A 72,089-nucleotide genomic window follows, 5' to 3' on the forward strand; every position below is an offset into this window, starting at 1 on the left:
AATTTTTGAACCAAGGTACCTCAAATGAACTAACTTACAGAATGCATCCAAAAGCCGGGACCCGTTACTCCTGTGGGATTGAAATTTGGGAAATTTGTGGTTGCTTCAGCACTCCTGTGCTGCTGCACCGCTGTGGTCAGCCCAGGTCACGTGATTGCCATGGGTGTATCTCCAACCTCTTTCCCACCTCCCTCTGTTCCCTGCACCCAGTTGGCTGGTGGCAAGGCCCAATGGGCAAGTGGCAATTGGCTGCTTTGGAAATGAAGCAGAAACTTGAGGGAGCGACTTGGATGCCGGCTGGCGAGCTAGGGCTGGTGGGGGGGAGGTGCCAATGGTTGATGTGGGAGCCCTTGGGGACACACCAGAATGAGGAGTGGGGGTGCAGTTTTCCTCATGGTCCATGGCTCCCTTTGTTCTACCTCACCCCAGCAAAGTGGCAGGCAGTTTTGTTGGTCAGATCAGGAGCAGGAGCAGGAGCAGGAGCAGGAGCAGGAGCAGGAGCAGGAGCAGGAGCAGGAGGAGGAGGCTTCAGTGTTCTCCTGAGGGTTGTGAAGGGAGGGCAAATGGTGCAAGCCTATATTATATGTGGAAATGAAGGGAGGGAGGGAAGGAAGGAAGGAAGGAAGGAAGGAAGGAAGGAAGGAAAAAGAAAGAAAGAAAGAAAGAAAGAAAGAAAGAAAGAAAGAAAGAAAGAAGGAAGAAAGGAAGGAAGGAAGGAAGGAAGGAAGGAAGGAAAGAAAGAAAGAAAGAAAGAAAGAAAGAAAGAAAGAAAGAAAGAAAGAAAGAAAGAAAGAAAGAAAGAAAGAAAGAAAGAAAGAAAGAAAGAAAGAAAGAAAGAAAACGGGTGAAGAAAGAAAGATTTCTGACATTCCGTGCCAGCTTCCCACAAGCAAAGTCAATGGGGAACCCAACAGCAAATCGCAAGTCATTCACACTCCTACTGCTTTTTTACCCTTGGTCATTCTGTTTCTCTGTTTAGGTAAGGAAATACCTCTGAAACAATGACCCAACAGGTCATGGGTTGTCTTGTAGCTTTTAAAGATCTGGGGAAAAGAAAGGCTAGTGATTTGGAAAGCTTTGGTTACAATAAAAGAGGAGTTGATCTCTATGAAAAGGTTTATGTTTATAATGATAAATGTAGGCAAGAGAAGAACATCTACTTTATGAAAAAGGATTCATTAATTTTACTTTACTCGACAAGTTCTGACTTCGTTCATGATTATGTCATAAGGTTTGCACAGCATTTTCCAACAGAAAATTAACTTGAAAAAGCCATGCTGGAAAACTAAATGAAAATGTCTTCTTTAATTACAGTGGAATACTTACTAGGCTAATGAAAACACTCATGTATTGGTTCTATCAGTGTATTAGATGCAACCTGCAATTTCTATTCACAACTTTAATTTTATAATCTATTCCATAATTTTGAAACATACATGGGTAATCAGTGCAGAAAAGAACTGCAGAAGTACACTCCAATAATGTGTTATTTTTCCCAGAGCAGACAAACAAAGCTTTAGAGCTTCTACTGTTTTGATATTATGCTACTTTGAGTAAAGTAAGAATAGGCAATTATAAGAACCCTCTGAGGAGCTCCCACCTAGGCTTCATAGAACTCTGTATTTCATTTTACAACTGAAGAAATCTTAACACTGATTCTCTTCAAAACTTTCACCAGATATTTTCCCAGCCAGTAGTAATAAAATACAAGTAAACAAGTGGGAGAAAGAAAAAGGCTACCATGAGTAACAAACTCATCTAGATGTCCATAGATATATTCTGCAACAAAAATAGGTATTTTGGATAAGAAATAGTGAAACATCGTGTGGTTTATGAGATGAAAAGAGACAAATGACACAATGAACCTTGCTTCTATGATTCTCTAATTTATTACAGTGAATTATTACATCCAAGCTGTATAGTTTTCTTGCCATGCATACAGTTTAAGGGAATATGTGACTGTGCCAACTGTGATATTCTGTCATTCAATAATTAGGATCACGTTTATTAATTTACACAAGCAATTTGATTTATATATTATGGGCTTTCATCTCCTAGCTATTTTATCAAAGGAGGCCTAGCCTGGTGTATTCTAGCTTGAAAGTATGTTTTATATGATTCTAGGCCCATCGACTCTAAGTTTAAGTCAGCATCTGGTTTTTACATCTACATCTACATTTTACCAACTCACAATTCTCTCTGATGGACAGTGGTCCTGAGCCCATTTATATAACTTATTTCCCAGATTTTCCTGGACAGAATTACAAGAATGAGAAATCATGCAGAACACAACCTTTAAAAAATAGTTGTATAATTCTTCCAGCTGAGAAGACAACGATTGAAACAGGGCTGTTGTTGTTTCGTAAGGTTTTATATTTCATGATTTCTTATTTCTGTATTAGGGTTTTTCTTGTTCAAACTGATTATTTGATTAATGAAAAAGTTTCATTTTTTAAATTAAAGTTCATTTGTTTCCGAATTGTAAAATGTCATAGGTATACCTAGGAGAAATTTATTTTTAGTAACTTGAAGTTACTGAAACCTGAAGATTTTTCCCCAAGAACCTCATATCTTCATGATGAAAAACATATTTTGACTAGCAGTTCAGTGGATCAGATTTATAAGAGGGAAATTTGAAAATGTTTGCAAATCCCCAAATGTTGTAGTTAAACATGAAATACTGGATGCTAATGAACATTATATAGTTTTGGTGGGTAATAACAAAGAGAGTAAGAGGCCTCAGGTTTGTTTGTTTGCTTTTTGTTTTTGTTTTTGTTCTTTTATGGTCCAACTAAGGTTAAGCCTCATATTTTATACAACTGTTTTGCAAAACATTTTGGTTTATAGATGGACCAAATAATTTTAGCTGAATATTTTCATTGAGTTTTGAATCCAATTTTGGATTAGAATAATTAAAAAAACAAACAAACTAGAATGGGTGTTACCTCCATAGAAGCATGTTATTTTTTTAGCAACTTAATTTATGGTTACTCTGAGAATTGTTGTACTGGTATAATTTACAATTTCTGATCATGTTCCAGGAGTAATGTCATTGGTTTTACAAAAGAAACATTTAGAGATTATGGTATAATGCTATGATAGGATATATGTATGGGTTCAGGGACCTTATTTGAAAGAGACAGTACAAATGATGTTCCATTCACCCCACCTTTTGATTCAAGCTTCTGATTACACATAGCAATCTACTATAGGTCCTAATTCTAGAATTAAGGAAAGGTTTACAAAGATCAGTAGCAGTTCTCGCTCTTTCTCTATTCTGGCTGGCATCATCCTTTAATCTTTTGATCTTTTCTCACACCCACATGTCCTCTGCATCAGTTTGTAATTGTTCCCCAGTAGCATTCTTGCTCCTCTTTTGGTTTTTAGCATGCTACTTCAGATAGACCCAAATACTTCTGTTCAGCAGTTGTAGACACTGCCCAAATCAACAATTAAGTTTGCCAGGCCACAAAGTTCTTTTCTCAAACAAACATCTTCAAAATCTATTTGTTGTCAAATACCATATTATTTGCCAGACATTACTTCTACTCCCAAGCTTCTCCTATTTAGAGAAGAATGCTGCCTGATTGGGTTCAGAACTTCACATCTAATGCCAGTATGGCATGTAATACCAGTATCAGCCAATCTGCACCCCCTCCTTTTTGATGAGAACAATGTCCTATGAGAATCTAAACCAGCATGAACTCTTAGCTCTGTTATGAACAGAACATGTATTAACTCTATTGTTTGGGTATCTGCATGGATGCATGGATACATGAAGAGCCAGCAAGAAGATATGGCTGAAAGCAGGCTTCCCATAAATGCACCATTACAAGTTGGCTTTCACTGTGTCAATCAATGGCCACATCAAGATATTGATTAAAACAAAAACAATTGAAGAATGGCAAATGTAAGGATCAACTGGGACATGTTTAAAGCATTTATATGTGGTAAGACCATAGGAGGGAAAACAAAATAATTACATCATAATAATTAATTAATAATTGTTATATCATAGAAAGTTTGAAAAGGATGCAAAGGAAGCACTGAATGTTTATGTTTCAAATAATAATATAGAATCATATATGCCTTTAGATCTATTAAATTGGACTTTGATCACCTAATGAGTTGAGCACTGAATATTCATTAAAGAGTATTAAGCAGATATATTGGAGGAGACAGCAAGCATTATAATGCCTATAATAAGAGACTCAGAGGGACTATAAAGTAATTACGTCTCAGTTTATGGAGTTTTACTCAAGTTTATATACTAAGATACACATTAAACAGATGGGTAAAATTTTTAATTGGAATAAACTTTCCAAAAAAATTGGATGCCCATTCAACAAGTTTAGCCACACCTTTAAGTTTGAATGAAATTTCAATACTATTGAAACAGTGAAATCCAGAAAGCCACCCAGGCCAGATAGGATTTCTATTTAGTGTTAGAAAAATAAAATATCTCCTATTTAGTTAAGATATATAAGATACATATATGATGTGGATGTGGATATTGATATGGATGTGGATGAGAGCCAGATTGGTGTAATGGTTTAAGGTATCAAGATAAAAACCAGGAAATTGTGAGTTCTAGACCTGTCTTAGGTGCAAAGCCAGCTGAATGACTTTGTGCTGGATCCTTTTTCTCAACCCTAGGAAGAAGGCAATGGCAAACCACTTCCAAAATTGTTGCCAAGGAAACTCCATGGACTTGTCCAGGCAGTTACCTGGAGTCAAGACTGACTCAAAGACACACACATGCACACACAAAGATAAAGGGGCCTTACATTCTTTAAATGAGGTTTATATTATGGCCATTTTGAAAGCATAAAAGGATCCTATAAATTGTACAAACCATCATCCCATATCATCATTAAATGTAGATGCTAAGATTCTGACAGCTGCTCTGGCATGAAGATGTTAGCAGATATTCAGTAGTTCATCCAGCAAAACAACAACTAATCACTCAATACAGTAAATACAGATGCAGTAAATCCAGACTGTTCACTAGAAGCAGTAATCAGGTAGCTAAAACCTAGAACATTTGTACCATAATGCAAAAGTAGAGTCAGCCCTGGTGCTTGGAAAACTTTAGGACAACTGAAAAAGACAAGGTGACTAGATACTATCACTGATGACACAAACATGAGTTTACAAGAACTCAACAAAGCAGTTCCTGACAGACAGGCTTGGCAAACTGTTGTCCATTGGATAATGATGCATTGAAAGCATCATAATAAATGTACAGTAACTGGACATCAAGACTCAAATCAGATGTTTTCCTTTATTCTCGGGTCAGGGCTGGAAACCTATTATTATAATTCATTTATTTTTATTTATTTATTGGATTTCTCTCCCACCCATCTCCCCTACAATAGGGGACTCTGGGTGGGTTACAAAGACATTAAAACTATAAATATATATAAAATACATACCATATATACAATTAAAACAATATTACTATTGTTTTACTTGTATTGTAAAACAACAATACTATTGACCTTCATGAAGAGGAACTGATAACCTTCCACATGTCTTCTGTTATTCTGTGTACAAGACATCATCAAGTAAACAAAGACTTTAATAAGACGTTGGGTAATCTTGATGTTTTGAAGGAAAAAAAAAAGTACTCTTTACACACTGTACTCATCCTCATAAATAGGGAGGACCATTCAGCCTGCTGTTAAACCCAGAAGCTGTGCTGCTGCTTTCCTGCTAGCAGTGGAATTGTGAAATTTTAGGGCTTTGGCTTTTAGGTTTTTTGACAGCTATCCCCATAGTAACGTAAATGTTTTCCATGGTTTAAACTAACTTTTTGGAACTTCACTTAAAGAAAACAACGATTCTATGGTGAGACAGTGAATAAATAAACAACGTTGCATTGTTTTCTATGATAAAACATGGGCAGTGTAATGCTGTATCATGCCTGTGAATCAAGGTATGTTTTGATTCAGCTTTTTCTATTCTTTTTGCTTAGAAGTGCAATGAGCTGAGGCGAGGTCTGAGTCAACATGTCGGAGCACTTTCATTTATTCTCTGTATCACAAATGCTATCTATATCTTACTGGCAATATAATCTATTGATCCTATTGATGTTTCTGTCTTAATGACACATAAAGAAAGCTACAATTAGAGGTTATTGAGGAATTCAGTATGCCTGAATACGCTAATAAGAACTACCATTCTGTGAGCATCAGAATTAAGTTATTTATATTTGTATTTGCCCTCAAAACTTGGTTTTGTCAATCGGCCTGAGGATCCCATGGAAGTGTGGAGCCCATTAAATGGTTGGTATAAGTTTGATAGCATTTTTCTCTGCCTTTTGTGATTCTGGTTTTTACTTGTCTTTAACTGTTTAATGGATAAATTATACTGACTGTTTAGTTTTATTTTAATTTGTACATCGCTCAGAGTTGCATGCAAGTAAGAAGGGCAGCTATATAAATTCAATAACTAAACAAAGAAACAAATTTGTTTGCAGTGGATGGCACAAAACGTGCTTCTGATAATATTTCAAAAATTACGTTTAGAGCACACATCTGTGATCCTTTGAACTATAATCAGGATAGTTTGTTGTTTTCCAAAATCAGAGGGAGACACCCAACTTCAAAGGAGAAAGTTGATTTATGTATGTTTTTGCCTAACCTGAAAGATTAAAGATTACAGAGTAAAACTTGAAGTCCTTTGAACAGGAGTCAGTCCCCATTATAAAAACAATGAGCAGATATACAGTAGAGCGGTAATTTGCTTTCCTCAGTTTCTCCTTCTCAGGATGTCAATTTTTTGAAGATGGCTCAGTTTGATTATGTTTCTTCTGCTTATTAAATAGACATTCATGCAAGCTTCAGTCAAATTAACCTACATATTCAATTATATAAATTGTTTTGAATTTGTGAAATGGACTGTGCAACTAAATCAATACCAAATGTTTTCTGTAACTTCACATTGTTACAGTGGGTTATTCTATATGTTTAAAAATGGACTTGCTGATTAGTACAATGGTCCAAGCTTGTTCTGAAACAGACAATCAAGACGTTATTGATTTTCTTCTTTGGACAAAGTTATACAGTATTGTCCGTAGATAAAAGGACATTCTCTGGAACTCCAAAGAACTGAGGTACCTTGGTTTTAGTTTTATGCAACTTTGTAGACATAAAATAATATGTTTTAGTAAAAAAAAATGTTGTTTAATTGCTATTTTATGCTTTTTAAAAAAAATAAGATCAGTAAAGTGCTTGTCATGTTAATCATAACTAATAAAAGACAACCAGTATACATTCCAAGGATTGGTTGGTTGGATGATTTATTTATTCATTTATTTATCAAATTTTTATTTCCACGCATCTAACCAAGGAACTCTTTATTTTAAATCCTCAGGAACCTTTGGTTACTGAGTAATACAAAAGCATGTAATTTTTTGCAATCTATTTCTTTCCACTAATAGGAAGATCATTATGGGAGAATGTCTCCTAACCTGTCATATGATGAATGAAAGGTCACAAAATAATTCAGGTAGTAGACACAGTTATCTGTTATAATACTAACTACTGTATCAGACTTTGACCTCAAACCAAAATTGTTAATACAATCCCAGAAAATATGCACATGTCCATATAAATGTCTGTGTGTGCAAGTACATCCCACAGATTTCCACTAGGATTGACATTTACATTGACATATTCTTTAATACATGCATGCACCCATACACACACAGACATCCAATATTTGAGGCAGTGACTGTTGCTAGTAAGTTGTTCCGGATTACCAATTGATTTTTCTCATTGTATCCATGCTTCTTTGGACTGGCAACTGAGTGAAGAGTTATGTGATTATATGAAGTAAAACCTAAAGCTGGACAATATACACATTCATTTGTTCCAAGGCCAAGTCAGAATAGATGTGGCCCTCCAGATGTTATTAAATTCCAGTTCCCATCAGTCCTAGCAGCATGGTCAATACGGAGGACTAATAAGAATTGCAATCCAATAACACCTAAATAGCCATACTTGTCATGATAATCCTCTTTTACAGAGGTAGAAATTTAACCGCTTATGCTGCAGAAATTAACTATAACAATTCTATATAAAGTTACACATGAATTAAGTGTAGTCTTGAATTAATCTCCATGCAGTTTTCCTGGCAGCTGTTGTGGTCAGCTCTAACTCAGAGACTGAGACAGAGAAGTCTGGTCCAGAAGAACTGGTTGACTCTCAGCCTGAGGAAACACCAAGTACTGAATCACCTGAGGTTGATCCATTCAGCAATCATGGGGAGCAGCTGTCTCCACTCTCAGAGGATGAGGAATTAGAGCTGAAAGACCACCTAACCTCAGCTAGGGATAGGGAGAGCAAAAGCTCTCGGTGTGTCTCCTTGCATGCCTGAGCCATTCCCAGTCTTGATTGGCTTCCCTGGCACAGGTTCTGTTTAGAAGTTACTGCTAAGCCTGCTTCCTTTGTTGGGACCGCTGTTCCATTTACTGGAATGTCTACCTGTTGTGCCCTGAACTCTTGTCTGTGGAAACTCTGGGCTTTTGGACCAGGGGACTGGCTGACCTACAATGACTGTATGACCTCTGGATTGTGCCCTGACAATGCTTCAGCCTGCTGCTTGGAATTTTGCTTACTGGGACCTTGCCTGTAAGTTTCCAAGGGATTTGGGACTGTTGGAAACTGTGTGTACATCTGCATATATGCCCTGCCTGCTGCTACTGTAATTACTCAAACCAAGTAAAGACTTAAAACTGTACTCCTTTGTGCGTCAGTGTGTGTGTCAGGCCTGGGAGAGGACAGCAACAGTACCCAAGAGGCTTGCTTCATTCAAGATTCCCCTCCCTCCAATTTCCCAGTCTAACCTACAGCTTGGGAAATTCTTGGTGATCACTCATCACGGTACTAACCAGGTTGAACCTTGCTTAGCAATTCAAGCTCAGCTAGCTACATGTTGACTATATAAATAAACAAATAGCCTGATAAGTATTTGAGCTCAAAAGGAATTAGTTAGTGTATACTCTACATCTTTTTATCTGATCTTCATTCATATCTACCCTGACCTGTTTTCCTGTGCATGAGGGGTATTTGTTTCAAACCTGCTTTAACAGCTTAGACCACTGAATTACTTTTATAGGAAAGAACCAATAAATACACATATTATGCTTTCAGGACTTTTAGTAAACTTCTGAACTCCATACTGCATTTTCTACAAACAAATATAGTTTCAATTCCTTCCTCACCTATACTTATTGTTAGATCATCTATAGCTCTATAAGGCACGCCTGCTTTTCCAGCTAAGGCAATTTTCAAAAGTAGAACTAATCTTTCTAGGACCTTTTTTTTAAAAAGTGTTTCCTTACTTTTTTTTGTTGTTGTTAAGTCGTGTCCGACTCTTCGTGACCCCATGAACCATATTGCGCCAGGCCTTCCTGTCCTTCACTGCCTCCCTGGGTTTGCTCAGTTTCATGCTCATTGCTTCAGTGATGCCATCTAACCATCTCATCCTCTGCCGTCCTCTTCTCCTTTTGCCTTCAATCTTTCCCAGCATCAGGGTCTTTTCCAAAGACTCCTCTCTTCGCATTAGGTGACCAAAGTATCTGAGCTTGAGCTTCAGTATCAATCCTTCCAATGAGCAATCAGGGTTGATTTCCTTTAAGATTGAATAGTCTGACCTCCTAGCAGTCCAGGGGATCTTCAGAGTCTTCTCCAGCACCACAGTTCAAAGGCATCAGTTCTTCAGCGCTCAGCCTTCTTTATGGTCCAGCTCTCACAGCCATACATTACTACTGGAAAAACCATAGTTTTGACTATGCGGATCTTTGTCGGCAAGGTGACATCTCTGCTTTTTAATATGCTATCTAGGTTTACAATAGTTTCCTCCCAAGGAGCAAGCGTCTTTTAATTTCATGGCTGCAGTCTCCGTCTGCGGTGATCATGGAGCCCAAATAAATGAAGTCTGTTACTGCTTCCATTTCTACCCCTTCTATTTGCCAGGAATTGATGGGTCCAGATGTCATGATCTTAGTTTTTTTAATGTTGAGTTTCAAGCCAGCTTTCGCACTCTCCTCTTTCACCCTCATCAAGAGGCTGTTTAGTTCTTCTTCACTTTCTGCCATTAGGGTGGTATCGTCTGCATATCTGAGGTTATTGATAATTCTCCCTGCAATCTTAATTCCGGCTTGTGATTCTTCCAGCCTGGCATTTCTCATGATGTACTCTGCATATAGGTTAAATAAGCAGGGTGACAGTATACAGCCTTGTCGTACTCCTTTCCCTATTTTGAACCAATCAGTTGTTCCGTGACTGGTTCTAACTGTTGCTTCTTGGCCCACATACAGATTTCTTAGGAGACAGGTAAGATGGTCTGGTACCCCCATCTCTTTAAGAATTTGCCATAGTTTGTTGTGATCCACACAATCAAAGGCTTTTGCATAGTCAATGAAGCAGAAGTAGATGTTTTTCTGGAACTCTCATGCTTTCTCCATGATCCAGCGAATGTTGGCGATTTGATCTCTAGTTCCTCTGCCTCTTCGAAACCTAGCTTGTACATCCGGTAGTTCTCGGTTCACGTACTGCTGAAGCCTAGCTTGTAGGATTTTGAGCATAACCTTGCTAACATGTGAAATGAGTGCAATTGTGCAATAGTTTGAGCATTCTTTGGCATTGCCCTTCTTTGGAATTGGAACGTAAACTGACCTTTTCCAATCCCATGGCCACTGTTGCGTTTTCCAAACTTGCTGGCATATTGAGTGCAGCACTTTAACAGCATCATCTTTTAGTATTTTAAATAGCTGGAATACTGTCATCTCCACTAGCTTTGTTGTTAGCAATGCTTCCTAAGGCCCACTTGACTTCACTCTCTAGGATGTCTGGCTCAAGGTCAGTGACCACACCAGCATGGACATCAGGGACATTAAGATCTTTCTTGTATAGTTCTTCTGTGTATTCTTGCCACCTCTTCTTAATCTCTTCTGCTTCTGTTAGGTCCCTGCCTTTTTTGTCCTTTATCATGCCCATCTTTGCACTAAACGTTCCTTTGATATCTCCAATTTTCTTGAAGAGATCTCTAGTCCTCCCCATTCTATTGTTTTCCTCAATTTCTTTGCATTGTTCATTTATGAAGGCCTTCTTATCTCTCCTTGCTGTTCTCTGGAAATCTGCATTCAGTTGCTTATATCTTTCCCTTTCACCCTTGCTTTTCACATTCCTTCTTTCCACAGCTATTTGTAAAGCCTCATCAGATAGCCATTTTGCTTTCTTGCATTTCTTTTTCCTTGGGATGGTTTTAGTTGCTGCCTCCTGTACAATGTTACGGACCTCTGTCCATAGTTCTTCAGGCACTCTGTCTACCAAATCTAATCCTCTAAATCTATTCATCACCTTCACTGTGTACTCACAAGGAATATGATCTAAGTCATACCTGAGTGGTCTAGTGGTTTTCTCTATATTCTTCAATTTAAGCCTAAATTTTGCAGTAAGAAGCTCATGATCTGAGCCACAGTCAGCTCCTGGTCTTGTTTTTGCTGTCTGTATAGAGCTTCTCCATCTTTGGCTGCAAAGTATGTAATCAATCTGGTTTCGGTATTGACCATCTGGTGATGTCCATGTGTAGAGTCATCTCTTGTGTTGTTGGAAAAGAGTGTTTGCTATGACTAGCTTGTTCTCTTGACAGAACTCTATTAGCCTTTGCCCTGCTTCATTTTGTACTCCAAGGCCACACTTGCCTGTTATTCCGATTACTCCTTGACTTTCTACTTTAGCATTCCAATCCCCTATGATGAAAAGGACATCTTTTTTTGGTGCTAGTTCTAGAAGGTGTTGTAGGTCTTCATAGAACCGGTCAACTTCAGCTTCTTCGGCATCAGTGGTTGGGGCATAGACTTGGATTACTGTGATGTTGAATGGTTTGCCTTGGATACGCACTGAAATCATTCTGTCGTTTTTGAGGTTGTACCCCATTACTGCCTTTCCCACTCTCTTATTGACTATGAGTGCAACTCCATTTCTTCTAAGGGTTTCTTGGCCACAGTAGTAGATATAATGGTCACCTGAATTAAATTCACCCATTCCCGTCCATTTCAATTCACTGATTTCCAAGATGTCAACGTTCAATCTTGTCATCTCATGTTTGACCACATCCAGCTTGCCTTGGTTCATAGATCTTACATTCCAGGTACCTATATAATATTGTTCTTTACAGCATCGGACCTTCTTTTCACTTCCAGATACATCCACAGCTGAGCGTCCTTTCAGCTTTGGCCCAGCCACTTCACTCTTTCTGGAGCTACTTGGAATTGCCCTCCGCTCTTCCCCATTAGCATATTGGACACCTTCCAACCTGAGGGACTCATCTTCCGGCGTCATATCTTTTGGCCTTTTAACATTGTCCATGGGGTTTTCTTGGCAAGGATACTGGTTGCCATTTCCTTCTCCAGTGGACCACATTTTGTCAGAACTCTCTGTCATGACCTGTCCATCTTGGGTGGCCCTGCACGGTATACCTCATGGCTTCACTGAGTTACGCAAGCCCCCTTGCCACAACAAGGCAGTGATCCATGAAGGGGTTTCCTTACTAGTTAAGGCAATTAGCCATACTAAGAAGTAATACTTTTGTTGTTGCTTAGCATATGTGCTTTTTCTTAATAAACTGGATGTCTTGTCAGTAGATGAGATGGTCCTCTCAACTGGATACTTTAGGGCTGATCCACATGACCAGCTTGCTCAGGGTAAGTACAGGCCCCAGACCAGTTCTTGAAGGCAGGAATGCACAAGGTCATCCTCTCTCCTCACCTAGCGTACCTGCAAGGCAACATCTACTGCCTTTTTCTGCTACACGTAAAAATTCCTGTTTTCTAACTTTGGACCAGCTCAAGTGGGGCTGTCAGGTTCATTTGCTGCACTTCATATCATTGTACGCAAATACCTCCACTCCATTTGGCCACTGTACTGGGACAAGAACACCCTCTCCCCTCCGTTAGTGGTTGCTCCCTTCATTGTCATTTTTTTTAACATGTTCACCAGTAGAATGGTGAAAAGATTGTCTTTTTTCATAACTTCACTGATGGAACATGAAACAACAGATGTTTCTGGGTTTTTTTTAGCGAGTTCACAGATAAAACTATGAAAGAATCGGCCTGTTTTGTATTGTTTTTACTCCTTCATAGATGGAAGCTATGGACCCGTCTTTAAAAAATTAAAACACCAGATTACATTTAAAAGAGTTAAAATTGGGCTACTGCCTGCCCAATTTTATGGTCTGTGACTGTGTATTTTAATAAATTAACTTCTAGGCCAAGTTGTCAGGTTAAAGTCTAATAATATACCTCTGCTCAATCCTCACTTTTGAGTAATGACTGAGGATCAGAATATTTTGTGGACAAGTCCCACAGCAGACATGATGCAATAGGGATCTGCACAAAATGTGTTTCACCTTTCGAACTCTTGGCTTCACCCAAGTTAATGCCTTGAAGGATTCTTGCCTGAATTATCTGTGTTTAGTGCTTAGATAGGGCTTTGCCTATTAACAGTTTATTATCAGCAAGCTACATAGGAGTTCCTAGAAAGCTAGCATGCAGGATTGGCTGATGCAATAGCAAAATGGCTAATGAACTGTCTGTGTATGATCTATTGACAAAGGGACAGGAAATATCAGTAAAACCAATTTTCGCTCTCGCTCTTTCCTTTTTACCAGTCCAGAAGAAGTAAAGAAACAGAAGAATCCATGAGTCAGGCCCCATAACAAACACAGTCCAGACAGAACAGCCAAAAACATGTAGTAGGAAGGAAGGAGTTGACATCCAGGATGGGATTTCTTAAGTCAGCTTCAATTCCAGCAAGTTTCTGCATGGGAGTTAAGAAGCTTAAGGCTGCAATGCTGAAAAGCTCTTTGTCTTCTGTTACAAGTAGTAACAAAAATATGAATTTGGACCATATAGAAGAGTTAGATGTTGAGAATCTGGAGAGAGGGAAAATTCAAATAAAGTAGTATTCAGTTTCAGCCCTTTATCTGATCTTTCAATTCTTAACAAATTCTACTTAACAGAATAAATGATGCTTAATATTGACTCTTCAACATTTTAATTGGAGGGACACTACAATGACATTGTACTAAACTTGGCTTATTGTTTGATCCTTGGAGTGTGATTACACAATTACGTGATTCCTCGGAGTGTGATTACATAACTATGTGATTTACGTAAGAATGCTTACATAAATGCTCTTAAAAATTCCACAGGGGCTGTTTCCCCTCTTGATGTAGTGATTAATAATATGATTCTCCAAATTTTCATTAAGGTTTTGTGACTTGCTTCATGATAATTGCAAAAAACATTCATCTTTTCTTGGCTGGAAAATAAGACTTTCTCATGACTGCACTATACAGAATATTTCCCCTTTTTTCCCCTACAAACATAAGCTTGAGTATTCTGATGCACGTAAACTGTTTATTGCTGAAAGAATGCTGCAAGAATAAATGGGCAGAATGGCAGAACCTGATGAGCTAAACCTGTCTTGAAGTTCACTCTCTCTCTTTTTTTTTTATCAAGAGAGCAAGAATAGCTTTTCTCTTCACAACTTACACAATATGTCAACAAAATGATAGGTTTTGATATGCTTTGCCACTAACAATTCTAAAGTGTAGATGTTTAAATTGCTAAACATAAGCTATCACTTTTAAAGCTGGATATAGTACCAAGAACATTGTTTGAAATGTTTTGTTATATAATTGGTTGCATAAAAAATGCAGAGTATCTCATTGCTTATAACTCTCTCCTAGTAACTTATTAGCACCTAGGGAGCATTGAAATGACCTATATCTTATACTTCATCTGTAAAATAATATATTATTGTTAGTTATATGTTAACCTTCAGCTCCTGGAATTTAAATACTTAGCAACAAAGCTGTTGCTTTTCTCCTCTAAATATTTTTAAAAGCAAACAAACCAGGTGGGAATATTAAAGAAGTGAGGATGGTCCTTATTTTTTGCAACACAATTTCAGATTTTAAATGTGAAAGTCTAGCTGGCCTAAGGGCTCTTCCATATCCAGCTCCTTTTTTCCTGTGCCAAAATGGGCTAAAAGAGAAACTGGTTTAAGAAATTGGTGTATAGATTTTAATCAGTTTTTTAGTTGTTGCAACCATGCTGGTCAGATATTTTGTCTGAAATGTGATTACTGCTGCTCTTCATTGGTGATTTCTCCTACTTCTTTACCCCTTACACCTTTAGTGGGAAAGCAAGGACCAATCGCTTTCCTTTCCATGGGTAGGTATTCTTGGACATATGGTTTCCATTGATTGATTTCTATAAGCCATCCTCTTCCTGCCCCCCGTTGATACTTCTCTTGTATTTAATACCACCCATACAATAGGCCCATTTATGGACCAATTAAAAAAAAAAAGTCACCATAGTTTTACCTTCCTGCCTATCATTTAGGTTACAAGGGGTCATTCTGCCAAGTAGAAAAGAAAGAAAGGTCCCTGTTTTACTGTCATTGGTGAACTTGGAAAATAAAATAAATTTTAAAAAAAGTTCAGGTTTTCACTAGCCTTTCCTGCCACAGTGTACTATAGCCAACTGGAGTGGAGATATCTGTATATAATGAATTGTGCTTGCAGAAGTCAGAAAACACTACTTTTGACAAGGAGCAAGAAAAGATGGGTACATATTACCTTTGCTGTGGACAGAGTGTGGGTTAGCAGGATGTTGTGTGTCCCTGACCTTGAGAAACAGTTAGTTGGTAATCCTTGCACTGAGGCAAGCAGGATGTGAGGATGAGCCCTCTAAGTCAGTTGGATGCCATTTCCAAATTCTTAACAACCCATTTGAAACTGTGAGGACAATTTTTCAAAGTCCTTGAAGGGGAAGATTTCTTATTTGGAGATTGGTTGCCACTCTCTTGTTTGATCCCAGATTGTTTCATCTAACCATATTATAAGAAGGAGACACTGAATCCCCATTTCCAAAGGAAGAGGTCATGCATGTTCTCCCCATACTCAGGCTGCATCTTAGGCCTACCTAAATCTTCCTTGGATCAATTGCTAAGATGGTTCTTCATTTTCTCATGCCAGTCTGGGCTTCAGTGCCCACTCTTGACATCTCTACATTAGGCCCAGCTTATGCATGTGTGTGTGTGTGTGTGTCCTGCCACCATAATGATGAACTTGTATCAAATTCTCAATATTGTTCCAGTGTCCAGATAAAGATGGAGAAGATTAAAGTGCTTGGGACATTTTTTTTTTCACCAGCTGACATACACAAAGCTGCCCTCTATCAATATACCCAAGAAGTAAAACAGGAGAGCCTAATTAGCAAATGAATTCAATTCTTGGTATCAGCTCTTGATTTCAGCTCTTCAGATGACAAATAAGTCAAAACAGCACTACGAGCTGCATAATGTAAGAATTGCACAAAAAGAATCAAGATCAGTAATTATATAGAGGCTCACAAGTTTCCTTTTTATCTTTTCCTTTAAAACTGCAACTCAAAATGCAATTCAAAAATCTCTGGAGAAAAAGAAAGCATAATTCTTACTGCTGTACATATCTTTAACAAACAACAAATATTGGACAGTAAACAAAACAAAACACAATTTATTTTGCCATATATCAGAATTAGGTCATAGAATAAGGAAATGGCTTAAGATCAATGTAGGAAGCAATTTGAATCTGTCTGATCAATGGTACTGCTGAGACTGCCCATTACACCCCATTCTATGTCTTAACTTCCTCCAGTTGTGACAGCTGCTTCCATTGCATGGGTAGACATTTTCTTTGCCTCTGTATTGGGGCAGGCAAACTGTAACAGTCCAGAAATTGTTGATTTACACTCAGCACAGACTCTGTTTCCACAAGTCCACCCCCACCCCCAGCTCTAACTTTCTAATCTCTCATTCTTCCCTCTGCATCTCAAACACACACACACATTTCTGGTAGAATAATCCATCTGTTCTTCTGTCTTGTGAGACTACCATATCCAGTTTTTACCCCAAATATTTAAAATGCTTCTCACATTCTACTGCATTCGCAGGAGCAAACATAATCCATAACATTCTTGTTAGAGATCATATTTGTTGCTTTTCAACAAGTGAGCCTCAAGATCGTTCACATCTGCCTCTCCTACCCCTCAGGAGCAGCATACTCATAAGGATCCTGGGATTTTCCTATTTACCATTAAAACACAGCTCAGAAAGCTCTTTCAAAATAAATGAAAATTCAGTACTGGCAACATCAGGCCTCCCTTCAGTAGCATTATATTACCATTTTGTCATTTAAATTATATTTTTGTTTAGTTTTTTGGGGCCTGGCAAGCTACACTCCCAAATGATCAAGTACATGCTTCTCCTCTTTATGGAAATAGAATATGTTTTAAAAAATAAAAGTGCTATTTTCCAGTCACCTTCACAAAGTTATTCCCCTATACATCAGGGTTTTATGTGGGTGATGTTATATCCAACTGAATGAATAAAATCCATATGAGAGGTAGAAGGTTCTCTCTCCTTGATATGTTTTTTTTTTTAATTTCATTTTGTTCCAGCATTATTGAAAAAGGTGAAATGATGATAGCTAATTGTTGCATACTGTTGCTATGAATAATAGAATAATCTATCATCACTCAAATGTTCAACCTTTTCATTGCCTATCATAACCAGTGCAAAAGCTATAACATCTTGAGGCTAATAAGCTCACAGTTTTAGAAGCACAATTAATTGACCACATTCAACAGACACCACAGCATCTGTTGTTCCTGTTATTAGTTCCTGTTATTAGTTCATTTTATTTATTTATTTTTTCCCATCCACCCCTTTATGATTGCAACTTTTCATTCTTGAAGCAAGCCAAGCTCTGAATTATGACCAGGGCTCACTTAGCTGACAGTAGCAGTATCCTTTAAATTTAAGGCAGAAGCTGGTTTTTTGCCATTGGTCACCTTGAAGCTCGTCATAATGTAATATGACAAAATTACATAAAAACTGGACAGAGAGAGAGAGAGATACTGTGATTTCTATAGGCACAACAGAATGCTACATTAACACTCCAAGCGTGGGAGTCCCATTATATGTCTGCATGAAATCTCACTTTTGGATGAACACTTAGTGATGAGAGAAGGAATGAATCAATTTCTTTCTCGTGAAGAGATTTAGACTGATAGAATTGATAGAAACTTGTAGGAAGAAACTATTCTCCAAACTTATCTGGAGATGTCATGTTTATAGGTAAATGAGTTTGAAACTTTGAGCATAACTTTGTTCCTTTAGTTCTCCTCAGTTCTATCAAATGACCAATCAGCTGAACATTGAAAATTCATTAACAGTATGTGGCCCCTGAAGCTTTTCTATAAACTAGTGTTTCTCAACTCAGCCTCTTTAAGATGGCTTCACCCATCTTAAAGTGGCTGAAGTTGAGAAACACTGTTATAAACTGTGGTAAGGAAGCAAGCACTCTTCATAAAGCCTTTTCTTTCTATCCCAAGGATCCCATTCCATTTCGTAATGCCTAGTAGAATACCTCTAAGTCTTGTGAGGGAGGGGGAGCAAAGAATGCTCATTTGCACAGCTGATCCGAAAATTATGATTCATATTCATGGCAAGCATAACTTGCATCAAGGCCTAAAAAGGGAGACAGCACCAGGTGTGCTTGAATAAATGGAATACAGGTGGGATCATTTCTGAATATTGGTTTCAACAGGGAACATAAATTTTTCATGACCTAGGTCCCAGTGGAGAACAGTCTAAGCAGGGAAACATTTTCATCAAGGTTGCAAATATTGAACAGAAAGCAGTGCCAAGTAAATGTTCAACAGTCATTTCTGTAAGTGGATGTCATCTGAAAATTTTAACTTCACATCATAAGGAAGCTAGTGATGAAACCCAAAACTACAATGGGGAAAAGGGTCCAAAATGATTTTTTTCCCTCTAATTTGGACACTGGTTCATGATGAGATGCCTCCAAACCTTCATGAAGTTCAGGACTTGCCCATAATGGTTTTCTCTGATGTTGGGATTTTCTGCTCTCAGATGGTCTTCCTTTTTATAAATTCTGACATTCCTGGATTTTTTCTTGAAAAAACATCGACTTTGAACATGGGGGTCTGGGTAGGGAGTTAAGGGAGGCAACTGACATAATCACACAAATGTTATGAATTAGTATGACTAATGCAGATTACAACATATGTTATTTGCATGATATCATGACATGTGTGAGGTCATCATGGCTTATACTGGATGCCTACAATAAAGACTTCAATAGAGGGTCACTTTAGTGCATAGGATTCTTTATCCAAGCCAGGATGGTCTTGTGGATGATTCCTTGGGTCTTTCCAATTTTTTTTTAAAGAAATCTATCTACAGTAGCATGTTTTATTACTACATTTATAAAATATTTCCATGAGGAGTAAAATTTGTGGTATATTTGAATGTACAACCTTAGTAATCTTAAGTAGTGATTCACCTATGTGCCACCTTGTAACCCTAATTTATAGAAGGAATTGTAAGCAGATCAACCAGAACATTATTTTGAAGGAGTTACAGTTTATGTGAATAGTACATGGAAGGAAGCAGTTCTGGAAAATACCAGCAGGAAACAGATACCTATGACAATGGCTATTATAAGATCAATTGTAAAAGTTATACAGTGTCAATGTTTTTAACAATGTTTCATCTCCGAATGACTGATTTTACAAAGTTTTATAAAATACATATTATTGTAGAGGAAAATATTATTGTAAAAGCTTCTGGAGAGGCACTAATGCCTTCATTTGCATGCATCCAACAGCAGCTTCCAGTGTTCTCCATATGCAGAGCAACTCTTTTGCTAGGACCTATTTTTCCTGACTCAATAATAATAAACTACAGGTAGTCCCCAGTTTAAGAACAAGTTCCATTCCCAAGGTCTGTCCTTAAGTCAAATTTGTAGATAAGCCGGAACAGTATTATTGTATAATACTGTATAAGTAGTACTGTGTAATTAACTTGAACTATTGTGTATTAAATTTGAATTTTGCTACAGTAGGCTCCATTCTTAACTATGGGTTGTCCTTAAACTGGGTGTTCTTAACCTGGGGGACTACCTGTATAAGTTTTCTTGCATGGAACAGCTGCTCTACATGCAGGAAAGTCCTTGTCATAATTACAATTATAGCCTTGTAAGAAGGCTGATTTTTAATTGATATTTCTGATAAAAGACTGAACAAGCTTTTCTGCACTGAAGGATATATTAAAAAATGTGTCATATACCCAGAGGAATGCAGTTACATTTCATTGTCTTAGGAATTGCAGCTAATAATTACAGAGAATTTTACATTAGACTATAAAGCACAAAGCTTGGGGGGAAATACCACATCTGAAATAAATTTAATCTAAACCTGCTAAACTAAAACTCTGTTTTAGTTGTTGTTTTTGGAAAACACCACATAAACACACACAGACACAGACACAGACACACACACACACAGAGCATCAGAAATAATAGTCCTTGAGACTATTTTCATTCTGAAGTCTAATTCTAAAAAAATATGCAATATTTGATTTGATAACATGGACTGTTCCAGAACTGTGAAGATTTGATCCATTTTAGTAGAGTAGTATTTTGGCCCATTATGGTTAGTTTGTTTTTAACAGGAGGGTTTTTTCCCCCCGAAGTTAATACAAAAAGGGACAATTCATGTTCATGATTCTTTCTAACAAACAGAAACTTCATAAATGTGGTCCTTCTAATTTATATGTAAATATGGAATGCCATAGCTTTTAGGTAAATCCAAAGTTGGCTTGAAAATTGTCCCCAAAGCATACTATTAATAGCTCTTCATTAAAATGGATTGAGCCATCAAATGAGACACTAAAGAGTTCTGTAGTGTCACATAGAAGAAGGTTATAATCTGTTCTCTTTTGTATCAGAGGATAGGATAGGGAGTGGGGATCTTAGGTTATAAGAAGTCTGTTTTTTTTTTTTTTCTTCCTAGAATTTTTCCCACAGGTGCAGAGTCCACTGTTTTCAGATCAACTGAATGTTGGTCCATTGGTTTTGACAGGAATTGACTGACTGGCTTGTTGCCCAAGCCTGACATTGTGGGCTGAGGGAGAATGGCTGGCCCAAAGTCACCCGGCCAGCTTTCATGCCTAAGGTGGGACCAGAACTCACGGACTCCTAGTTTCTAGCCTGGAGCCTTATCCACTAGACCAAACTGGCTCTCTTACAAGAAGACAGGTTCCAACTGAATATTAGAAAAATGTCTTAACAGCAAGAACAATTTAATGGTAGAATCGATTACTAGGGAGGTGGTGAGCTCTTCTTTACTAGATAGTAAAGTAGAAACTAGCTAGGCATTTGGCAAGGATTCTTGAATTTGGATTCCTACATTAAGCAGAAGGCTGGACTCATTGACCTAAATATCTCTGTCCAATTCTATGATGGTATTAACATGGAATAAAACAAGACATTGTTGAAATATAATTTAAAAAAAAAAAAAGGTTGCCAAGGAACTTAATTTACATTTCAGTGATACCGTGCTTTATTCCATTAATTTTTCCATGTACAAACTTTTAAAATGTATCATTTTCAGTATAAATTGTTTCTTAATATAAATATCTCTGTGTGTGCATAACCTTCTGGAATACTGTATACATTATTTTTCATGTGTGGAAATTTACTCAGAGCAAGGTGGACCCTAGCAGTCTCCATATAATTCAAATGCCTGTGTTACTGCAAAATCTGTTGAGGATGGTTCATATAAATCAGTTCTCCTTGAAATTGGTGATGGATTTTTTTTTTCATCTCTTGTCCAAGATAATTTACAGCCTAAATACCTTTCACTGAACATGTTTCTGTGTCAATTGTACTTGATAGTTCTACCAGCAAACAAAACATCATTAAATGCATAATATTTTTGTGGTAGTTTTAAAAAACTTCTTAAAAATGAATAAGGCCCATTGAATACACAGAGCCTGCCTGGTGCATAAAGCAAGTAATTGCTTTGATCTTCATGTACAAAGAGGCACATGGGGGTTATATTGTGCCTCTCTACATGCATGGAGTACGAAGCAATTTTTCTGTAAAGAGAGTACGGAGGAGTGGATTTTAGTGAAAAGAAAGGCTTTATTGATTTACAAGGGACAATCTCATATAGAACCAGTCAGAATTTGGCCTTGATCCCAGACCCAAAAAGTTCCTCAGATTTGGGCACTAGCAGGTGTTTATTTTACATTTAAGGATTATTCAAATTATTTTTAATTTTTATTATGGCTAGGGATCTCAAAATTGTCCCGGACATTTCTCGATCTCTGAGAAGGCTGACTTTCACAGGTCATATGTGGCCTGTAGACTGGAAGTTCTCCATTCTTTGATTCTCATAAATCAAAATTAAATATAGATAAATATATGTACAGGTAGTCCTCACTTACTGACCACAATTGGGACTGGTAACTCCATCGCTAAGCAGTGCAGTTATTAAGTGAAACATGTGACCATGCTGACTTATGATGTCAGTTCCAGCTGTGGTCATCAAGTGAATCACCCACGGTCATTAAGCACATTGTCACATGACTTTGCTTGTCGGAAGCTGGCTGTGAAGGCTGCAAATTGGAATCACGTGACTGCAAGATGCTTTGACCATCGTAAATGCATGCTGGTTCCCAAGCACCTGAATCACAATCATGGGGCTGTGGGGACGCTGCAACAGCCACAACTTCAAGGATCAACTTTGGTTGCTTAACAAGTGGTTGGTAAGTGAGGATTACCTGTATTTCCAGATTTTTTTAAGCATCTCCTATCACTCACTTTTAGAGATTGAATAGACACAGAGCAAAAAGCTGCAATTATTATAAATTTTACCTAAAGTGTTGAGATGAAAAACAGCTTGGTTCAGGAAAAAAAAAAATCACAAAGGATTTCAAGGATAATATGCACACACACATCTGCACACACAGAGACATATACACCCACAGACATACTCAGACATAAATACACATACTAGATATGTCTACTAACTATGTGCCTGCCCACAGAAAAGAAAGTGATTGGCAGATGCTTTGCTGGCTTGGAATGCACAGCAGGAGCATTGGGGGAATTGTCTAAAGCAGCCAGCGGTCTAAGTTAACCACCTGGAAACATCTGCTCGCTCCAGATGGAATTTTTTAAACTGGCTTAGTGTACAGACAGCATCAGCACAGGACAGAAACAGCTTAAGGTCCCCTGGTGTTGCAGCCCATAGTGGTGGGATATATATCATGATGAAAGGTAGCTATTGGCAGTGATACGTTCCATAAGTATTATCTCCCCTTAAGGCATAAGTTAACAGGAAATTAAAAATAAACTCTGTCAACAATTTACTGTTTTAATAAACAATACATTAAAAATAAAGTCTCAGCTCTGCCAAATATGAACCTTTGTTCCCTGAATAGTTATATTATGGATTTTTAAAAATAAGAAACAGAGAAAAAGAGAAAATTAAAGAAATAGAGGGGGGAAAAAATCAGTGGTGACAGATAATGACAGTAAACAGTTGTCTCTGCAATAATTAGTACAACTGAAAGCTGTGCTGTTGCAGAAATGAAGAGCTACATGATGATATGTTAATAGCATTGTGTAGTTATTCGAAACTCTCCAAGAAGATGCGTTTCAGAACCTTCTACAGTTGAATCTTTTGTATTTTCCACACAATTAAAAATTATCCGTTCAAAATGACAATGTAAAATGCCTTTAGCCTTACCGTTTTGTAGCTTTTAAAGGCTGTGCTCCATCCCACCCCCACCCCTTCATCTTTCCAAAATAATTCCATGGGTTCCACTTCAAAACAAGTCTACATAATGCTTTTTGGTGTGCTTGTGAATTTGCATGCTGCTATCTTAAATTCCCAGAGGACAACGCTAGGCGACTTGAAAGGATGGAATATTGTATAATAACTTCTCCAGATCCTTTGGCAATTCACATGTTTTTAAATATAAAGAGTTTGAAAGCACAGACTGATTCTCAAACTGAACCTGACTGACAGACTTATAAATGACCTCCCTGAATATCTTCTCTACACCTAGCAATTAAAACATTAGCAGCTGGTTAATATAAAAAGCAAGGGGATAGTTTGCCATGGTTTTCTAGCAGCACGTACATATTCCCCTCCTTTAAATTTAATGTCTAGAAAGTTGGCACAAATGAACTATACAATAATATTAAAAGTAGGTAATTATTACAGAATTGTCAGGACATTCACAGAAGTAGTTTTTCTTTGACACTCTGGTTGCCAAGAAGAGAAGGACTTGTAACAAAATAAAAATAGAAGGATGTGTGAAACAGAAAATGGTGGGAAGGGAAGGACAGATTTTGATGAGGTCAGTGATGATAATTTGGAAAACAAAGACTACTCTGTGTGTGTGTGTATACACTTTATATTTAGGTGTGTGTATATACACACACACACACACACACATACTTTATATATACTATTAATTAAATAAACTAATACATGTAGACTGGAAGTTCTGTTTGCCTATACCTTTCATATAGTAACTGAAACCCAGCTGGCTTCATGCCTAAGGCAGGATTACAACTCACAGTTTCCCAGTGTTTAGCCTGCTGCCTTAACCACTATACTAAACTGGCTGTCAGTGGGGGTTTTATTATGGGGTTTTTATTAGTAAACCAGTCACTTTCTATATGTTTAGTATACTGTATAAGGTAGATTTTTTTTTAGTTTGTTTGTCCTCCTCCTTTTTTCTGATTTTTATCATTCTTTTTTTTAAAAAATAAATTGTTTAATTTTGTTATATGTGAATTACTCATATCAACTAACACTATATGTCTCATTACCAGACTAAGTAACATCATCGGTGCTCTGACAAGAGAAACTAACTCAGAGAAGAACAACAAACCAATGATATGTCTGTATTTGCTACTTGTAGTGAAGATGACCTTAACTGTTATGAAGATTCAATATAAATTTTAGTTTTAGTCACCTGAATATGACCTCAGAAATATTTAGGAAAAAATCTAAAGTCTTACAAATCACAAGGTGTTTTAGTGGTACCTACTTCTGATTATATTTATGTGCAAATAATTTAAGGCTGTATTCCTCTAGACGCTGACATAGAAGTAACCCTACCTGAATTTAATGTGACTTATTTCTGAATAGACAGTTAGGCTTTCAGACACTTTGGCAGAAGATAATAGGATCTAAACTACTATTTTTGCACTTCTGATCTGATAATTACTTCGGACTTCCTAGAATGAAAAGTGTGATGAACATTTTATAAAAATATAAACAGACATATTGTTCACTGTTTACAAGCCTTATGTAGTTCCTTTACAACCTTGTAGGAGTATCTTTAGAGACTGCATGATGAGCAATACTATACTGCATCTTTCTCTGTGTACAGTAAGTTCAATTATAAATGAAATAAGTGCCACAAACACTTTAAACATAATTTTGTTGTTGTTGCTTGCTTGAATAGTCACTTAGCGGTGACCCGTAAGGAGACTTGAACTTATCTTTTCTGTAAAAAGAACATCAGATGGTAAATCTCTATGCGCCAGGGCATTTTGTGAAATCAGCTACTAGTCTTTGATAAAAGAATTGTTTTTTCTTGGGTTCATGCCCATGCCCATGAGAATATTGTAACATTCTTCAGAAGTGTTTATTCCCTCAGGGCAACTTTTGCGTTGCACTGAGGAATGGATGCAGAGTGATCATTTCTTTCTCTGAAGTTCAGCTGGTCTTTCAACCTTCTTCAATTTGTTGTCATAAAAAAACAGGGTTTTTTTTGGTTTGTTTTTTACTGTAAAGTATTGAGAGATGGAAGAACACGTTAAACACTCTGACTGCTATTTTTGTATTATGCTTTAAGTTTGGTTGTATGTTTCATAAACTGAATCACAGAAGGACTCCCTGGGAGGACATGCTGTTTATTTGGGTGAGAAAGAGATAAATATGGGATATTAAATATGGGATATCAAATGTGCTTTAGTTTTCTTCTGCATAATCAAGGCTATGAATTAGATATTTTCTATGTGCACATAAATAAGAATTTTGCCATGCTGACATGACAGTTCCAGGTCTTCCTTTGAGATTATGCCCCAAAGAAACTACAACTGGTCCAAAATACGGCAACTAGGGATTGGCTTGGCTCTAACAGAACAGAGTCCTTGCAGCTGTCAATACCTAGTTGATTTTAGTTGATTTTGAAAAAGTATGGGACCAGCAAATAGAAGAACAAAGAAAAAGGAATAAAACTACAAATACAATACAAATAAGAAAAATAAGGAAAAAAATAAAGGGAAAAAAAGTAAAAATAGAGAATAAAAGACAACTAGTGACAAAATATCAGCCAGATCAAGATAAAAAAACATTTTCAACATTTGACTGAGATAGCAATTGATAAAAAACCGAACCACTCTATTTGTAACAGTTGAGTTCTGTCCTGCCAGAGCATCTCTACAATTTCTCACAATTGTGAACTTATGCCTTTCATGGATTGAGGAAAAACTATGGTACTTGGCCATGGATGAAGAATATGAGACTTGCAGCCCACATGTGGTTCCCTGGAATTGTTCCTATAGAATACCTAGGAATCTTGCCCACTATTCTGTCTACTTCCACTTACTTCCAATAAGCTTCAAGGAACAAGTTGATGATTCTACACTGCAAACAGCCAATGAAAAATAGCAGTCTGAATCAGGAGAACTAGAATGTTTTAGCAAGTTTGCTAGATAGGAGGAAGGAACTCTTTTGTCTTTATCCATCTCCTCATTAATCCTACTTTATTGCTGCTGGTAAAGGTAATCCAATGAGTTTCAGCAGAATCTCTGAAGATCCCAAAACTCATTAAACAATTGGTAAATGTCCAAAATTAGTCAGAAATAAGATGTGAAGAGAACAAGTTTGGGGTTGATACTGAGGGGTGAAGAGTGAAGTCAGAGTAGAAAGATGGACTATGTTCATGTGTGTGTGAATATTGAAGAAGCAGGATAGAAAGTGTATTCATGCTTTTGAAATTTGGTGTTGAATAAATCTCCTGAGAATACCATGGACAGCCAAGGAAACAAACAAATGGAAAATTGAATAAATCAACCCAGAGTTCTCACCTGAGGCACAAATGATCAAGCTCAAATTATTATGCTTCAGACACATTATCTGAAGACCTAGCTCTCTGGAAAAGGTGCAAGGAAGGAGAAGAAGACAATCAGCAGCAAAGTGGTTGGACTCAGTTACAGGGGTGATGGGTACACCATTGAAAGATCTGAAGGACCAGCTTAGGGACAGATTGTCATGGAAAAAGTCTGTCTATATGGTCACTAAGAGTTGACACAATCTTGATGAGTGTATACACACACATAGACAAGCATACATACATATGAATGAATGATGAGTCTGGGTGAAAAAATAAATGAAATTGCAAATAGGAATCTATCAAAGCCAGGATATCAGCTATGAATGTATGTCCTGTTCAAGTCATTTTCAGAGTATCAAAGATGAAGGTCATTGGCTTGAATATTTTTATGGAAGGGGATAGATACATGTACATCTATGTCCATTGTTCATAACCTGAATAATTGTATTGATTTTCTAGTTTAGAAGCCCCAATGCTTTTGAATTCCAGATAAGAACAGGTAAATAATTGGGAAACCCCTGTGCCTTCATGATCTTGTTTTGGACTTCTCAAACAGAAAGTAATACATTAACTGCCCTTCTGTCTAAATCCAGACTGGCTTTTCTATGTTCAATTGGAGAGGAGAAAATTTTTGAAAATATTCTGGAAAGGAATTACATATTAATGAATTATATGTTTATTTTTATAGAAAGAATAAGGAAATCAAGGCTAGGTTATGAAGGGGGAATGCAAGCATAGTCTAATCCTATGATAGGAGTGCACAGCAATTTTCTAGCAAGGAATTGCATTTCAGGATTGTGCTGGGGCTGCATTCCAACATGGGCAGAGCCAGACCAAACCCTTAATTTTCTTTAACACCACTGCCATTTAAATTTAACTAAAAATAGATGCAATTAAAATTATTGGTGTCCAATCATCTATTTAATGATTTTACCTTCCTATTTTGTTAAAATTTGCAATTTGGTAATGACTTTTAGAGGTCTCTTGGGATACTGAATCCTAGAATCATAGGGTTGGAAGGGACTTTGGGAGCCTTCTAGTCCAACCCACTTGCCATACCATCCCACACAATTTGGGGTCCAACCTTTGCTTGAAAACCTGCAATGTTGAAGTGCCCACAATTACAGAAGGCAGGCTATTCCACTGCTTAATAGTTCTCATGGTCAGGAAATTGATCCTTATTTCAAGTTTGAATCTCTCTGTCTCTCTCTCTAAAGCTTCTACCCACTGGTTCTTGTCCTACCCTCTGGAGCTATGGGGAATAAATCTACACCCCCCTCCCTTAAGTATTTGAAGACTGCTATCATGTCTTCCCTTAGCCTTCTCTTCTTGAGGCTAAACATACGTAGTTCCTTAAATGGTTTTTTTTTTCTCCATAAGATTTAGCCTCCAAGTCTCTCACCATCAGCATTTTATATTGTGGTTATTAGAACTGGATGCAATATTCTAGATGCAGTCTGACCAGTGCAGCATAAAGTGGAATTTTCCATTGCCACAATCTTGACACTTTATTTGTTGATGCAGCTCAAAATTCATTGGCTCTTTTGGCAGCTGCAGCACTTAGCTGTCTCATACTTGATCTGTGATCTACCAGGATGCCCAGATTCTTCTCACAAGTAGTACCACCAAATCAGGTGCCACCTATCTTGCACCTGTGCACCTGATTTTTCCTACCTAAGTACAGAACCCTACATTTCTCACCATTGAACTGCATTATGTTGGCTACAGCCCAATAGTCATTCTCCTCCAGGGCTCTTGCTTTCTTTGTAGTGGTCTCTTCCTTTCTCTGATCTTTTGGGAGATTTATTTAGAAACTTCTCATCTTCCCCAATGAGTTTCAGCGTGGCCAGCCTACATCAGTAGAGCAATGGATTTGTACATTGTGCAAGTGTAGTTGGGGTCCTCCTTAGGCAAGAACATAACATGGCACCTACCTTGCAGGTGGTCATGGCTTCCTTGTCCATGACTATAATCTTCCAAAGAATGTTCAGCTTGGAACATCTTCCTTTAGACATTCCCTTATCTAAACTCTCCTGGCAAAATTAACAACCTCCCCTGCAAAGCACCATCTCCTGTGAGTCTCTCCCTGGCTCATCAATCTGCCCAAGTTCTATACCAAGTTCTGATTCAAGTGCAGTAGAAGTAAGTCATCCGGCCTCTGCAGCTAGCACTTCCTGTATAGGTCAATTCAGGTCTAACCCTCTTTATATCAGCTTCTACCAATCAGCTGCTTCCTCTGCTTACACCTGCTTTTGTAGTGTATGCTATCCTGGGGATCAAGTGGTATACAATTATGATAAACACTTCAAATTCTGCTAAATTATTTCAGTGAAAGATTCCTTGAAAGATTGTTAACAGTTCCTGTCTTAGGGTAGAGTCATAAAGGACTATGTATATCACTTTGAGGAGATGTAATCCTTAGCTAATGCTGCTGTTCTAGTAAAAGTTACAAGTTGTATTTCTGTGTATCATAAAAAATATTCCAAATACTCAACTATATTTTATTCAGAATTACATATATGACAAATTACGGAATTCTCACTGTCTTTAAAGACAAGCATCCAATTTCCAGCTTCTTCACTGAAAGAGAAAGTGATTTGAAGATGATATTTCTTCCTAGATTATTAATCAATTAATGTGTCATTCTTTGGAACAAATCCAGGCTGACAGAAACAATATTGAACTGCTTAAAATATCATTACCTTTTTGCTTAGTTTTCATTTCCTCACTTACGTTCCCTTGTTTGATGTTTTACAACCTATGCACTAAAGAAAACATTTCCGCAACTGACGTCCAATTCTACCTGACCAAAAATATTTAATGAGAAACATCAGTGAGAAATATTGTGAGCTTTATGAAAACTCCTATGGCTTCCCTTAAAATTCTATTGAAACTACCGAATTAAATTTATTTTACTGAAACTACTTTAGCATCTCTTAAAATTTCCCCAAGGTGAGAGTCTGCAACGTTGAAATTTGACTGGGAACCACTTTAGGCAAATTAAACATAATGGTTGGAGTATATAACTGACTAGTGACAAGAAGCTTTTAAGATTCATCCTCATGCTAAGTGGTTGCATTTTTCCAACTTCTCCCAAATGTGGTATAATTCTTAGCGAAGTGCTAAACCTACCCATTTGACCAACTGAGATTCCCGATGAATGTTTTTTTACCGAATTGCTTCAAGCAAATGGATTTCCCCCCCGAAACTGCTTCTTGGTGTTATTGGGATCAGCTGGGAGACTGAATAATATATGGAATCAGTTTTAACATTAATGACTTTCGGCTTTGACACTGGACATATATTTTGCCTGCAACGTCTGTATGGAAAGCCAGTGACCAAGTCAAAAACTGCTACAGACACAATTAGAAAGTTATTATAGAAGCCCTTTGAAATCATTTCGGAGGCTTGGCTCCATTTTTAGCAATAGCTCTGTTTTATTTCCTACATTAAAGTCTGAACAACACATTTGGAAGATATTGGGGCAGAATACAATTATTATGAAATAATACATGAATATTTAAACTCTAAGATAATCCCAGTTTGAAAATTGCAGATAAATTTGGTTTATGGGCTGTTTGTTTGTTTGTGGGGGAAGAAGTCATAAGGGTACTAATACTTGCATTCGTTACATTACATTTTTAAACCATATGAGCTATTGCAAGAATGGAATCGAATTGCCTAAAATTCAGTTAAAATAGCTCTTGAATTCACAGTTTGATCTAGATGATTAGCAGGGTCTAAACCTCCTGATAATATGGACAGTACTGAAATTTGTTTTTGGATGATTTTAAGTCTACAGTATTTTTTTTATTTTAAGTGAGCAATTAAAAATATTGCTAAGGTAGATATTAGGGTAACCCAGTGGTTATATATATTTTTAAATTGTTTAATGCTGTTAAAGAATATTACATTTATTTCTTATTATCTTAAGAAAAAAACGAATCCAACTTTTTTTTTCATGTTTAACAGAAAGATACTTAAAGTCAAAGCCAAAGTAACCTTTATTATCATTGTACTACTCGTACAACGAAATTAAATGCCACCCCAGTGCAGCTTTAAAAATATAAAAACCATAGAACACATAATACACATAACACACATACAAAATGAATGAGAGAGCTTTTTTTCATTTTGTATGTTTTTGTTTCTTATATATAAAATTGTTTAAATAGTGTTGCCCAGATCAAAGTGGCTTTAAAATATGAATATACTCTTGAATGATATACCCAAAACCTGGAACTGATCATTTTACCAAGAGTTTGGGATTTACTGAGGGCAGCAAAAGAGATTATTCTTCATGATTCAAAAGATAATACAATTAACAATCAATTCAATCAATTCACTGATACATTTTTGTTTTCTGTTTGTTGGTTGTCCAATGTGAGACTGATTATATTAGTAAGAATGGTAAAGATGTAGAAGATGGGTCTAAATAAAAATGTTATTTTTTATTTCTTTTTTGCTTGTTTTTGTTTATGTGTGGGTTTTTGGGAGGGGTCCTTTTTATTTATATTTTTCTGTGTTTTTCCTTTTCTTTCATTCTGTTTTTGTATATGTATACACACAGACACCCACAGTGTGTGTGTGTATTTATTTATTTAAAGATATGCAGTCTAAAGTTAGTAGAGAAAAAACAGAATTGGATTATGGAATTCCAGTAAGATCTAGCCATTTGATCCACCCCTGTAGTAGTAATAGTAAAACTTAATCAGTGACCAACAAAATTTACAAAATATGCAACCCAAGAGTCAAATCAAATAGATGAAGTAAAATACCAGCGTAGCAGAGTCTCTGTAATAAAAGTGTAACATTAACTACCATAATAATATATATTAATCTTTGCAAGTATAAATCTAAAATATTAAAATCCACAAAGTAAAACACATCTCACATAAAATAAAATAGCTAACACAATTGTAGAACCTGCATATTGAATCTGAAGTGGAAAGTAAATCAGAAATGATTATTTCTAGGATCAGTTATACCTTACTTTTATTGTGGCAACCCAAAATTTGGTTACTGAGCAAGTAATGAAGGGTTTTGAATCTTCTAGATGATTCGCATAGAAATGTTCAGGCCTTCCTGAGAATGTACATACTTAGGGCAGAATATAAGTAGATCTAATATCCCTTAAAATTTACAGTATAATAATATATGAGAAATGGATTCAACCTTCTTGTCACCACATGGGCAGGAACACTCAGTGAATTGGGATTTTGGAGTACCCGTCTTGCAACCATGTAGATGGTAAAATATTATGTCTAGCTTTGAAAAATGCTATCCTCAGCCTGTTAGGTTGAGTTAGATTCTGTAAATATTTTGCTGGTTCCCACGGGCCCTTATTCATCCAATTTCTGCAATATCGAGGCAACCTATTAATCCAACCTAGAACTCTACATCTTTTATTCTTTGGGTGAGAAGTTGTTCGATTTGATCATATCCTAGAGAGATTAGGAATGGTGCAGAAAGCTGTATAATGCCAGCTTCTGCTTTACAGCCTACTGAAAAATTATACATAAAAATTAGAGGGGTCAGGGTAGCTGGAAAGAACTGGATTTTCAACCGATAATTTATCATCATCCTCAAGCCCTTACCTGAATTGTGGGCATTCCTATCTCAGGTCTTAGCCAGGCATTTGCTGTTCCACTGGGTACAATGAGGATGGATCTCAGGAATGTTGTTTGCACTGATTCCAGCATGTCCTTTTTTACATAAATTCCCACTTGCACACCATAAAGGATTTGGGCCCAATGGTCAAAATGTTTTAGAGCTACAGGGATGAGTTGGCCTCTGTTTATATAAAGAAATGCTTAATAGCATTTGAGGATCGAAGGGCTAGCTGTACTATGTGTCTATGATATGTATTCCATGTGCCTTTAGAGTGAGAAACAACCTCAACTCATTTAATGGCAGTAACCTGCTCTGTTTTATGCCCTTCTACTATTCAGGATTGCTGAGTGCAAAGACCAGAATTTTAGCTTTCTCAGAACTAAATACCAATTGATTTTTGTCTGCAGTACCAAAATATTGCCTCCATTGCTCTTTTCAGTCAGAAAGTGGTTTGTGATTTTATGGCAGCATCATCAATGTAGAGGAGTATAGGGATTTTGTGCCCTTGTGGAAGTTCAGGTTATGAAGAAGGTCCACCACTGAATTGACATATAAGTTAAAAAGAGATGGAGCAAGAATACATCGCTGTCACACTCCTTTCTGGACACCTATGTAGAGAGGTCTCTTTGGGATTATACCTTACTCATAAGCTGGTGTTGGTGTATAATTTATGTGTCAGAAAAAGAAGGCACCTATCAATAATTGTGTTCTTTTAATTTTTCCCATAAGAGATTTCTGGAAATTGAGTCAAAGGCATGTTTAGAATCTAAAAAAGACAGAGGATTTCTTTTTATAGAAGTATTTTTGTGAAAGATGACATCCACCCATGGTTGAACCCAACTGACCTGCACTTTCACAAGCAGTAAATTGGGGCAGTCATTTCAAAAGATTTTTTTGCAGTGATATCAGTGCCTCTGGATGGACTAGTTCATCCAGACTGGATGAACATAGGAGTCCATATATGTATATATTATTAATTCATCATCATCATCATCATCATCATCATCATCATCATCATCATCATCATTATTATTATTATTATTATTATTATTATTATTATTATTATTATAAATATAATAAAAAAAACCCAACATAAAATTATCCACCATCCAGTTTCATAAAACTAAGCTTATCTCTATTGGAGTTCATAACTAAATAAAAATTATGGTATGCTTTCTGTTCAACCTTCCCCTTGATGTAGTAACTTTCTACATGCAATGGATATATCTGTATGAAACAGTAGGTGAATCCTTACCTCTTGTCTGAAATAGTGTAATCAAGGAAAGCCCAAAGACACATACTGTGGTTCCATAGCCTTCAAGCTTTTGGCATAGTGAATAATAGCAACTTTTTCTTCTAGTCTTCATATTAACTGCTAGAGGAACTTATGATTAGGTGCAGGAGTCAGTGATTCATAGAGGAGGCAAAGCGAAACATTCCATTTTAACACCAACACTTTACTCTTTAACTTTACAAGAACACAGTCTTGTTCATAAACATTCAGATTTCTGTAGCTTATGCCCATTCTGATCAATGCAATCACAGCTCCTTTCAAAGAGTGACAAAATTGAGATATGATGTGAGGAAAATCTTGGGAAGGATGTGAAAGAGAACTGGGTCAAATTTCTAAGTAAGGAAAAACATTTCAGTGAAGCTGTAGGCTTGAAACATTAGTCATCCCAGTGTTTGTTTTTTCTATCTCGTATGAACATAATCCAAAATTTCTTTTACATTTCAGTCTTTCAGAATACTTGACTCCTGTTAATTTAGTGATGCTTTGAGGCAACAAATCACAATTTGGGTTCAGTCTATTTAACATTTCTAGGCTCAGAACTCTAAAGTGTAAACACAGCGCTACATTTTGAGAAAAAGCTATTTTTGGGTGAATGGTGATTTTCCCTATGTGTTTTTGCCATCTGTCATAAATTAAAATTTTCTTCACAGCATCAAAAACTTGTGGTAAATTTAACTGCATGCAGTTACCACTTTCTTCATCCTAGTTGAACATGCCATACTATTAACTGGCTGCTCTGTGATGGAGTTAACTATTCACAAGGATACAAAGGAAATCTGCAATCTTGCTATTTTAGTCTGTACTTCTGCCCACTCCCAGAATACTGAAAACAAAAACAAAAAATACAAAACAAAAACCAAAAAAACCTACCTGTCTCATAATTTTTAGCACCAAATAGGATGCTAGCAATCCCTTGGAATATACATATTTTTCATTATTACTTACCTTGTTCTACATGTACCAAAATTCACGCATTTATACTTAAGGGGTTCTCAGAAGTTTTCAGCAGAAATTCACCCTGAAAGTAGAATGAGTAATTTCAGAATATTGAAATAAAAATGATAGCCAAATTCTATTTTTGTCTGAAAATATCTTTGGCAATATAGGTGGACTAGTATCACGGCCAGATGTCAACCAATTTGTGTACTTTATCTGGTACTAATAGTGTGATGCCATTATATAACTAGCTTGTTTTGGTGGAACTGCATGGTACGTGGGAATCTGTTCTTTGTAACATCCCCCCTGCTCCAGTTATGATTGGCAGCTGGCAATATGAAGTTTGAAATTCCAAGTACTATTGCACGGAGCGACCTGGGAGGGAACACAGCTGGTTCTTCTTCTAACCTCTTATGCACCAGTAACCTCTCATTTTGGTAAACAGTCATGAAGAGGAGATGTGCAATGAGATGTAAGGGAGTGGCCAGTGAGCCAGTGACCCTTGCTTCTAAGGGAATAGCAGTGCTGATGACAAGTGCTTGTGATCAGCAATATTAATTTATTTACTTACTTACTTACTTATTCATACAATTTATATGGCTGCCCAACTCACTCCTGGTGACTCTGGGCAGCTTACAAGAATATAAATCCCTATGCAAAACCCACTCCCCCCCCCACACACTTCCAATACTGGAAGTGGCCCATGGAGTAGACAAGATGGCACTGCTTCCCCAATATTAAAAACAGTAAAAATTGGCCATATGAAACCCTCTTGTCAGCAAAAACCCTAATGCGCTCATTGGTGGTAGAACAAGCCAAATGCAATATATAGCTGACAGCAATATACAGCTAACAGAAGCTTGTTTTATTTCCTGGTTTAAATTGATCTGCATAACACAGGACTGGTTCTATTTAGATTTAGTACTTTTTCAGAGATAAGAAATCTGAGCGCAGGAATTCTAGTTGGAGTTGATATAAGGAGCCTGTGTAAAATGTGAATAATATCTTTGAAAGCCAGGTGTCTGGTTCCTGCCCTAGCCCAAATCAAAATGGCCACAGAGGGTGATGACAACCATCCAGCCTGAAGCATCTTAAAAGAACTGGTAAGAGCTGGACACATCCCAGCCTCTGACAGCATCATCAGCCAAATAATGATCAGGAAGCATCCTAGATCATGTCTTCAGCAAAAAGGGGAAACTACTACTTTAAAACTGAAACAACTAAGTATGACTTTAAGCTGCCTCCCCTTTGGACTGATGTCATCAACATCGTGTCATTTAAAAATGGTTAGTGGAGCATGTTTGTGCATTAATATTGAGGGACATGAGGATAAGCCATAAAGAAGACTTCAGAGCCTAGTAACATTTGGGATTATAACAGCTAAACAAACAAAAATAATTTTGATCCCCTTTTTATTGTTTTTAACAAAATTGAGTGGGGTTGCTAAATTAAAGAGTAATTAATTTATGTTTGATCATCTTGTGACAGAGGGAAATTCTTTGAAATGTAGTGCCCAATAGCATAAATTTACTTCAAGAATAAAACATTCCTGCCAAAATGCTGTGAAAGACATTTGAAAGACATAAAAATAACAGAATGGGTTTACTAATAAAACATAGGGAAAAAAAAAAAGATTTCCTAACAGGCAGATCTGACACTCTGTGTATCAATCATGCTCTTTTGCTGATGTCTAGAAAATTGAACAAGTAAGATTTTGACAGCCAGAGCATGTGTTGTAATTGTTTTTAAGCTTCTGGCTGGGAAACTAGGCAAAGGTTGATCTAGAGAAGCAAAATCAATCTGTGGCTTTTCTTTAAACTGCAGATGCTGGCTCCTCTTGAAAGAAATATTTGATGCAATAATGGAGAATATTTGATCCCATATTTTGATGTACATATTGCTACTTGCATCCATAGGGTAATAGTTCCCAGCAAACCCAAATTGTTATTTTTGTAGGGAAACCAAATACTTACCAAAAGCTTAGAAATAAGAAGTGAATGAAATGTCACTGAACAGCTTATATTCTTAGTCAACGCTATTCCCAAAACATGGCATTGTCTCCATCTGTTAATGGCTAAATAGAAAGTTGTCTGTTCTCCACCAGAAAGTATTCATGATCAGAAAAAATAAATATATAAAATATGAGTATATTTCACATGTTCACTCTCAGACATTGTGGCCTGGTGAGGTGTGATGAGTAGATTGTCAGGTTGGGATTAGGGAAACCAAGTCAAATCCTGTGTCATGAAATTCAGTGGATAACTGTGCAAACTGGGTCCAAGTTGAGAAAGAGTTCACACATTTGTATTCCCTTTTCAAAACCCTTGCTTTATGTCAGGATTTGCACAGATGTTGTTTGTCTTTCCTATCGTACATCTAGGAACAGTAAAAATGGAGGGAAGGTCATTTTATTTATCAAATATGTCACTTCCCATCTCATTGAAATGAGTCTGGGTGGTTTACAGCAGAGATAAAATTTATTAAAATACAATATAAAACATTCCTAATAATAAATAGCTTCCAAGAAAAATGGAAAGTTGGCGAATAATTCAAGGGAACATCGTCAGGGCACTAACTATCCTCACATTATTCTACATTATATCCTGAAAGATGATGATGATGATGATGATGATTGTTATAATCAACAAGTGGCCACCTTCTCTAAATATGTCAAAATGTGTTTAGGTTATACTCATCAGTCCCTTTTCAAAAGAAAGAAAGAGATAATTATTCATAACAGTTTATTTACTGAAATATCATGAATTAACATTTGACATGATTTTGACATTTAATATCATTTGTTTCTATCAAATCATGCCCTCGGTAGGAGTTCAGTTACATTCAGGTTGGCATTAGAAAATTGTGTTGTGTTGCAGTCTGATGGACAACTCTTCTGTATTATTTCAGTACTTGAAATCTCTTTTTATTTTTATTTTCTCTTCCTTCCTTATGATAAATGCAACCTAGAAATAATACCATGCATGTCTTTTGTAAAACATTTTTGAATTAATATTTTTTCAATTTTCTTCCTCCATTACTATGCTTTCATATAGGAGGATTGCTATACCTGTAATATGAATGCAGAAGCCTTTAAAACACAAGTAACTTAAGTGCAAATATGAAAGTTCTATGGCTCAAATCTGTCTAATATTCCTTTCTGATTTAAAGGACTGAGCTGAACTATGTGAGAACAGGCAATGGAATATGGAGTGTTTGAATCTGTAATGAGTCAATGGTGATGAAGATTGCAAAGGTTCTGTGCTGGTGAAACAAAGGCATTCAGCATCTGTTGATGACTCTGTTTTTGCTTTAACATTGCCTCATACTCTGGTCCATAAACTGTAGGGTGCTATCAGTGAAAACCAGCAAGTAACTCAAATGTCCATCCTCAGTACTGGAACATATGACTTGAGGGAAGCAAAGAATGCTCTTCTAGCATATAAAGAACACATTTTGTGGGTAGCTTCGCTCAGGGATCTGCTCTAAAAGTTCAGTATTTTAGACTTCTGTACTAGGATATCATCATCGTTTTAGCATATCAGTTATGGAAGTCCATAAAATATATAAATGAAAAAGGGTGGCAGAATGTTTTAAAAAAAATGGGGAAAAAGAAAAAAAATCCCAAACTGTAGATGCTTTGAACCTGCCCCAAAATGATCTGAGAGAGTGGAAAGGTAGAGGCAATCTCTGATCAGCCCTAGTTTAGCCTTGATTGAACTGGGACCAATTAAACATTAGGAAGAAATAAAGAGGTAATTTGTTCTGTTCATCTAAACCTATTCAACATTATTTATATATATATATATATATATATATATATATATATATATATATATTAGCATAGTGTAGTGAACAAATTGCTGTAACTCTTTTCTAAAAGCTTTCTGGCTTTTTAAGCTTTAGAAAAGCAAATAACCTTCTTAGTTTTCCTATATGCTTCCTCTTTTAGAGAAACATGTACGCATAATATCTATAAATTATGTCAGAATGCTATTATTTCTTTGTCATACTAAGAGCCACAATAATTTCTTTTAATGATGTCACTTAAAGCAAGTTTTAAATATAATTATACTTTATTATTGTTACAATTAACATGTCAAAGGGTTGTAAAGCTAAGAGCTGAAATGTCCAAAGCTGTATTATGGAGCTGGTTCTCCATATAACTTTTGTGCCTACCAGTCTTAGTCTATGATCAGTGATTTCCTCAGTTGTGTTTAGGAAACACACACACACAATTGTCGAATGGAATCAGAAATGGGAGGAACTTTATAAATAAAATTTGAAAAGATTATCTGAAGTCTCCATGATAATATAAGGTGACCTTTTTTGGTAAGTGAAGAATTCAGAAGTCCAAATTATATATTTATAATACAAGGATTGCATAACTGGATAAGTGATGTGAAGTGGAGAGAGGGAGAGAAAGAGAGAGAGAGAGAAAGGGGGGGAAAATGGCAGAAAAGAAAAAAAAAAGGATTGTTATGTGTCTTGTATTTCAATGGCTTGCAAACAGAGCACCAGAAGCAAAAGAAACTTGACAGAAACAGATTTGAAAGAAGACTCTTTGCCTTCTGCCACCAAATATATGCAACAGTTTTCATGTTCATTCATAAAAAATAATAATGTTTTTAGATTGTCTCTTGCTGGGGGTTTCCTGGGAAAACAATTTCAGCCCACTGACAAGAAGAACTTTGATTTGGAATATTATTCTTCCAGTTATATATTACAGTTGAGTTGAAGTTATCCATCCCACTGAGGATGGGATGTTTTTTCATCCATATGAACTATCCCCCCATCCCCCAGCAATTCTTCTGCAAAATGGAATGTCAGTGAGCTGCTTTGAGTATATCAAAGCCGCCAGTTGAAGTAGTAGGAAATCATTTGTTTATGAGTGGAAAAAGACCAAATTTCATTCAATATAAGGTATAAACGTCCCTCAAATTTTAAGGGAGATTTATTTCCAAATCATAATGAGAACTCTAAGTGAATGATTGTCCTTCCTGCTCAGCATAGCATGTTCCTGGAATATTCAGGAATGCTTGGAGTCAGGAGGGAATATGCAAGCCCATTTACGATCCACAGATATAATGTAATGTGTTGATTGTAGTTCCTTTGATGCGGACAGTTTTCACCTCTCACAAATGAGTCCTTTAATTGGGAACTTTTCATAATATGCAGGAAGTTGAATCCTTCCCTTTGCAGCTGCAGTTTAATCTGCTGCCTCCAGCACATGGCCATGATCCCTTAGAAAAAGGGCATTGCTCTCATACCACCTTCTAATTGACTATGTTGTGCCCAAAACCTGGCTCACCTAAAGCAATCAAATCCCTTTGAACATAAAACATAAAATTTATTAAGCAGGAAAACAACAAACAGTGTACACTGGATTCCCAGCAAAGCATTGGCATTTTGCTCAGCAGCCCTGAGCAAAACCAGAACCATAGCTTATATACTTTTGGCCTACTATATTTCAAAGACGAGACAAAGAAAAAGGCAGACACAATGGAAATTACAGCATGATGCTGGAATGTTTTTGATAAACCCATCTGGGTGGCCTTCTTATTATTTATCCCTTGCTACTAGGTCAGCATGGCAGCTATACTATCTTTGGGATATGGTCAGTGAATAGAAGCAATTTGTTTTACTGGGCCACAAGTTCCTGACTAAGTCTTCTCCCTGTCGCCACTCAGGGTTAATGCAACTGGCTGTGAATGTTTTCTTACAGGGGCACTTTAAGCAATTCACATGTATGGGTGGGGGGAAAACACCTCATAGATTTTGTAGTTAATACAATTCACATGTGTTTGTATGGAGGGATACCTTTTACCACCACAACTATCAGTGATTTGCTTCTACCTAAATGTAATGCAATGTGTGTGTGCGTGTGTGGGGGAAAGTCAAAGAGATGGAGATGGAGACAGCATGGCTGGATTAGGATTAGAAGGCAGACAAACATTTTTTAGAATTCCCATGGCTTGGGTAATCTGGCAGGCTTTTGCAGTCAGATATGGAAGGTATTTGCGAACATACATATGTCAGAATACAAAGCAACAGCCTGAAATCTAGCCACCCAAAGAGGAAAGATAGACATCTGATCTGGCCAGAGAAGATACGATCTTATAATGTTGAACTCCACCCTCAGCTTAATTTTCTGTGCTACTGATGAATGGGACCAAAATCCATTAAAGCTTATGATCCAGTAAAAATCTTTGAAATGCTACAATGTTCCATCATTTTTGCTAACCTGTCAACTACCCTAAAACCTTCTTAAACATTTATTTGGACCTAAAGCCAACAATAACTCCAGGATTTCTATTTCAGGTTCCCATGTTGCATGCAGATGGAAACAGTCCTATAAGGCAAACAAATTTGGAGTTTAAACAGCCATTGCACATTACTTGGCATCCTATCCAGAAATAACTTGGATATGTTGTGAATCAATCATACAGTAACAGATGGACTGAACGAATGGATCTTTTGCTTTGAATTATAAATGCCATCTGTGGGATCCAGTGCAAATCTTCAAGTGATAGCTCTCTTAATTACAATATTGAAGTTCTGCCACTCCCTTTGCATGCTGAACTGCCTTGACCACTACTTTGATCTGTGGTTTCATGAGCCATGCCTTTCAGGAGTGTGGAAATGAGAATTCATTATTGGAAGTCATTTCAGGGATTGAAAAATTAGATTTCTTAGCATCACTAAATGATTCCCAAGGCTCCCGTGTTCTCCTAACAAGACAAACTGCCTTAAAAACTGAAAGAGTGTTTTACATAGCCCTGAATATGGAGCTGAATAGGTGGATTTCATTGACAAGATTGCCTGCTCTGGAGACTATTAAATGCGGTGGTTAGACCAGACTTTTGCACAGAAGAACTAGATTTACTTTGCTATGCCATAAAGTTTTAGCCTCCAATCTTTTATGGTTCTTGTACACAGTTTGAAATTTTAAGAGCATCTCATACGTGCTGTCATAGAATGGCAGCCCTGGATGGCTTTCACATTCAGAGATTTGGCCTTGCCCACCCTGCCAGCAATTAGAAAACACGGATTTTCCAGAAGCTGAACCAGGGAGATTGCTCCATCATTCCTTCTAGCCATCTAAGATCCTCCTTATCAATTTCCCAACTTTACATTATTAGGCAGGTGTGCTCACTTCCAAACAAAGCATTGCAACCACCTCCACTTTTAATTTTATAATATACAGCTCAGATAAATTTGTTTCATTAGGAAGTTCTTTTTTTCTTAAGTAGAAGTCCAGTGGGAGTATGAAGCATGGTTGACATCAAGGGAAACTTGTGCTGACTGATTGTTTGAGAATCACAAGGATTTTACCTGCAAGATTTCTGGTTTCTAATAGTTTTAAATAGTGCAACTGTGTTTCTGATTTAGTTGGTCACATTGCAGATTTGTATAATTAAAGTGAGAGCTGATTAACACTTAATCTTCTCGATCTACTGAGAAATAAAAGAACTGAATCCAAAGTTTCATACTCTCAGTTGAGTGGGTATTAACATTTTAACCAAAATAAATTTTAACCTACAGTACAAAGAATCCAGATGTTTACTTATTAATACACTAAGATTTCTATCATTTTAAATGACATGATACTGAATTATATTGAAAATAAAATATAATGTAAAGGATTATTTATTTGTTTATTTATTTAATCAATTAATCAGCTGCCTCAATCACTAAAGCAATTCTAGGAATAAAATGCAGCTTACAAATAGTAATATCAGCTGCAAGCTTGCAAACTGCTTTTGTACAGAATCTGGAAGGATTTTTTAGCCTTTTTATCTTTCTCTTTGTACTTTGGTTTTATAATCTTTTAATTATGTATTGCCAGTTTTAGTTTGTTGTAAGCCGCTCAGAGTCCCCCGTTGTGAGGAGATGGGCGGGGACAAGTCAAATAAATATAATAATAATAATAATAATAATAATAATAATAATAATAATAATAATAATAATAAGAAGAAGAAGAAGAAGAAGAAGAAGAAGAAGAAGAAGAAGAAGAAGAAGAAGAAGAAGAAAGGTGTGGATTAGATAACTCAAATGAACCAGATAAAGAAGGTTGTCTAATTTTGACCAGTTCCAATGACACAATTATTTGATTAAAATAGTTTCTCTTACCATACTGTTCCTTAGCAAATGTAGGTATGTACTTTCTTGCTTGTTTAATCTTTATTCCATATCATTACAGTTTGCATTAACATTTCAGTCTAAGTTAGCAATGATGATCTTATCTATGCAATTAACTCCCACTGACTGGTGGGGGGGCAGTTATTTCTGAGCAAATATTAAGGGTAGTGTTAAATAAGCATGTTTTACTTGTCTTGTTCAAAATCCCCAAATCCCTTGCATCTTAACTAAAGTTGTTTTCTTTGTGGAAATAGAGCAATCAGCAGTACAATCACTTGAGAAAATCAAGGCTCATCCAAATATATAATAATCATAATGCTGAAACATCAAATAGCATAGATAAATAAACTATTAATGTTACCACTATTCTGATCTCATGAGAATGTAAACCTGAAATCTGGAATCTCACTATTCAGACTGTTCACTTACAGTCCAGGTTTATTGTTTATGGTAAGTTCAGTCTAAAGACTTTCAATTTACAGATATATTTGTGGATATAAATGAAGGTCCTGTCACTTGTAGCAGAGATGAGATGATGGACAAATTGCAAGAAGATATACAGAATAAAGAAGATATCTCTGTGTGTGTGTATGTGCGCGTGTGTTCACACACACTGTTCATATATATCTGCAAGCCAAATTAAAAAAAAAAAAATCACCATAGTTTAGAGTTATATGATCATTTATCCCAAGTCCTCATTGATAACTTCAGGTATAGTTATAGTATAGTTGTACAGAAGTATTAATTGTGGTACCTGGCAGCTGTCATCAAGAAGACACAATAAAAGTATTCCAAGACCATTTGCACTTCTATTTGTTCTGGAAGTGCAGGCCAATTGCATTTTAGGTTTGGCAGGGCTTCTAATCTAGTCTTCAAATCTTGTACTATTTCAGTTGGTAGCTCTTTCACTCAATTACTCAAAGTTGTTTCTCAGCAAATTGCATTGACTGGGAATTCACTTTTTGTTCCTTTGCCAAAAAGAAAGAGAAAGAAAGAAAACAAACGAAAGCTGCTTGAGAGCAAATCATTTCATTTCGGATGGTTTGCGTCAGCTGTTCGGCACCACAGTTTCCAGTATCTTCATCTTAGCTGCTGCTTTCGGATGAGGATTTTTTTAACCCTCTTCTTTTTTGGATAGCTGCATGGATAATTCAATTTTCTGCTCACTTTTAACCTGCTTGCATATGAAACCCCATGTCAGCAAAGTGCCTGATTGATTTCTAGAAGCGGATACCCAAAGAGCTGCTTGTGGAAGTGTTGGAAGACATCAAGCAATCTTTAATGGTGCCATGTGCTTTGTAATATCAGGATATTACAAAATATAATGGGGGTCTTTTAGTTCCACACAAGAAAACAATTTATTTTAGTGATTTGCATTGGAGATGAACTACTTCCATGTTGAGTTGCCTGCTGCTGTTTGTACAGAAGTACCACAAAAGAATCTCGTGTTGCATCTGATCATTATCCTTTTGCCTGAGACAGATGACTGCAGTTGTATTGTCCAAGTGAAATTTTTCCACGTTTGCCCATAATTACTGTAATGCACAGCTGTGCAGGCAGATTCTTAATAGACCCTATATAATGACAATCCAAAGCTATTAAGATTAGTTCAGAGCAGATTATATATTATTGAATATGCACCATACTTACTTCTCTTATGTCTTTGAGAATGGACTCCTGGCAGATGTGCACAGCACCTTCCTGAGCCTGGCTTTTGCTGAGTTTTGAGAAGAAGTCCTCAGTGCTTGGGTTTTATCGTTTCTCATCATGTAAGATGTTTACATTCTACTTCTTAGCACTGAACTAGGTGTCAGACATGACCCTCATCGTTAGCAAAACCATTGCATAAAACATAATTAAAAGAATTAAGGTGTACAGAGATGGATGAACAGGAATAATTACCAAACTCCTAAAATAGTTATACAACAAGTCACATTAAGGAAAACAACTAAATAAGGGAACTGAATAGGTTCCTCTGGATGTATCTCTGCATACAGTACTTTTCTGCAGCTCCACTACACCAATGAAATCAAGGTCTGCTGTTCAGATGAGCAGAAATTCTGACACATCATTATATATGAGTTACTGATAAGGAAAATTTCCAAACAATTGTAGTTCTCAAACCTATGTGACCAAGAATGCAATTATTTGATTATTTAATTGCCCCCTGCCTCCCCACAGTGTTGTGACCAGAACAACAGCAGAAACCATAGACAAATATTTAAGGGAAATGTTTACAAGTGTGTGTGTATGTGTGTACATGCATTTATGTGACAATAACGTGAAATGATATTTTCCATTAAGGAAAATACTTTGCAAAAATACTTCCATTAGGAAGAAAGCACCCAAAAATATTTACACTTGAAGAAAAGCTTTTGAAAATAGAAACACTTTTTTTTGGTAAACTTATTTAAACAACAACAACAGACTAATACAGTAGTATCTATATGAAACTAATCTAAGGTTGGAACACGTAGAAACTGAATGAGACTCAACTTGACAGATCAACCAACTGCTGTGAGAATGCAGATACAACTTTCAAGAGCACTTTCTCAAAAAGTGAATTACAGCAATCCAATTTGCAAAAAACTGAACCAGGATAGGTCTTATTTTGTCACAAAAGAAAGCAGCTGTTGAATCATAGATGGTAAAAGCATTCTTACCACCACTGTTATCTAATTTTCCAGGGGCATGGAATGATATAAAAATACCATACTTTAACAAGGTAGAAGCAGAATTTAAGAAACATGCAGACATTCAAAACACTCTCTGTGGCAGGTTGCATCAACAAATTCCACATATGTTTAAAGTTTATTAAGTACAGCCCAGCCATTCCATTCTGACTTTTCTAATCTTTTTTTACTAATAGCCAATGGATAAAATACTCCATGTAGCAAATGCTTCAAAATGTTAGTCTAGAAATAAACAGGTCACAGTAGATCCACACTCCTTAACTGTCCATTTGTGATGCAGATTTGTGATCCAGAAAATGTCTGTTCTTTTTTAAAAATTAAAAATATGTAGAACACACTCCAGACTGAACCAAGAGATAGAAGGATCTTGCATTTATCTTTTTACTTTGACTTTTTTAGCTTTTAAAAAGCCAAATGAGCTTACAACAGTGACATATTCTTTAAAATAGAGAGGTTTTTTTGAAGTGGACATGAAACCATGGGTTGTAGCTCAGAGAAAATTTTGAGAACTGATTTTGATTTTCCATCAGATTAAAATAATATATGTTAAAAATGGAAGAATAAATTAGCATCTGAAAACCAATTACGCTATCATAGACTGGATTTATATAAAGCTATACAACAATGTAATAGGATTAAATTATGGTTATGGGAATTCTATTCATGTGCAGAAGGCTAGGGAAAGTTTTAAATCAGAAAAGTGTGTCTCTCTCATCACATTCGCACATGGGATAAAGCAGGTTGACTTTTCTCCACTTGACCTAGCTTAATCCTTTTCCTCCCCTCCCTTCTTTTCTTGTTGTGACACAACTTTAGAGCAACATCTGCACTGACTTTTATGTCAAACAATGAACCTCAGAGAGATAATCATTTTCTCTTGTCAGAAGTTTTCATTTTAAAGATGATCATCTTTTGAAGAAATCCTTTCCACTACATACTCAGAATTTGCATGTTAATGTCATCCTTCTCTCTCTTTCTCTCTCCCTGAAATATTATAAGCCTTTATCTTTTGAGAGCAGAAAGGAATCTTTTGAGAGCAGAAAGGTGTCCATGTAAGTAGATCCAGTTTGATTCAAATAAATGATTCAGATTTAATATTTACAAGTAACTTTGTAATAATTTCATTCTATATATCTAATGCTTCTTTATTTTTCCCCCCATGTCCAGTGATACTATTTTTGGATTTTTCAGTATGACTCTTTTATTTATTTATTTATTTTGTTGATTTTCTTTCATTCTGAGAACAAAATATTGAAGATTAAAATAAATTGGCATAGCTTTTTGACAAGAGGATAGGAAAGTCAGTTTTAAGTGCATCATTTGATGCAAGAGACAGTACAGATATTAACTATGAAGTGCTGTCACAACAAGAAAGTGAAAAAGACAGAAGAGAAATTCACCTGCTTCATTCCATATGCACGAATGGGACGAAAGCAGCTTCTCCTTTGCAGCTGCAATGGGGTCAGTGAAAGTGCCCTACTGATAATCTAAAGTGCCCTACAGGAGTACATGGTCCTGTAAATATTTTTGGAATAAGCTATGAAAGGGTTTATGTACCATTATGAGCACCTTGATTTGGGCTTGGAAGGCAATTAGAACCCAGCAGATCTGTTTCAGCATGGGCTTCTTTGGGACTTTTGAGAGGCATCACTCAGTATTTTATCACCTCTATCATTTCTATGAAGGAAAGATTAGCCACCTACAGCCCCAATACAGGTAGTCCTCAGTTAACAATCACTTGTTCAGTGACCGTTTAAAGTTATGATGGTGCTGAATGAGTGGTACTTACAAACAGTCCTTGAAGTTGCAGCCATCCCAGCACTCCCATGGTCATGTGATCACAATTTGGGCACTTAACAACTGCTGCACACCCCCAGGCATTGTGGCACTCATGCTGTGCACCCCGCCCTTGTAGCACTTGCACCATACACAGCACCCCCTTTCCTGCCCCACAGCACTTATCTATTCTCTGGCCTGCTTGTGAGCTGACTAAGGAGGGGCTTGTCATGACTGGGACTTGCAACTTCCTGCCAGCTTCCCCATTAACTTTGCTTGTTGGAAACCAGCAAGAAGTTGCAAGTCCCAGGTTTGTGAGATCCTCATTTAACAATGGCAACGGGGACTGCCAGGATTGCCATCGCTAAGTGATGTGGTCATGTGACATCGTGCTTTATGATTGCATCACTTAGCAACAGTCCCTATTACCATCGTTAAGTGAGGACTACTTGTCACAAGTAGCCCTGGAACGAAATTCTAAAGCCCATTTTCACAAGTGGAAATCAATGCTGAATGGAAAGCCACAGTGTGCTGATAGGTGGGATGACAGAATAAAGAACTATTGGACTAGAAAACATAGTAGGGGGCATCCCTACCTGTCTTGTTCAACTTAAAAATAAAAGAGAATATGTAACAAACAGAAGAATAGCAAACAGAATGCACAGTTGAGATAGAGATAGAAAGAGATAAGGTGGGATGCCAAAACAACAGAAATAATGCCATAAATGCTTTTATGGTGCTGAAGAAAATTAAGAGGAAGAAAAAATTGGAATCTTAGCCAGCTTTATTTGTTGTAAAGTTTTTAATTGTTGAAGATATTTATTGCAGTTTTTATTGCTATTTTTATGGTTTGTTAAGGATATAATCTGCTGCTTTATTGTTTTGCAATATAATTGATTGTACTCTGGCATAAAATCTTGATAGAATATAGGGCAGTATATAAATGGTTTAAGTAAATGAAAAGCACCAGACAATCACACACATATCTAAGAGAACGTATGTGAAGGGAAACTAAAAGGCTAATAGTTGGTGTAATTATTCCTGTTTATCTATACTTAAAACACACACACACCATGGTAAAATAACCACACATACCTGGGCTGCAAGTACAGAAAATAGAGCTAAGAGAAGTAGATCCATTTATTCTTGCTGCAGTGATTTTAAGTTTCTTCACTATATTATCTTTGCCTGCTTATTCTTAAAAATAACCCACTTATATGGAAACAGCTTAAAAAGTTATATTTTTAATATAAAGACCTACTGTATCATTCTTAGTGACCAGTTGAACTTTTTAAAACTTATGCAGGTGTGATCTCTCTGGAGCAATATAAGAATGTCTTTTTCTAGTATGTGGATTCTAACATTCAGTATAGGAAGAAGTATAGTATTTTATTTCCCTGATCTTACAAATGTAATACCAAATTTTTATAGCACTGGATGTCCCTGTACATAATGCATGGTGGCATGCCATGAAAAATGCATTAATTACTGGGCTTTAATAGTTGCCAGACTGATAGTGCATGTTGATCTCCAACAGTCCCTACTGGCGCTGATAAATGTTCAAGAGGATCATAGGAGCTTCTAATTTATGTTTATATGTGTAAGTGCTGGATTAGTTATATATACATTGCTTGATTCTCTTTATCTCAGTGATTCATAACTCAATATTTGAATCCTGAAAAGCTCTGTGGATTATATGAAAAATGACTCAGGTGATGTTGCAGCCATGATATAAGAACAACGTAAGAGTAAACAAAGAGCTTTGCTTAATCAGACCAAACACCCATCTTACCCTTCATTTCATTCTCATAATAGCCAATCAGATGCCTATTGCAAGCCCTGAAGCATGATATGAATGCAAATGTATTTTCCCACCCACTCATTCACATATATTCACACTTCATTTTCATTTCCCTACATGTGGTATGTGGAGAGATACAGCCCCAATACTTGAGAAAATATATAGAACTCCTAATTAGGGATAGGGGAGCAATTGATTTTTTTTTTCACATTTTAATTTGCATTGACCAATTTGCACTTTTTAAACTAATGAATGAATCACAAATGCAGGCGTTCATCAATTTTGGGACCTTTCTAACCTTTTGGGTTTCAATTCTGCTAACAAAATATCTGTATCAGATGTGTCGTAGTCAGAAATACAGTGACATATTGGCTGCAAAACTGTGTATATTAGGGGGAAATGGAAACAATATTTTTTGTGTTTTTATAATGTAACTTTTAAAACTCAATGTAGGAAAGAAAACCATGGAACAAAGTCATGGTGAATGTGTGCCATATGGCTAGCCAGAGCTGGTGTGCGGAGATGTAGAGACAGCAGTTCTATTAATCTAGCCTGGAATATAGCTGTTGGGGACTAGAGGCCTGGGGCGGGGGAAGACACCCACTTCTCAGTTGCTGTGGGACATGCTGCTGGTCTGACACAAAATTGGAAAGAGAGAGAAGGAGAGGAGGGAAGAGGAAAAGACTGTGTAAAATGGGGTGGCTGGACGGAAAGGTTGGTGAGTAAAGTTACAGGAGTGTGCAGGGCAGGTTTTGGTTCCCAGTCGGAGAGGGAGAAGAAAAGTCCATGGGTGGCTTCCCTGGAGGAAGGGAAGGGTAGTTCCAGAGAGACAACATTTTCATTCAAGGCCCAAGATGGGAAGGAGGGAGTTGGCTGTTGTTGGTGAAGCCCTGGTCTCTGGGGAAAGACTGGGCAGAACACACCCAAGACAGATTCTTCCTCAGTGGAGAAGGTGATTGGCTGATTGGGTCCAGGAGAACAACTCAAGCCACACTGAGCACTCTAGCCATACATCCAGCACTTTCCTTATCTCTCTCTCTCCAGAAATGGGGGAGGGAGATGGAGTGAAGAGGGAGGAAGTGAAGCAGTTGAAGGAGAGCTAAAGGGGAATAGTCTCTGGGAGAAAGACTTAGGAGTAAACCTGACACCAGGTAAAAGCCAGGATTGTGTTGTATATACCCATTGTAAATAGCTTCACTGAATATAGTAAAACAAAAACAAAAACATAAAAGCCTCCACTGTCTTGTTTCTCTGTGTCAATTGCCATCCTTGCAAACCAAAATATACGTCCAGTTCCATAGAAACCCAGTCACACTGTGACAGAATGTGAAAGAACTACTTGCCTATCCACGAGCGTGGTTAGTAGTTACCATTGATAGTCTTACAACTCATGAATTTGTGTGAGACATTTTTAAAATAATCCATGATGGTGGCACTCATAATTTCTTCAAGTAGAAGGTCTCCATAATGTACTTTGTTATATATGCTGATTCTCCCACCATCCAGTTTCACTGAATGACCTAAGGTTCTAATATTTTAAGAACTGGAGCAAAAATATATCCATATTTACTTTCTCCACACTGTACATACTTTAATATAACCAGTGAAATTTGGAATGAGCAGGACTGGAATTGCCTGACTTGAAATTGTATTTTGCAACCTGCTGCTTGGTCTGGATGAAAGAGAGGGTTCTGCTGAGAAGTAAGGAAAATTTTAGAATTAGAAGAGCATGATCTGAGGTTTGGATGGCATTGTTTTTTATGGTATGATAAAGTGAAGGTTAATGTAGATTTTTAGAATTGTTATATTAGAAGTGCCATACTGAGAATATAGAACAGATATAAACCCAAACTATGCCTTAATTATTTATGGGTCTCAGCACAAGAAGCATTTTACAGGAAAGAAACAGTAGGTAAAGAAAAATTATTAACTTATTGAGAGTTGTTGGAACAGGAATATGGAGAATATAAGATGAATTCAAGAGAGCAATTGGCTGCAGGGGGATTTCATTTCAGTGGTTTTCATATGCACAGTTCAGAGAAAGATTTAAGGTAGATAATAGGATATTGGAACTGAGCAGCAGAAGACAGAATTTGAAGTTGAACTATGTACAAATGATGAACATGTAAATGCTAAAATGCATAAACTTTTATTGAAATTTGAAACAGAAGAAGAACAAGTGAAAGAATGTATAAAATGGGCTAAGAACTTTGGACATTGCATATTGATGTATGTACATATTGATGGAACAGTGGGAAAATATGTGGTTAAAAGGATTGAAATTCATATTATAACTTAAAAGAGAATTTCTTATGAAATGATATACTGTTGGTATATGACTCCAGAAAAATTGTCTAGAATGTATAAATTTATCAAATTTATGGTGGAAATGTGACAACATGAAGGATCATTTTAGCATGCATGGTGGACTTGTGAAAAAGCCAGAAAATGTTGGGTTCAAATATACACTATGGTACAAGGAATTTTAAAGATCAACATTCAACTGAAATCAGAATTTTTCTTGTTGGGATTAATGGATAGTCAATTAGAAAAGAGCCATAAAAGATTATTTTTATATATGATTACTGCTGTGAGACTACTCTATGCACAAAAATGGAAAGACTCTGAAATACCCACAAAGGAAGAATGGTTGGTGAAGATGACAGAACTAGCAGAGATGGCGAAATTAACTTGTTTGATTAGAGAAAGATCAACAACTACATTTATCAATCACTGGAAACCCCTTATGGACCTTTTCGCTGAAAAAAGAGAAAAAATAACTTGTGATTAGAAACTTGTGGTTTGAAGATTAGAAAGGGTAGTTTATGGGAAGAAGGAAATTATGATGTAACCTTAAAGAGTGAGGGTAAAATATAAATATATCTATAACCACTGTCAAGAAGATTGGAAGCCACTTGTTTATAATCTTTCCTTTCCTTTCCTTTCCTTTCCTTTCCTTTCCTTTCCTTTCCTTTCCTTTCCTTTCCTTTCCTTTCCTTTCCTTTCCTTTCCTTTCCTTTCCTTTCCTTTCCCTTTCTCTATTTTCTCACTATTCACTATTTTTCTTTATCCTCTTTATTTTCTCCTCTGGCTTTTACTTTGTTAAAAATTTATATATCTAGTTATAGATATAGATATATATCCCATGAAGCTTGCTTATCTTTTTTCTAAGCCAAAAAGCCCCAAATACTGCCTTTGTCCCCCATAGAGGACCTGTTCCAGTCCCCTGCTAAATGAAGTCAAATGTATCTATATTTAATCTTTTGGCAATTTTTCACTTCTAGATAATTCAAAGTGACAGCACTTGGTTATAATTTTCATTCTGTCAGTACTGGGTGGAGGGAGGGGATCCCCAATGTATTACCAATGATTATATTACAGTCATAATGGACTCTGGAGCCTATAAATTTCATTAAAAAGAGAGACAAATACAACAAAATTTTACTTTTCTAATAGCCCAGGTAAGAAGAGGAGATGAAAGTTATCGTTGCCTAGACTGCATATAACATGAAGGTAAATTGTATATCGTACTTGAGTTTATTTAAACAAACATATGTCTGTCTTGTTCAAATTTTGTGAAATTTACTAGATTTAAAAAGAAGTAGTCAAGTAACTTTCTGAATAAGGATTGCTGGGCTTCTGTATAAAAAAAAGAAAGGAAACATTTAATTAAGAGAAAGGAAAATCTGTGCTTTTGGTGACTTGCTCTCAAAAATTACCAATCCATGAATTTAATGTGCATAGGAATGAAACAAAAATATCTGACAAACTACCGTAATGATCAAAGACAACAAGTGTCAGTTCACACACTTACAATATCTGCTTACAATATTTTATATATTTTCTGTCTTTCTACTGAAAATAGTACTCATGGTAGCTAGCAATAAATTACAAATAGTATTAAAACTGAAAACCTAACAGCCAGCAGTTTAAAACCAATCACATGTGGACTTTGATCATGCAGTTGCGGTCGCCATCTTGAGATTTTTTAGCACCACTCCCCACCCCCACAGGTGCCCCATCCAATGACATAAACGGCCACTTCCATCTTTAAGATTCTATGATTCCAACAATTTGGGCTTGAATGTGTTCCACCAGTTTCCTCTGTTGGCTACCCATAACATGATAAATTGTGTTCCTTGGCCCTGACCTCTAACCTTTATATATGATCTACAGATAATATGAGCATTGAGAAACAGCATTCTTCTTCAGTAATCTCTCTCTTGTCCATATGTTTGACATCACATGTAATATTTTATAATACTGCAATCTGCTAGAACCCCATTCAGTGCTATTGTTAAAATATTGGGTGAAACTATATCTCCAAGCTCTATTACTCTACAACTGAGAAGAAGGGAGGTTTAATGTTTCTTACCTCAAATGTGTTTTTAAATGTGTTGGTGACTAAACTGCATAGCTGCCTGGGAGTTACTGATAAATTAATGACCCTGGAACCATTAAATCCCTGTTCCTGAATGTAGAATAACTCCATGTCCTCTTGAAGAAATGAAGGTAATTATACAGTTATTATTTGCAATTTTAAAATAACCTGTCTGTCAAGGTACAACTATTATGTATCTTGCTTGGGTTTTTCTATTGTGGGAAGGGAAGAAGCCCCATATTTTGAGTTTCTATGATTAGTAATAAATGAGAATTTTTAAAAGGAGATTGTTCTATGCATATATATTAAATTAAGGTCAAAATAGTTTCAAGACAATGTTATGAACAAACATCTACTTATCTGTGATCATTTTTCTTCTTCCTGCTTGATTATCATGCCTCATATATTCACTTGTTTTTCAGATTCAGGACAACTTTTATTATACAAAATTGCCAAATACTTTTTGAAGGTGAAAACCCAAGATTCCATATCCTTACTGTTCTTTATTACTTTTTAAATCAAATTTGGATCAAGACAAAAAGAGAAGTGCTGTAATAACTGTCTTTCACAATTCACCAGGTGGCACTTTTCTTTGATTTCCTTCTATAGAACAATGAATGAAATCGCTTTCTTATATTTGTCTATAATCTGGCAAATGATATTGTTCTGTATTTCTGGAAACCCTATAAAGCATGGTCCTTTAACTTCCTGATCTTTTAAATATTAAATAGCCAAAGCATGATCTACATCCCCATAAAATACCTTTTTACATCTTTTTTTTTTAAATCTTTCCTGACAAAGGCTCCCTTCTGAAAATTAATTAAACTACTTATCTTATTTTTAAATGGCTTGAAAATATTATAACTTACCTTGTATTAATTGGTCCATGAAAGGTAAGTCAGTAGATTAAATAGGACTGGCAAATTCAGTGTGCCATGCAACTCCCAACTTCTGCTATAACTGCTTCTGTGTTGGCTTTTGCCAACCATGTGAATGCTATCCATCGTTCCAAATCTATAGAAGAAACTTAAAAGTGTTCTTGGGAAGCCAAGAGTGGAAAGGACCCAAATGTAGACCTTTTTTTTTATGCTTTTGAGTTTTGGGAGGTTTTAAGAAGCAAAAAAGATACCTCTGTTGTCTGTGTTTCACATCTTAAAACTTTCTTTCCCAAATGGTCATTGTCCACACTCACTTTTGGAGGACAGTGCTCCACATATCACTGAAAGCTTGATATGGCCCTTGAGTCAGCAGAAGGTGTGCACCATCACTTTAGGAAAACCCCAGGAAAATCAATTCTGTGGCTTTCCCTTAAGTACATTATATAAGCTATCAAACTGTACTAATTTCATCATTCATTGGCTTTTCCCCATTTGAATGGGAATAGCTTTTTAATGTTATTCTTTGTATTTATGGTTATTTTTGTTGTTGATTTTTATTGTTGTGTGCCAGTACCAGTAATGTTTATTCAGTCAGTGACCAGCATTGTTATATATACTTACAATAATTCCTGGAAGCCACCTTATTTTTTAAGTCTCTAAAGGAAAGGTATAAATATTCTATAAAAATAAATGCATACTTGATAAATATATTCTTGACAGTTTCCTTATGCTGCAAGCCAAGGTACCCTTACATGGGAATAAACCTTATTGAAACTAGTAGGTTATGACTACATAAATGGGGTATCACTGTTAATCTTTCACTTCTCAGCTCATTTCCTTCAGCCCTTAGCTGCCAGTAATAGAACCTGGTGGCAGAGGTGATTCACAGTAACCAGCAAGGTCAAGGAAGCTTAAAAGGCTATAGAGATGAACCCAATTTTTCTTCTCCTTTATTGAGAAGGAATATGCTCTGTTCAAAATCCCTACTGTGAAAGTGTAATCATACATCAGAGGACAAAAAGGCAGTTTAATAATGTTCTATTTATGTTCTTAGGGTGAGCCATATACTTCTTTTAACATACCTGTGCTTATCTGTGAATCTACAGAGGCTTTAATCTGCTTCTGAATCTCTTTCATTATCGATACTAGGATTAATATAGAGCTGGGTTCAGAAATATCTTTGCCTTCTATGTCATGAACCAGGAAAATGGGATAGTAAGGGCCTTCTCCAAAATGACTCCCTCCAGGCATTCACTTTTGTAACCTGGGATACATCTCTTGATATGTCTCTATTAACACCTCAGTCAATGAATATTATCTAGGTAGAGAAATTCTTCCTAGTTGTACTTATGCAAAATAAAGATTGGTTTGCCCCAGATTGAGATTTTCATTCTAAAATGGCAAACCCACTCAGACAGATCCACTGTTTATTGCTATTAGCTTCTTAGGGCATTGTAACATGATCAGTTTTCTTGTGGCTAGCTACCTGCTTCCTCTATCACACCTAAGCTTGTTAATGAAGCAGAAGAGGATTCTGGGAAATTGTCCCCACCTGAACTTCAAATGGCTACCTCAAGTATTCCAGTACCAGGAAAGGGAAGGGAAGAGAAGGAGGGGTCCAGGGTAATTTTTCCCCATCAGTTTTTCCATCATCCATGCAAGTGTCTCTTGTCATTATATATAGTTAGTTTTGTAGATTACTAGACAACCCATGACCCATTGGGTCATTGTTTCAGAAATATTTCCTCACTTAAAAGAGAAACAGAATGACCAAGGGCAAAAAAACAGTGGGAGTGTGAGCGACTTGAGACTTGCTGCCAGGTTCCCCACTGACTTTGCTTGTGGAAAGCTGGCAGGGAGCATCAGAAATCTCCCTCCCTCCCTCCCTCCCTCCCTATATATAATATACACTTGCATCATTTGCCTTCCCCTCAGGGCCCTCAGGAGAGCACCCGTAAGGCGGCCGCCGCCTCCTCCTCCTCCTCCTCCTCCTCAGCTCACCCACAGAACTGCCTGCCACTTTGCTGAGGGGAGGTGGAACAAAGGGAGCCATAGACCGTGAGGAAAACTGCACCCTCACTCCTCATTCTGGCTTGTCCCCAAGGGCCCTCTCCCTCAACTGCTGGTACCACCCAGCCAGCCAAGCCTTGCCAGCAGGCATCCAAGTCACTCCCTCATCCTTCCCTCAATGCCCACTGCTGTTAAGAGATTTCAGATTTCAGCCTCGGTTCCAAAACAGCCAATCGCTACTTGCCTGTTGGGCTTGCCACCAGCCGATTGAGCACAGGGGCCAGAGGGAGGCAGGAAAGAGGTCAGGTATCCTTCCCTCCCTCACCTCATTTCTACATACAATATAGATTTGCAACATTTGCCCTCCCCTCATGCCCCTCAGGAGAGTAATGGTGAAGTCACCTCCTCTTCCTCCTCCTCAGCTGATCAGTGGAACTACATGCCACTTTGCTGAGGGGAGGTGGAACAAAGGGAGCCATGGACCATGAGGAAACCTGCACCCCCGCTCCCCTTTCTGACATGTCCCCAAGGGCACCCTCCCTCGAGTGGGGGAAAAGGGCTTACCTGTTGACCACTAGTGCCCCCCAGCCAGCTCTATCTCAAGTCACTCCCCTATCCTTCCCACAATGCCCACAACCATTAAGAGATTTCAAATTTCTGCCTCACTTCCAAAGCAGCCAATCACCACTCACCCATTGGCCCTTGCCACCAGCCATTTGGGCACAGGGGACAGAGGGAGGCAGAAAAAGAGGTTGGGGATGACTATCACATGACTTGGGCCAGCCACTGTGGCATAGTAGCAAGCAATGCTGAAGCAGCCACAAAGTCCCCAAATTTCAATCCCACAGGAGTTATGGATCTGGGATTTTGAATGCATTCTGTAAGCTAGCCCATTTGAAGTACCTTGGTTCAGAAATTGTTGCCCTATGATGCACTGTTTCACCCACTTGAAGGTTACAGACATGAGAGTTTTAGTAGTATATAGATATATCTACACTGCTTATATAGTTTTGTGGTAATTTTTCCTAGGAACCCTTATCTTGTAAGGGCTGCTTACAGTCTTTTTAAGAACCATTTTGTTGGCCTAATAGACCACCTCTCACCGCTGTCTGTCAATGGTGAAGAAATTACATTGAATGAAGTGGGCTGATAAAGGATTTTGAAGACTAAATTACGCAACTTAACATAATTTCATTTAATAAAATTGATGTTTTTCCTGTTAGTGTCAAGAAGCATGTATCAGAATATTTTGTTCACTCTTTTAGTAATTAGTGGAGCAAGAAGAGGGAACTTGTCCTCTTCCTCTAAAAACATATTTAACTAACTTTGTGCTTTTCCTTAAAATGCTGAATTATTGTTACACTTAAGGCCATTTAAAAAAAAAATAATTTCATTGGTTCAGAATTTATCCCCAAATTCTTGGTATAACTACAAGTGAATTTGAAGCAAAAAGAAGACTTTAAACATACCCTGAATAAAGCAAACTCGTTCATAAATGGACTATTTTGGATTCCCTATCAACTGTAGATTCCTTTAATTACATTTCAATTTATGGATTGCAGTTAGCATCTCTATGTATATAATCTTTATTCTGATATTTAATTGTCATGTCAAAATAGAGCCAATTTTGTTTCTCAGATGCACAGTAACTGTTAATGGAAATATGAATTTTTCAACAGTAAGTATCACACATCACTCCCTTTACTTCCTAGCAAATACGTGTCACGGCATTTTCTTGCATGAATATATCTCTTTCAGACTAAATATCTAAAGATACAGGGAAAAGTAAATGGATCTTGGTGTCTCTTATGAGCTGTTCTTTTACATATTGTGCTGTATTAATGGTACTTACTCTACAGGGAAATAATCAAAGAATGTTAATGTAATATTGTGGTTCAGGAACGAAACATGACAGCAGTACATTCCTGCAAATTGAATTTAATGAGCTTCTTAGCACTACACGAGTGACTCTTTGAAACACAAGCTATTCAATTTAGATCATTTTGATCATAATTAAATCATTTCACATTTACCATGGGGGCAAGTTAAATCTTAATTAATTGGACACTTGCATTGAAAAGTGATACTATTTCCCTTTTGTCTCTGATGTGTTTGCATGTGAGGATTCCCGCCTGAGCAGCAGCCTCAGTTCTGATTCCCACTTGGACAAGGGCCAAGCAGACTTGTAGCAGGAGCAGTGGAAGAGAAATCTGCATCCTTGAAGCCTGCATTCCCTGTAGAATGAACCCTTTCATTGCCAGGACCCCACATTTCTAGGCTGAAGCAACACACCCGGAGGGAGTTTTCCGTGAGAAGAAAGACTGAGTTATAGAGCTCTTTTTAAATTTCCACTTTTCAAGGAGGTACAGAGGGTGGAAAAATTAATCAGTCTACTCCTAGACTTACTAGGGAGCTTCCTAAAAGTCACCTTACTTCAGGGTATCTTTTAGGTCTTTTGTCAGTATCGGGGACACGATAGTGAGTGAACAAAAAACCTCTCACGTATAACCAAACATTTAAATTCTTGACATTCAACTTTATAGTCACAACACTTTGCCACCTCATTTTTTTTTTTTTTAGGACAATATTTCTTGTCCCCTGTAGAAAGAGAGCTAACGCTGCAATCCATCAAAGAATCTTTGGCATCGCTCAGCAGACCGATTGGGTGCTATAGCTAACTTTCATGGTGGGTACCAAAATGGAAATCATTTTACACCCACCAATTACTTATTCAATCTTGTTTACCCAGCACACTGCAAAGCCTTTTCTTGGCTCATTTCAGTGTGTTACCCTCAGCAGTACTAAATGAGGGGTATAATAGGGCCCCAGTCACTGAAAGAGACTGCCTTGTTGTCAGAACAAACCAGAGACGCTATCACGTGTAGTTTTCCACTGCCCGTTCTATGCCACTCTACCTGCAGACATACCCTTACTGGCTCCTAACAAAAACTCAGCCTCTTAAGAGGGAGAGGCGATTTGTTTTCTGTTTGCAAGCCAGAACATTACCATCAGCAATAGAGCTGCTAAGTTTCTATCCATAACTATTTCCATAAGAAGGTGTAAGATGTCCTAATCTTGAAGTGATAACATTAAGAAGTTTTTTTTAATATATTTTTTTTTACTATATTCCTATTTTATTCTAGTTCTATTTTATCTTATGGTTTATACTATTTTACTGTATTTTATTCAATTCTTCCCTTCTTCCTGTTTTTAAGTTTTATTTTTTTTAAGGTTTTATAGTACTTTTATACTGTCTTTGTGTCAGTATTCAAGGTAGACCAGACTAGGAAGCCAAAATCATGAATGCTAATACTGTTGGGCAGTGATGGGATTTAAGGTTTAGTGACTGTGGTCTAGAGAACAGATTTTCTGATGTTTTGCCAACAATTGTGGCTGGCATCTTCAACTACTTTTATTATAAGATTACAGTAACAGAATCTTGAAGTCGGAATGCACTCCCCCCCCCACTTTATCTTCATGAAAACTAGGGAGTGTCTTGTCTGCAATGCTTACTCGGGTTACAGTTCTGTCCCAGACTCAGATTTCTTTTATCTGACTGTTGTCTTGGTAGCAGCTCTTCTTCCTGTTCCTCAAGGTTATTCCTGCCCATTACATCTTGTTGTATTTCTGAGTTTGTTTTTTTTAAAAAAACTCATTGATGATAGATGGATGGATGGATGGATGGATGGATGGATGGATGGATGGATGATAGATAGATTATAAATAACCTCTGGTTCAGCTCTATGAAAATGTTGTCTCATGAAGCTTAAGAAGCTCTCTAAAGTCAAGGCATGCTTCTTTCCCCCCACACTTCTGATAAGTCTTCTCTCTAAGCCCAATGTCTGTAATTAATATTAGCAATAAAAGTAGGATAACAATCTTCTTATTGATGAGAATAATGTGTGTGTATGTATGCATGTGTATGTGTTTTAAATGGTAAGGGGAAATCAAAATTGAAAAGTTGTTTTTGGTTTACCTCTACTATTGTTTGTTGTTGGCAAATGGATGGAGTCTGTCTTCTATCCAAATCTATTCCAAACCTGAACTGGAGAAACTCAGAAATTCTGTCAATAATTAAATGTTCAAATAAGCCAAGAAAAATAATTAAAGGTACCTAAAATGGTAAAATTTGAGGCTCTATCAGTACAGATTGAAGCTGGAAGCAATGGAAAAATTAAGGATATGGATTAGGGAAGGAAGGGTGATTAAGAACACATACTAAATTCCCTGCGTAAAGTACAGCAGCAAACATGTGACAGGCCTATGTGAGAAACTGGCAGGGAAAATAAAAATAATCTATGAAAACAAATCTATTCTACATTCAAAGTCCAAAACAACACAGTTCAGAATTCTTAATATCATTCTATATAATGTGTAGAATAGCTTTGGTTTATAACTAAACTTTAACGTATTTTGTCCTTTGCAATCAATTAGGTATGCTTTAGGCTATTGATTTCATTAAAATTAAACATGCTGAATTCTATGTTGGGTGGACCATTATGTTTCAAAATGTCAAGATTTCTCTTAAAAGAACTTTAAGAGAGAAAAATGATGGTTTCCAAGGCTGTGTAATAGAAAGGCTTTTAATACTTCAGCTAACAAATATAATTGTATTTGGAGGTAGGGGGTTCCAAGTCTTTATTACTTTTGCCCAATCATAAAATGAATAGATATCAGTATTTTATTCTGTGCAACACTAGTTTGGAAGAAGCTCAAAATTTTCTGAATTGCTGGATTGGCACAAACCACAGAATGTAATCACGTCCTGTAACCAGCCATGACACTCCCCCCCCCCCCCGCTCCATAGTAGAATGTACTGTATGTCATCCTGTAATTCTGTTTCATCCTTTTTTGCTCCTATTTCCTTCCTTGACTTGGAGATATTGTTGCTCACTCTCTTTCTTTTCCTTCTGACATACTGTTTTGTGATTCAACAACTGACACTATGAGATCACTTGGAATCAACATAGCAAAATTCTTTCTAACAACATAATTCCATCTATCGTCTATCTGTCTGTCTGTCTGTCTATCTATCTAATCATCTATCTACCTACCTACCTATTTCTGGAGTATTAATTTAGAATTCTACTGTGAGCCTTACACTGGAGCCTATAGGATGAAAAAGTGGCAGTCTTAAACTTCTTCCCTCAGAAGCCCTATGGATCTTCACATTCTTTCACATTTGCTGGCCCATCATTACTCTGCCTTAGTCTCAAAGTCACAGTCAAGTCACTTCAGATGGGAAAAAGTCCTTTTATTCAAAGGAAGACAGCCCAGCTCACATAGCAATCTATATACATAAAATAACAGTAAGTATCCCCTCCCTGAAAGGAATACAGTTATATATATATATGATAGCGGCTGGATAGCATAGTGGTTAGAACACCGTCTTTGATGCAGGAGACCGGGATTCAAATCCTGGCTGGTACCTACCTTACCAGTAGGGGTCCTTGGGCAAAGACCCCCTAACGCTTCACCCACCTACCTCAAATATGAGAGGGACACAAAGTAAGAGAGTCATGCCAGCTCGGTCATCACCTGAATAAACAAGGTCCGCGTCAGATGTTGGGGAACGAGGACAATCTGACGTTAAGTGGGCTACTGGAACAAACCATACATGGACAAGACAAGAGAACTTGGAATTGATGGAATACTACTACAACAGCAGACCTAATGAGATGGGATATATGAAACATATGAGGGAACTATGGATAGACAGAAGACCTACATCCACACTAACTGAGAAACAACTAGTTACCCAGCGCTTCAACATAGTGAAGAGGAAGCCACTCTCACAGCTTGAGATAGACCAACTCCACATTACAACCCAGACTCAAGCAGACTTGGAAGACAACTGGATGTGCAGCCAACACCTGAAGCTGGAATGTCACTGCCACCCCTTCCATTTCAGAGCACAACAGCTGGTATGAGCATGCATAAGATCATGGATAAACTAGCTACAGTCAACCCTCGAGTCTGATTACCAAGTCTCAGTGGAGAAGTACCATCAGATAGTATGCTAGAAGGTGCCAATAGAGCCCTCCAGACAATCCCTACTACCACCATAACTGAAACCAATGAATTGGTATATGCTACAGCTGCTGTAATCCCAGAAATGCTTGGCTACATGATCAAGAAGAACAGTAGTACATACCCACCCTGGAAAATAAGATTGGAGGCTAAGATCAAGGCAACTCGGAGAGAAGTCAATCAGCTGGTGGAACTACAGAAGTGGGTGGAGATTAAGGATAAGACTTGGCTACTGAAAAAATATATGGGCCTGACTCCATCTGAAGCTCCAGAGACTGCTAAACAAAGGCTCACAGCACTGGCTGCCAGGCTAAGGAGATACACTAGAGAAGCAGAGGCCAAGAAGATAAATGCCCTCTTCTCCAAAGAACCATCCAAACTGTACTCCCAACTGCAGTGCAACCACACAGTAACAGCAGAGCCACCAGCAGCAGAAACTGAACAGTACTGGAAGAACGTATGGGAGAAAGAGAAGACACATAACACCAGTGCAAAGTGGCTGCAGGATCTGAAAGGAGACCACAGCAATCTCCCAGAATGGGAATCAATCACCATCACAGTAGCAGACATCCAACAGTGGGTCGAGAACATGAAGAGCTGGACAGCACCTGGCCTGGACATGATCCACACCTACTGGCTAAAGAAACTAACAGCAGTGCCTGAACGCCTAGCAGTACAGATGAACCAACTGCTAGCAGCAGGCTCCCACCCAGACTGGCTAACACAAGGACAATGCTGATCATGAAAGACTTTCACAAGGGAACAGCACCATCCAACTACTGGCCAATAACCTGCCTCCCCACAACATGGAAAGTTTTATCAGGCATCCTAGCCACCAAGGTACAAGACCATATGGGCCAGTGCATGAGCACAGCTCAGAAAGGCATTGAGAACAACACCAGAGGCTCAAAACACCAATTACTCATAGATAGAGCAGTCACCCGAGACTCAAGGTCTAGGCAGACCAATCTGAGCACAGCCTGGATTGACTACAGGAAAGCCTATGACTCAATGCCACACACATGGATCTGTGAATGCCTGGCGCTATACAAAGTCAACAGGACACTAAGGACCTTTTTCAAGGACTCAGTGGGACTATGGAAGACAACACTGGAAGTCAACTCAAGACAGCTCACACAAGTGACCATCAAGTGTGGCATATACCAAGGTGATGCACTGTCCCCACTGCTGTTCTGCATAGGCTTAAACCCCTTCAGCCAGATAATTACAAGGACTGGATATGGGTACAAGTTCAAGAGTGGAATCACCATCAGCCACCTCCTCTACATGGATGACATCAAGCTGTATGCTAAGAGTGAATGAGACATCGACTCAGTGATCCACCTGACACGGATCTACAGCGAGGACATTGGGATGTCATTTGGACTAGAGAAGTGTGGTAGGATGATAGTAAAGAGAGGGAAGGTAGCTAAGACCAATGGAATGGAACTACCAGTGGTCCACATAGCAGACATAGAGACCAGTTATAAATATCTTGGTGTCCCAGAGTCACATGGGAACCATGATGAGGAGGCAAGGACGACAGCAACATCCATGTACCATGAAAGGATAAGACAGGTCCTAAAGAGCCAGCTCAATGGGAAGAACAAGATCCATGCCATCAACATGTATGCCCTGCCAGTCATCAGATACCCTGTCAGTATAGTGAACTGGCCAAAGGAAGACATGGAGGCTGCCGATGAGAAGACCTGGAAGCTCCTCACAATGTACGGAGGTTTCCACCCCAAGTACAAGAGATTGTACACCAGCCACAAAGAGGGTGGGCGCAGTCTGATGAGTGTCAAAGCCACTGTCCTGGATGAAATCCAGAGCATCCAGTAGTACATCAGTAAGATGGGACCCAAAAATGAGCTGCTGAGAGAATGCCTCAGGCAGCAGCAGACATGGGAGGAAGTTCAAGTGGAGGAAATACCATGGCAAGACAAGCCTCTGCATGGGATGTATCATCAGCAGATAGCTGAGGTGGCTGACATTGGGAAATCCTGGAAGGGGCTAGACTAAAAGACAGCACTGAGGCACTGATCATAGCAGCACAATAGGCACTAAGCACCAGATCCATAGAAGCAGGGTTCTACCACACTAGACAGGACTCAAGGTGTAGATTGTGTAAAGAAGCCTCAGAGACAGTCCAACACATAGTGGCAGGGTGTAAGATGCAGGCAAGAACAGCATATACTGAACGGCAGAACCATGTAGCTGGCATTGTATATAGGAACATCTGCACAGTGTATGGGGTAGACCCCCCCAAGTCCAGATTGGAGATTCCACAGAAGGTCATGGAAATAACAAGGCTAAGATCCTGTGGGACTTCCAGATCCAGACAGAGAGGTAGGTACTGGCTAATCAACCAGACATCGTGGTAGTAGACAAAGACCAGAACACAGCGGTAGTGATAGATGTAGCAGTTCCAAGTGACAGCAACATCAGGAAGAAAGAGCATGAGAAGCTGGAGAAGTACCAGGGCCTAAAGAGGAACTAGAGAGGATGTGGAAAGTGAAGACCAAAATGGTCCTAGTGGTGGTAGGAACACTCGGGGCCATGACTCCTAAGCTGGGAGAATGGCTTCAACAGATCCCAGGAACAACATCAGAGCTCTCTGTCCAGAAGAGTGCAGTGTTAGGACCTGAGATTGAGAAAGACACATACCACTGATAGGGGGGAGAGGGGATTTTTTTTTTTTTTTTTAATAAATTGGATTTACTAGGAGCAGCTTCTGACAACTAACAATTGTCTTTAAAAGCATAGAACCCTTATGCCATAACCTCCCACTTTCGGAAGTATCTCAATAGGTCTAATTTACCCTATTCACTTCACTACATTAGGATTCTGTATTGCGACACTTCCATTTCATCAATCTGAAATCTTACAGGTAGCTTCACTAGTAGCCTACTTCATGTCTGTACATCAACTATATGAGCTGCCTGCATTCAAAGTGAATTTTCTGCATGTGTTTGACATCGTTTAGGCCTTCTATGCTAAATTCAGGATTTGCAACCACCTCTGTAGTCTGAGTTGTCACTGTAGTCCCATCTTGCCTAAGCTTACGCTGGTATCTCTTCGGTTGTTGAGCATCATCATCATCATCATCATTAAAATTTATATACAGGTAGACCTCACTTAGCAACTACTTTGGGCAGCAACTATTTGAAGCTATGACGGTAATGAAAAAGTAACTTTCTGACCAATGCCTGCATTTATGACCTTTGGAACATCTGTCTTTCAGCCATGTGTTTGGCATTACGATCAGTATGCATTGTCCTGTGCCTGACCCATTTTTTTATTCCCCCTGCCACCTTGCAGAGCAGTCCAATTGCCTAAACAAGCAATATCTCTTCCTGAGCTGCTTTGCTCCAGACTTCCCTAAAAAGTGCTAACTGCAGGTTAACAAGCTCAGCTCTGTCACCTTAATTAACTGGCTGGCAGCTGCTGCCTATAACTGACAAGACTTTAATCAGTTTCACACCTTCGACTTTTGTTTGCCTCCTAAGCGGCTTGGGGCTTGGAGCACGCTAGGCAAACAGCCAGCCCATTCCTTCTGATGTGCATTCCCCATTGTGTGCCTGCTTACTCTCTTTTTCTGCTAATCCCTTTTTCTCCAATGAATGTAAATACAAACATTAATTCTGTTCTTGCTAATTATTCTAGTGCTGGGATGAGCATTCCAAAGTGCAGGGGAGTGGGGGGAAAGGGATATAAGATTTGCCCTTTACTCAACTTCCTCATGAGTTGAGTTCTAAAAATCTTCCCCACCATTTTGGCTCAGCTGGCTCTCTGCGGCTGTATCTTTCTGATGCTGTAAAACAAAGGAAAGCTGCAGTAAAATCATAAGCACAGTTGCCGTCACATAATTTTCCACTTAGCAACTGCTTTGCTTAACAACCAAGTTTCCAGTTCCAATTGTGGTCACTAAATGAGGACTACTTGTACTGTGAGACTCCCAGCTTAAGGCTTCTATCTTTTCTGAACAACAGAATCCAGAATCCATCTGTTGTCTGTCTGGAATCTAACTTCTTTACCCACCCTTAATAATGAGAGTAACATTGCTGCTTTTGGTATTGCTGCAGTGAGATGAAATTAGAATGTACCCTCTCTGGAATCTCAGAAACCATACATATCGTCCTGTGGGGAAACTTCCCTATTAATGGCTGCTAGGAAGTAAAAAAAGCTCTGTCACTGGTATATTCCTCAAATGAAGTAATGCAGATTGGGACCATCTAAGAACACTTTTTTCAGCATCAGTTTCACTGAGCTAGAATGAATATCCTTTATGCCCAACTTGGGTGCATGTTCCTGCATTACTTGACTTGCAAATGGTTCCTTGGTAGCAACCCTGGCCATAATTTTGCTATTTGCTGAGGAACAGCATTAGCCTCAAATCCCATATCTAATTAAATAGCTTTGATACTCCAGCGACAGTTATAGTAGCATGCCATGCACCATTTCTTTTTACTTGGTGTGCCTGAGGTTCTCGATATACAGGTAGTCCTCATTTAGTGACTGCCTCATTTAGTGTCCATTTGCAATTATGATAGTGATGAAAAAGTAACTTTGCAACCTATCCTCACATTTACCACCTTCACAGCTCTGTAAAGCAAAAGAAAGCTGAAGTAAGATTGTAAGCACAGTTGTGGTTTCACTTAGTGACCACTTCACTTAACAACTGAATTGCCCATCCCAATTATGGTCACTAAATGAAGACTACCTGTAATGTTCCCACAAGTAGCATATGTATATATTTTTGTCTGTTAGCTAAGAATTGCTTTGTTGTACAAACTTTTCCAAAATGATTTTTGCAAGAACATTTATAACACACAGCACTGAATGCTAGGCAATTTCTTAGCACGTGAGCATTTCCCCAACACCTGCACATAAACTTACTACCTGTCACTCCTACTGAAAATTTACTAGTTTTTGACTGAGCCAGAATATCTGTGTATTTCTGTAGCCTAGAAGGATGCCTGAAAGGTGTCTGCTCCAGAGCAGTGTTAACTTGCAAACCTTATATCTCACTCCTGGAAATACTCAAAATTTGCATTTGAGATGCCAAGGTTTTTTCTGCTCTGGCTCTATCTACTGCTTGATACAGGATCAAGTCACAGTCTCAAAAGTCTTTCTTTCAGCATGGCTGTATGTATGCCACACAGTCTATGGTCCTTTATAAGCAACTCACAAAGTTCTCCAAATTCATATCTTTGGGAGAGTCTTTTTAACTCTGTAACATGCAAATCAACACTCATCTCCTCCTTCAGTTCTTGTAAAAAGCACTTCTCCCTCAAAAGTAATGTTCTTCCTGGGGACAAAATATGCAGTGAACTTTTCTATTATTATTTAGAGGTTTTGCCTCCTGAATAAACTGTAACATGGTTGTAAATCTCAGGTGCCTCTTCATCAGCAAGATGCCAAAAACTAAGCACACAGAAGCTGCTCTTCCCACTCAGACCCACTAGCAATCAGATATAATTGAAATGCCTGAAGTCATTTAGGCCAATTGTCTGCAGCATTTCCTGCAGTTAACAGGCTGCCAAAGGCTGGAAGTGAGGCCATTTAGAATTCACTCATTTCTGACACTACGTGGCATTTGCTGGCCCAGCACCACCCCTGGCTGTCCCTTAGGTCCAAGGTTCACAATTGAGTCACTTCAGATGGCAAACAAGTCCATTTATTCACAGGAAGGAAGCCAAACACACATTGCAACTGGTATACAGAAAGCAACAGTAAACAGACCCCACCCCTGAAAAGGGTACAGTCAATATACATATAAGTAACATAAATTGGATTTATTAGGGCTAGCTGTTTAACAGGCATCTGTTGACTGACAACTCTCCCTAAAGGCCTAATCCCATATGCCACAGCCTCCTGCCACTTAGAGTAGTGACTTAGTAGTTCTTGCAGCCATCACCTGTGTTCTAGGAATTGCCTAACTTGGTTGTCCTCCCCACTGTGCTTGTCATGGGTGAGAGATGGGACTTCCATACTCTGTGTTATTCTGACAATTGCTATGTATTTTTTTTAAGTAAAATACTTGCTATTGTACAACCTTCTGATTGTGTAGCATCTGAGACACATGGCTAGAGGTATCAGTCCTATTCTCCTTAGAAATGGACAAATGTCAAAGTTCCAATGTCTTTTTTAACTTTAAATATTAAAATGCAGATATGCACTATTGAGGGGAAAGATAATTTTCAGAGCTGCCCAATTTTACAGGGAAACAACAGCTTCCAGATGAATTAAAAAGAGTAAAAAAAGCATTTTTCCCATCAGATCACAAAATGGTAATGTCTGCTAAAAGTAGAAGTGAATTCAGATTCTGAACTGATGTTAACAATTACTAAAAAACAAAACAAAAAAACCCCACCTTGTTACAGAGTAAAAAAGAATGTATTTTCAAGAGCCTTAAGGCTGCAGGTTGAATGCTCAATTTTCATACTTTTTGCAAATAGTACACTCAAGAGGCAAAAAATCTGAACTAGCATACACAGAATACAAGGATTAAATTTAGCACAAATCTTATCTAACTTTTTCCTATTCCTACAGAGGAGACTATCTTATTCAAAGAAAAAGATTTTCTTTTTGATTCAAATGTTACCCTGGAAATTGTATGTTAATCAGAGCCTGGAGATTTAGGAAGTACTCTTACTTTTTCCTTTACCTTGGCATATCTTCTGCCTCCTTTCTGCCAGAATTCTCCCAGCAGTTTCCCAAAACAACAAAGGGTATGTGGGAAGGGAGGAGTTGAAGAATTTGATTCCATACCTGACAATGCCCATGTCATGTTAGAATCAATGTTGATTGAAATGCAGACACTGTGTGTATGTTATTTCACTTGTCTGCCCCTCATAACTTCTTTGGGGAGTGGGGATTTTATTTCCTGGATCAGTGTTTCTCAGCCTTGGCCACTTTAATGTGTGTGGACTTCAACTCCCACTTGAGCTGGCTGGGGAATCCCAGGAGTAGAAGTCCACACATGTTAAAGTGGCCATGGTTGAGAAACACTGCCCTGGATTAAAGATATTTCAACCTCATTACGGGAGGGTGTATTACCAGCAGTCTTAAGAACACTGTAGTGTGTTTCCTCTTTAACAAGCTGTCCCTGGATCCAGTGGTGTTAGATAACTATTGCCTGGTCTCTAACCTTCCATTTACTGTATGATGAAGGTTGTAGAGATGGTGATGAATGAACAATTACCGAACACCCTAGATGAAATGTATTATGTAGGCACTTATCAGTCTGGGTTCAAGCCTGGGCATGGCATGGAGAAAGCTTTGGTCATGTTAGCTGATGGATTTTTTTTTCAGATAGTGTACCTATTTTGGTCTGTTTCAACCACACAGTGGCTTTCAATACCATCAGCCATGATCACCTTCTGGAGCAACTTTGAAGAGTGTGGACTGGGGGCTCTGTTCTGCGGTGGTTCCACTCCTTTCTTAGTGGCCAGTCCTAGTCATCGGTGGTAGGAGGGGAGAGGGTTCAGCTTACTGGCTGGGTGCCACAAACATCAATTGTTTCTTTCCTATTGTTTAATATCTACATGAAATCAATGAGTGAGATCATACATCCTTTGAGAGTTCAATATAATCAGTATCCTGAGGTTGCCTTGCTTTAGATTTCTGCAGCAGACCATGCTGGTGAGATCTTGTCATGGAGGCTGTGAGGGTCTGGATGGGAGAAAACAGGCGGAAATTGAATTCTAGCAAGACAGAAGGGTGTTTAGGCAGCTCCAGTGCTTCCTCTTGATGGGGAAGCACTCCTTCTGAAAGACCAGGTCTGTGACTTTGAGGTTCTCCTATGGGCTTCTGCTTAAGTCACAGGTAGGGACTGTGGCCAGGGAGGACTTATCCAGTTGGTGCACAACTTGCAGCCTTATATGGGTTGAAAAGATCTATGCCCTTATTTTTACTCACCCAGATTACTGCAATGCTTTGTACATGAGGTTGCTTTTAAAAACCACTCAGAAGATTCAGTTGATCCAAAATGTAGCAGTCCATATATTATCTGGCCCTCACCCATGGGAATACATTAAACCTGTGCTGAAGGTCCTTCATTAGCTATCTGATGGCTTCTAGGTAGAATTTAATCTACAAACCCCTTTATGGCTAGGCACCAAGCTACCTTCACTAGAATCAGCTCAGCCTATTCAATCTTACTGGGAAAAGCAGCTGGTAGTTCTCTACTTTAGGGAGCTATGGGTGGCTGAGGCATGGAGGCACTGCTTTTCTGTAGCAGTGCCCTTTGGGATGGCTTCCCACTGGAACTTAGGGTAGCCTGAGCTTTTGAAAGTAGTTGGAGATGGAACTCTTCCAGAGGACATTTGGAACTTGATGCCTTTTGGGGAGGATTTTTTTTTTCTCTTTTTTTAAATGTTTTTTTGTTTGTTTGTTTGTTTGTTTGCTTCAACTTTTGTATGATTTTAATAGAAACATGGATGTTTCAGTGATGTTTGGATTCCTGTAAAGCTGCTGAGGATCCTGTGGAAGTATGGTTGGGTTAAATGTAAGAAATAAATACATACTAGCAGGCTATGAAGTCAAGCTTGAAGCCTGTCTTTCAGAAAAGTCTTTATCATGGTTGAATTGAATTACTAAGTATATATCTGCACTATGTGAAGACCAAGAGAGAAAAATAGATATCTGAGTCTGTAATCCACAACCATCTGCTTTGTTTCCCCAGAAGTCCCTTCCATGAAAAGCTGCCATTTTTGTACATTAGGTGCAATTTTAATTCCTGAGATAAACTTGAAATGTATATCAAAATGTATTACCCTTATCAGAAATTCTAGACAACAGTTTGCTGATCTCATATTTATTTGGTCCACTAGAATATCTGGGCACTACTGCATTGTGTACTCTAAAAATAATATTGACATTTTGACATTGTTAATTCTCCTTAAAATAATGAGCACTAACTGTTCAATTATCAGTGCTTAAGCTTTTCAGTATTTGTGTGCCTTATACAACAGAATTATAACCATTGGCCACAATCCAGACAGCTCCTTTATTTGCATACAGAAACTTCTGGGATCCCTCTGGGTCTTTCAAAATATGAAAAGCTAACAGTTCAAGCCTACCCAGCAGTCTCAATATTACAAATTGAACTCTGCTTTGAAATTTTTCCTGAGTTGGTATGCCATAAAATAAAGGGGAAAGTAAAAGGGATTAACACAAGTAAATCAAACACCGAAATCAAAAGCGCCTCAAGTCATACAGCAGGTTGCAAAATTTTCTGCATTATGTGCATTGATCTATAGGAGGTTGAATCTAGGATTGTAATAATGGATGTGCTTGTGAAATTACCATGGTTACCTCATTGCATATGTAAGCAGAACCCCAATCATGACAGGATATGATTCCTGGCAGTGTACAACAATATAAAAGAAAGGATTGCCTTTCAGTTAAAAGCACACTTTACAATAAAAGCACATGATGTACCCCGGCATAGC

Source organism: Python bivittatus, unplaced genomic scaffold (assembly GCF_059951505.1).
Source record: "Python bivittatus isolate LINGU-HERP-01145 unplaced genomic scaffold, Pbiv_v1 ctg000480_np1212, whole genome shotgun sequence".
In the NCBI taxonomy this organism is placed as follows: domain Eukaryota; kingdom Metazoa; phylum Chordata; class Lepidosauria; order Squamata; family Pythonidae; genus Python; species Python bivittatus.